The following is a 52,664-nucleotide window of genomic DNA, read 5'->3' as shown; positions in this document are numbered from 1 at the left end:
GAAATAGAGGAAAACAACAGAATGAGAAAGACTAGAGATCTCTTCAAGAAAATTAGAGATACCAAGGGAACATTTCATGCAAAGATGGGCACAATAAAGGACAGAAATGGTATGGACCTAACAGAAGCAGAAGATATTAAGAAGAGATGGCAAGAATACACAGAAGAACTGTACAAAAAAGATCTTCACGACCCAGATAATCACAATGGTGTGATCACTCACCTAGAGCCTGAAATGTGAAGTCAAGTGGGCCTTAGAAAGCATCACTATGAACAAAGCTAGTGGAGGTGATGGAATTCCAGTTGAGCTATTTCAAATCCTGAAAGATGATGCTGTGAAAGTGCTGCACTCAATAGGCCAGCAAATTTGGAAAACTCAGCAGTGGCCACAGGACTAGCAAAGGTCAGTTTTCATTCTAATCCCAAGGAAAGGCAAAGCCAAAGAATGCTCAAACTACCGCACAATTGCACTCATCTCACATGCTAGTAAAGTAATGCTCAAAATTCTCCAAGCCAGGCTTCAGTAATACGTGAACCGTGAACTTCCTGATGTTCAAGCTGGTTTTAGAAAAGGCAGAGGAACCAGAGATCAAATTGCCAACATCCACTGGATCATGGAAAAAGCAAGAGAGTTCCAGAAAAACATCTATTTCTGCTTTATTGACTATTCCAAAGCCTTTGACTGTGTGGATCACAGTAAACTGTGGAAAATTCTGAAAGAGATGGGAATACCAGACCACCTGACCTGCCTCTTGAGAAACCTATATGCAGGTCAGGAAGCAACAGTTAGAACTGGACATGGAACAACAGACTGGTTCCAAATAGGAAAAGGAGTACATCAAGGCTGTATACTGTCACCCTGCTTATTTAACTTATATGCAGAGTACATCATGAGAAATGCTGGGCTGGAAGAAGCACAAGCTGGAATCAAGATTGCTGGGAGAAATATCAATAACCTCAGATATGCAGATGACACCACCCTTATGGCAGAAAGTGAAGAGGAACTAAAAAGCCTCTTGATGAAAGTGAAAGAGGAGAGTGAAAAGGTTGGCTTAAAGCTCAACATTCAGAAAATGAAGATCATGGCATCTGGTCCCATCACTTCATGCGAAATAGATGGGGAAACAGTGGAAACAGTGTCAGACTTTATTTTTGTGGGCTCCAAAATCACTGCAGATGGTGACTGCAGCCATGAAATTAAAAGATGCTTACTCCTTGGAGGGAAAGTTATGATCAACCTAGATAGCATATTCAAAAGCAGAGACATTACTTTGCCAGCAAAGGTCCATCTAGTCAAGGCTATGGTTTTTCTTGTGGTCATGTATGGATGTGAGAGTTGGACTGTGAAGAAGGTTGAGTGCCGAAGAATTGATGCTTTTGAACTGTGGTGTTGGAGAAGACTCTTGAGAGTCCCTTGGACTGCAAGGAGATCCAACCAGTCCATTCTAAAGGAGATCAGTCCTGGGTGTTCTTTGGAAGGAATGATGCTAAAGCTGAAACTCCAGTACTTTGACCACCTCATGTGAAGAGTTGACTCATTGGAAAAGGCTCTGATGTTGGGAGGGAATGGGGGCAGGAGGAAAAGGGGATGACGGAGGATGAGATGGCTGGATGGCATCACCGACTCGATGGACATAAGTTTGCGTGAACTCCAGGAGTTGGTGATGGACAGGGAGGCCTGGCGTGCTGCGATTCATGGGGTCGCAAAGAGTCGGACATGACTGAGTGACTGAACTCAACTGAACTAAGTCCTCATTTCCCTCACCCCCCAACCCTTCACCATTCCATTCTTTGATTTTATGAATTTGACTATTTTTGATACCTGTTATAGGTGGAATTATGCAGTCATCTGTCTATGATTGGCTGATTTCACTTAAAATAATGTCCTCAAGATTCATGTATCTTATTGCATATTGCAGAATTTCTTTCTTTTTAAAGGTGGAACATCCATTGTGTTTGTGTGTATATATCAATCACATTTTCTTTATCCATTTAGCTGTCACTGGACATTTGTTTTCACATCTTTGCCATTGTGAATAGTGCTACAATGAACATAGAAGTGCTAAGATATTTAAGATCCTGATTTCAGTTCTTTCAGAAATGGGATTGCTGAATCATATGGTAGTTCTATTTTTAATTTTTTAAGGAACCTCCATGACTGTGTGTGTGGAATAGAGCCCAATAACCTGATGACTTCCATAGGCTGTATGGTGAAGGGGGAACATTTATTTACTTGAGACGTAAGAGACTTTAGGGTGTATCTGTTACCTTAACTAGTATGGGTATTTTTAAATGCCTCTGCTATAATTGTTTACCAGCTGGTAGAATCATTAGTATTGACTCCTTCAAGTAATTACATTTTTTGTTTCATTTTTAGTAAGTTAATTTTAGGGGTCCTGCTGGCATTTTAGAATTTTGAAAGAAAAATTTCACTGGCTTGTCAAAGCTAAAGCTTTATAGTATCTATATATAAAGTAAAACAAAGCTTTGAATTATAACATATCTTAAAAATAGGGCTGTTAGTAATTACTGCAGCTGTTATATTTTGGGGAGTGCCTGTATATATGTTCACATGTATGTGTTTTTAATTGAACTATTCCCTGCTTCTGATAATAAGAAAGCCTAAGTGAAAAGGCTTTGTTATATGCAATAAGTGGTATTTCAAACAAGATAAATATGGCTTTGTTCATTGCTCCATTAAAAGTGATAACTTCAAAAAAATAGGGCTTTTAGTGTTGGTGTAGAGTAGATACTAGTGTGTTCTCCAGGGTAAGACAGTCAAGTCTTCCATCATTTAGCATGATCTGTATAATCATTATAAAAATTATGTACTCAATATGTGCTTATTGTTTAGTTGTGTTGTTTGGTTGTGTTGGACTCTTTGGGACTCCATGGACTGGAGCATGCCAGGCTTCCCTGTCCTTCACCACCTCCCAGAGCTCAGATTCATATCCATTGAGTCAGTGATGCCATTCATCCAATATGTGCTTAGACATTGGGAACCCAAGGATAAATGAGACAGACTTACTTCTTTTAACCATGGCATTTGTAATCACATATTTACCTGGCTGACTATGGGCAAGCTACTAATCTCTGTGAGCTTTAGTTATTCCATTTGTAAAATAAAAGCAATATTACTGTTACATTCCTTCTAGGATTCTGGTGGAGACTTGTTGTTCACTTGCTAAGTTGTGTCAGACTCCTTGCAACCCCATGGACTGCAGCACAACAGGCTTTCCTGTCCTTCACTATCTCCCTGAGTTTGCTTAAACTCATGTCCATTGAGTCGGTGATGCCATCCAACCATCTCATCCTCTGTTGTTCCCTTCTCCTCTTGCCTTCAATCTTTCCCAGCATCAGGGTCTTTCCTAAGGAGTTAGTCCTGCATCAGGTGGCCAAAGTACTGGAGCTTCAACTTCACCATCAGTCCTTCCAATGAATAGTCAGGACTGATTTCCTTTAGGATTGACTGGTTTGATATTCTTGCAGTCCAAGGGACTCTCAAGAGTCTTCTCTAGCACTACAGTTTGAAAGCATCAATTCTTCGATGCTCAGCCTTCTTTATGGCCCAACTCTCACATCCATATGTAACTACTGGAAAAATCATAGCTTTGACTAGATGGACCTTTGTTGGCAAAGTGACGTCTCTGCTTTTTAATACGCTGTCTAGGTTTGTCATAGATTTTCTTCCATGAAACAAGTGCCTTTTACTTTCATGGCTGCAGTCACCATCCTCATTGATTTTGGAGCCCAATAAAATGAAATCTGACACTGTTTCCATTGTTTCCCTACTATTTGCAATGAAGTGATGGGACCAGATGCCATGATCTTAGTTTTCTGAATGTTGAATTTTAAGCCAGCTTTTTCACTCTCCTCTTTCACCTTCATCAAGAGGCTCTTTAGTTTTTTACTTTCTGCCATTAAAGTGGTATCATCTGTATATCTGAGGTTACTGACGTTTCTCCCAGCAATCTTGATTCCAGCTTGTGTTTCATCCAGCGCAGCATTTCGCATGATATACTCTGCATATAAATTAAATAATCAAGGTGATAATATACAGCCTTGTCATATTCTTTTCCCAGTTTTGAACCAGTCCACTGTTACATGTCCAGTTCTAACTGTTTCTTCTTGACCTGCATACAGGATTCTCAGGAGGCAGGTAATGTGGTCTGGTATTCCCATCTCTTTAAGATATTCCACAGTTTGTTGTAATCCACACAGTCAAAGGCTTTAGTGAGGTCAATAAAGCAGAAGTAGATGATTTTTTGGAATTCATTTGCTTTTTCTGTGATCCAGCATATGTTAGCACTTTGATATCTGGTTCCTCTGCCTTTTCTAAGTCCAATTTGTTCATTTGGAAGTCTTGTTTCAAGTACTGCTGAAGCCTAGCTTGAAGGATTTTGAGCATAATCTTGCTGGAATGTGAAATAGGCACAAAAGGAGATTAAACATGTAACACAGTGCCTGTTGTATACCAAGTACTCAGTAAATATCAGTTTGTCTTTTTTAAAAGATTTACTAATCATTCGTGATAGTTGGTAGTGAAAGATTTCCAAAGAGTAATTCTTAGGTTTAACTCTGCCCCTGAATCAGCTACAGTCCATGGAGTCACAAAGAGTCAGACACGACTGAGCAACTAACACACTCACTTTCTGAGCAACTAACACACTCACTTTCACACTGAATCAGCAGCACCAGAACTTTACATCATCTTGGTGAGGAACTTCCTTACCCTGGGGCTACTGAGTCAACACTGTTCTCCACGAAAAAAATTTTATAAGAATATTCATTTGTTGTCGTTGTTTAGTTGGTAAGTCATGTTTGACTCTTTTGCAATTTTGACTAATTCCAATTTATTTTTCTTTGTTTTTGGCTTGTGTTTTGGTGTCATATCTAGAAATCCCCTTGCCTAGTCCAAAGTCATAAATATTTACACCCTTGTTTCTGTTTTGTAGCTTTAGCTCTTACATACAGGTCTATAATCCACTTTGACTTAATTTTTGTGTATGGTATGAGATAAGGGTCCAAAGTGATTCTTTTGTATATGAATATTCAGATGTCCAAGCATCATTTGTTGAAAATTATTCTTGGCATTGAACTATCTTGGTCCTGTTGTGGAAAAACAGTTGAACACAAATTAGTTTTCATTCCAATCCCAAAGAAAGGCAATGCCAAAGAATGTTCAAACTACAGCAGAATTACACTCATCTCACATGCTAGCAAAGTAATGCTCAAAATTCTCCAAGTGAGGCTTCAACAGTATGTGAACTGAGAACTTCAAGATGTTCAAGCTGGTTTTAGAAAAGGTGAAGGAACCAGAAATCAAATTGCCAACATCCATTGGATCATAGAAAAGGCAAAGAGAATTCCAGAAAAACATCTACATCTACTTCACTGAATACGCTAAAGCCTTTGACTGTGTGGGTCACAACAAACTGTGGAAAATTCTTAAAGAAATGGGAATACCAGACCACCTGACCTGCCTCCTGAGAAATGTGTATGCAGGTCAAGAAGCAACAGTTAGAATCGGACATGGAACAGAGGACTGGTTCCAAAGTGGGAAAGGAGTACGTGAAGGCTGTATATTGTCACCCTGCTTATTTACCTTATATGCAGATTACATCATGAGAAACGCTGGGCTGGATGAAGCACAAGCTGGAATCAAGATTGCTGGGAGAAATATAAATAACCTCAGATAACACCAGCCTTATGGCAGAAAGCAAAAAGGAATTAAGAGCCTCTTGATGAAAGTGAAAGAGGAGAGTGAAAAAGCTGGCTTAAAGGTCAACATTCAGAAAACGAAGATCATGGCATTTTGTCCCATCACTTCATGGCAAATAGGTGGGGAAACAATGGAATCAGTGAGAGGCTCTATTTTGGGGGGCTTCAAAATCACTGCAGATGGTGACTTCAGCCATTAAATTAAAAGATGCTTGCTCCTTGGAAGAAAAGCTATGGTAAACCTAGACAGCATATTTAAAAGCAGAGACATTACTTTACCGACAAAGGCCTGTCTAGTCAAAGCTATGGTTTTTCCAGTAGTCATGTATGGATGTGAGAGTTAGACCATAAAGAAGGCTGAACATCGAAGAATTGATGCTTTCAAACTGTAGTGCTGGAGAAGACTCTCGAGAGTCCCTTGGACTGCAAGGAGATCAAACCAGTCAATCCTAAAGGAAACCAGTCCTGAATATTCGCTGGAAAGACTGATGCTGAAGCTGAAGCTCCAATATTTTGGCCACCTGATGTGAAGAACTGACTCCTTAGAAAAGACCCTGATGCTGGGAGAGATTGAAGGCAAGAGGAGAAGGGGACAACAGAGGATGAATTGGTTGGATGGCATCACCAGCTCGATGGCCATCAGTTTGAGCAAGCTTCGGGAGATGATGAAGGACAGGGAAGCCTGGCGAGGTGCTGTCCATGGGTCGCAAAGAGTTGGACATGACCAAACAACTGAACAACAAAAAGAAACATATGGGTTTATTTCTGGACTCTCAATTCTATTCCATCAATCTGTACACCTGTCCTTCTGCATAGTTTTCAGTGTAGTTCTAACTTGCATTTGTGTTTTCCTGATGACTAATAATTGCCCTAGAAGTTCTTTTTTGCCCTTTCCTATCAATCCCTTTCCTTACTCCTTAGAACTGACCACTGTTTTGATAAGTTGTTGTTTTTTTTTTTTTTTTTTTTACCATACATCAGTCTTTGCTGTTCTAGAACTTTATATAAAAGGAACCACACAGTATGCACCTATTTAGTATAGGCTTCTTTCACTCAACATAATGTTTTTGAGATTCACCTTTTGGGGTGATGCATCAAGATGAGCATCAAGAGGGGGGAATGTTGGGGCCAGTGTGAGGAAAGCAGGAGAGACTCCATCTTGAAGCCTGTCATCCATCTTAAAGACAGGATGTGAACTGGGCCTGAAACCTGCCCAAGAGTGAGGAACCTGTTGCTAGTGAAAACCAGGTCTCCTGGAGACTTCCCTCCCCTATAGATGACAACCGGAGATTGTAGTTGAGGTCAGGCCACCCCTGTTAGATTAACCATGGAGATATCCCCCCTTGATGTATAATCATTGTTCCCTGCCTTTAACCTTAATTGTTTGTTCTCCTAGCACCTACTTATTGTAAAACTCAACCATATACAACAAAGAGGTTGCTAACATGTAATCAGTCATGTAGTGGGGAGTATAAAACTGGGCCTTTCGGAAACATCAGGGTCCTTGTTGGGAGCGGCTTCCCCTGGACCTGCTGGCATAATAAACTGTACTCCACTGTCTTGAGTGTCCTTTGCAACACTCAAGTGTGTTTTGCGACTGCGGTTTCCACATTTCTGGTGCATTGGCTGGGAAGCCCTTGGCGAGACAGGTCCGTTGAGCCTCTGCCTGTAACTTGCTGGGACGAGAGCCTCTGGGAAAGGAAGGTGCCTCCCCTTCCAGATTGGCTCTTGTTTTAGTGACTCGTCCTTCCAGGTGGACTTCACAAGACTGGACGACAGAAGGGAAGTGCGCAGGTAGGTCTCGCTGTAATAGTGGAAAAAGGGGCCTGATCAACCTCTTGGGGCTGGATGAGTCTATGGTGGCTGTGTCCTCACAGGCTCAGTGAGAAATTGTTTATTGAAATGACTGGTACTCTGTTAACCATGCCTGTACTGATTGTCAACGTATCTTTTGGTTTCCAAAGGACTGTCCCCTTTGCCGTGACACCCTCCCATTCTCCTTAAGGACTCAGGGACCTCCTGAGCATTGCTTGGGGTCAGATTGGGAACTGTGGCTTTGGACACGTGTTTGCCTACATCAGTGATGAGACCGTCTTGGATTTTGGAAGGATCAGACTTGTGCAGAGAAGAGTACGTGGAAGCCTTAATTGATTGGATCTGGTTGGCGGCTGACAGAGCAAGAAAAGCATGAGAGGTACTACCATTGAAAGACTTAGCAGGTAAAGCCCTTTTCACCCCGGTCATAGCTGAGGTAAAGTGGCAGATGTCTTGTTTCTCTGAGTGGAGACATTGGCAGTGGCTGGGATATAAGACCCTGGCAAAGGAGCGACGAAATAGAAGTTGGACTTGCCATAAGTGATAAAAGGAAAGTAAAAACAGGATGAGTGGTGGAGAATCTAAGCCGACCATTTTTGAATGCATGATTAAAGACTTCAGAAAGGGCTTTGGAGGAGACTGTGGCATAAAGTTAACCCCAAACAAGCTTAAAACCTTTTGTGGATAGACTGGCCATCCTTTGGGGTAGGATGACCTTCAGAGGGAACCCTAAAATTGGACAAAGTTCAGGCTGTGTACTCTGTGATAACCAGGCAGCCAGGCCACCCAGATCAGTTTCTGTACATTGACTCATGGCTGCTAATTGTGCAAAACCCACTTCCCTGGGCCTGGGTATGTTACCTTAAAAAAAAGAGAAAGCGAGATTTTTCTGGCTCAGGCAGAACCCAGGCAAGAAAAGCTGAAAAAATATATATCATGATCCAGAGGAAGAGGAGCTCCCACTTCCTCCCCCACACGACAGGGACTCCCAGGCGTCTGAGGTCTACAAAGAAACCTCAAGAGAGAAAGGGTTTGCAGATACCTCTTAGGAAAGTCCAGGTGGCACTGCAGACCGGCATATTCATCCTGGCCCCACTGCTCTTTACTACCAGCTGTTCTCCATATATAAGGAAAGGGGGCTATTAACTGCAACTGACAAAGAGATGAAAAATACAGATAAAATTCTGCTGCTGTTGGAAGCAGTGTGGGAAACTGCTGCAGTGACAGTAATGCACTTGTAGGGGCCACCAGTGGTTGGACACACCTCAAAAGAAAAGGAACTGTCTGGCCAACTGAGCGGCAAAACAGGCAGCTTCCCCAAACAATACAGCAACCAAACTTACGGTGACACCTGTGGTGTCTAGACTACCAACCGCCCAAGTGGCCCCAATCTAAACAAGGCAAAAAACAACACCTGGGCACGAACTGAGTGAGATTTTAGCTTAATATTTTGTCATACCATATCTAATAGCCTTGAGTGCAGATGTAAGCCTCTGATGCCTAACCTGTGCCAAGAATAACCCATCTCTCAAGGAGACTGGGCCTCTTGGAATACAATTAAAAGGGACAGCTTCATTTAAACATCTAGAAGTGGACTTCACTGAGGTAAAGCCATGCCAAGGATATAAATATTTGCTGGTGATGATATGTGCTTTTACCAGATGGGTAGAAGCTTATCCCACCAAGACTGAAAAAGCGAAGGAAGTGGCCCGATTCTTGCTGAGAGACATTATTTCTAGGTTTGGATTCCCTCTGAGTATAGAATCAGATAATGGACCCACATTTGTGGCTGAATTTTTCTAACTGGTCTGCAAAGCAGTAAATATTCAATGGAAACTATGTACAGCGTATAGGCCACAAAGCTCGAGAATCGTTGAGAATGAACTGGACCATCAAGGTGACTTTGGCAAAATGGGTGCAAGAAACTGGCGCCCCCCTGGATGGACATGCAGTCATTAGTGTTAGTGAGGATCAGAATGACCCCCTGGTCGCACGGGTATTCCCCCATGAGATAATGTTCGGTGCCTCCCCCACTTATTTGGGAAGTAAAGCGAAATTTATTACAAAGAGAAGGGATGGAGGTATTGCAGCAACTGGAACAGTTGGGGAAGGTGATCTTTGACATCACCCTTTATGTTAAAAAAGAATTCCATTTTCCCTAGACACTACTGTACACCCATACTCACCAGGAGATTTAGTGTGGGTAAAGGATTGGAAGCAACAGATGCTGTCCCGACCTACCTGGAAAGGGCCATACACAGTTGTACTAACCACTCCCACTGCAGTTAAAGTTGCAGGTATCACTCCCTAGATTCACCATACCCAGTTCAAGACAGCAGCAGAGGAAAAGGGACCTTGGACTGCCCATCCGAACCCAGAGGAACCACTGAAGACCTGACTTGTCTTCCATCGGCGACCACAGATTGAGGATGGAGCCACTGCGAATAATTCTGCTGTTCCTGATCAGCACGATGATCCTACCGGGACTGCAAACTCAGGATAATGTGTTCCTGTCCTGGGCCCACTTGTATACAAACTTCCATAGTACTTCTAACTGTTAGGTTTGTGGGGCCATGCCTTTGTCAGTGATGGATGTACTCTCTTGGTGGGTGTCTCCTCTATGCAAAGGGGACTTCAGCTCCCTCTGCTCATTTTTGAGACAGCAACGAGAGGTGTTTGCTTCCTCGGTAACTCACAACCTGTCACTTCTTATTTGGTGTAACCTGGACTTTAGCCAAATTGATCAAGGCCATGGGATAATATTTGAGGTAAATGCAAGCCTTACAAAAGTGACCAAAGCCTATACCTTTTACTTAAAAAATAAAAGGGATGAGAACTCAATGGCCAGTAAGAAGGGACAGTCCATCAGGTAATTTGATTAATTTTATAAGATATGGGATGAATATTTTTGAATGACCCCAGAAAAAGGCCAACCTATTGTCCCAGCCCATATCTGTTGGGAACAAAGGGAACAAGAAGTTGGATTTGGTGACCATCCCATAGATGGAAAAGGACTAAAATATGTGGGATACTTGTCCTCTGAGCAATGTGAACAAATATTAAAGGTCACCTTTTGCCCAGATTTACCAGCTCGCTGCCCTGGCTCAGACTGGAAGTACAACCCTGGGATCAGATGGGTGGCCCCTAATGGCACCCAGTGACTGTGTGGGTCAAATTTATGGCCTTGGCTTCCAGTCAGTTGGGCTGGCTGCTGTACATTAGGATTTGCCTTTGCTCATGGAAGTATTAGCCATCCTTACAACAAACCCCAGTAAATTTGCCTTATTTACACGTGCAGTGGGCAAGGTCTGTGATGATTAAAATAAAAGCTCGAACTAACTTCACAAAACAGGCCCTCCTGGACAATGCAAAGGCAATCCAATCTTTAAATGAAGAACAGATACAAATGAGAAAGGCAGTCATTCAAAATCAAATGGCTTTAGACATACTTATGGTCACCCAAGGAGGGACCTGTGCTATAATTAAAATAGAATGTTGTGTATATATCTCTGATTTATCTGGCAATATATCAGCCACTCTAGACAACGTGAAAAACCAGGTAAAAGCTATGTCTAATGATAATCCTTTTTAGATGTTGATATTTTCTTGGATCAAAGGTGATTGGTGGAAAATCTTTTTGTAATTATTTTGTTAATCATTATATTATTAATTTTGGGGCCTTGTATTCTCCAGTGTATAACTCAATATGTAACGTCCAGACTGACAGCCCTGCCGCAGTTACTTAGTCCCTGTGTGCTGTACTTACCCATGACTGATGCCCATCGTTAAAGATAAGATGAGCATCAAGAGGGGGAATGTTGGGGCCAGTGTGAGGAAAGCAGGAGAGACTCCATCTTGAAGCCTTTCATCCATCTTAAAGACAGGATGTGAACTGGTCCTGAACTCTGCCCAAGAATGAGGAACCTGTTGCTAGTGAAAACCAGGTCTCCTGGAGACTTCCCTCCCCTACAGATGACAACCAGAGATTGTAGTTGAGGTCAGGCTGCCTCGGTCAGATTAACCATGGAGACATCCCCTCCTTGATGTATAATCATTGTTCCCTGCCTTTAACCTTAATTGTTTGTTCTTCTAGCACCTACTGGTTGTAAAACTCAATCATATACAACAAAGAGGTTGCCAATATGTAACCAATCACATAGTGGGGGGTATAAAACTGGGTCTCTCAGAAACATCAGGGTCCTTGTTGGAAACTGATTCCCCTTGGACCCACTGGCGTAATAAGCTGTACTCCACTGTCTTGAGTGTCCTCCAAGGCGTGTTTTGTGACTCTGGATTCCACAACACACCCATGTTATTATTTGTGTCAGTCATTTGTTTCTTTTAAAAGAAATTTTTATTATGAAGATTTTCTAATTTATTTCAACTTCTTTATTTTTCATGTAATTTCTATGTGAAAAATTCTAGACTACTAGCTAATTTTTTACATTTCTCATCCAGTAGCTGATTCCTTTAATTTTGGTACAGTTTTAAATCTGTTCAGTTTTGAGTCTCTAACTTTTCATTTATTCCTGTTTTTTTTTTTTTTTTTTAATCATGCCTATGTAGTTTCCTTTTTAGAGTCCCTTGAAGGCTATACCATTTTTTTTTCCTTTCAATGTTCATATTGACATCTTTTTACTAACTTGCTTATTTAAGTATGTATTTATCCAAACATTTTATTTTTTCCAACTTAGATTTTATTTTTCCTCTTGAGTTATTCAAATACATTCTTAGTTTAGGATGCCTACTAATTTCTAGAAAATTTGCCAGTATAATTTGTGATATTTGGGGAAACCCTGTACATGTAGAAGGAACCCAATTCCCTCCCTGCTCTTTTTCTTTTTTTCAGGTGCATTTTTGCAGATGAGTCTGGAAGCATTAGTTGCAAAGATATGCATTTGCCTCTCTGGTTACATGAAAGAAGAGAAATGTACAACAATGCTAAAGTGAGCTTATGCTGTTAGGAGAAAGAGCTTTCACGGTATTGGCAGATACCTTGGTCCCATTAGAAGAAAGTCAATGGTGCCTCTCTACTCCCACTGCTGCCAATAACTAAAGCTGCTGAAGAAGAGTGAGTTCGTGGTGTGGTTGCCCCACCTTTTCTACCTTTCTTTACTTTGAACTCTCAGTGTCCTTTGAGAGTTTTCTGTCCATTCTTTTCTTTTCCCAAACAAAGACTTCCTTGGGCAGAATTGTCAAATCAACTCCCCTGTCAGCATTCCCTTTTGCTGCTTGCTCCTCTTCCTTTATTTCTCTGTGCAGGCCTCTCCCCTCTTTCTGCCCAGCCCCTCAGTCAGAGTTCAGCTGGAGAAGAAGAACCAACAGGAGATAAATTTAGAAATGTATTGCATAGAATTGGCTTACATAACTGTGGTGGCTGTGAGGGGACAGTGGTAGGGTGGACCATCAGAAAGGGCAGAATGGGACACTTGGGCATCAGTTAAAACTGTTATCCACAGAGGAATTTCTTCTGCTGAGAAACCTCAGTTCTACTCTTAAAAACCTTTTAGCTGACTGAATCAGGCCCACCAGATTATCTAGGAGAATCTTCCTTAAAGTCAACTGATTACAGATTTAATTCACATGTACAAAATATCTTCACTGTAACACCTGAATTAGGGTTTGATTAAATAAGTGGAGACTTATGTCTAGCCAGTCGACTTATAGGACTGACCAGCACACCCCATTTCTTTTAAAATTTGGCTTTTATATAGTGGCTTAATTAGTGGTTATTAATGGAAAGAGGGAAGTGGGGAGGGGCAAAATTGTGATAGGGGATTAAGAGACAGAGACTACCATAAATAAAATAATATATAAGGATATAGCTTAAAACATAAAATAAACTACAAGGATATATTATACAGCACAGGGACTATAGTCAATATTTTATTATGACTTGAAATTGAGTATAATCTAGAAAAATTTTGAGTCATTATGTTGCACATCTGAAACTGATATAATTTTTAATCAACTATGCCTTGGGACTTCCCTGGTAATTTAGCAGTTAAGACTCTTTGCTTCCAATGCAGGGGGCATGGATTCCGTCCCTGGTCAGGGAACTAAGATCCCACATGCTATGCTGTGTGGGGTGAGGGGCCCCCTCAAAAATACCTCAATTAATTAAAAAATAGATTTCAGTTCATCACAGTGAAGAACCTCCTAACAATTATAAATCCTCAAAAACAATAGGCCATTTAGTGAAATAATGGATTTTTCATCACCAAAAGCTATTCAAAAAGAGATTGGCTGTAATTAAAGATTTCTGTATTGAAAATGAAATACAGTAACACTTATAGACACAGAGAACAAATGGTGGTTGCCAAAGGGGAGCAGGTGGTTGGAGGGTAGAAATAGGCAAGAAAGATAAGAGGTACAGACTTTCAGGTCAGAATAAATGAGTCACAGGATGAAATGTAGTATGTGGAATATAGTCAATAATTATGTAATATTTTTGTATGATGACATGGTAACTAGACTTATGGTGGTGATGATTTTGAAATGTACAGTAATATAAGATCACTGTGTTGTATAACAGGAACTATTGTAGTATTGTAGATCAAAAATACTTCAAAAGCAAATAAATAAATAAACTCACAGGAAAAGAGATCAGATATGTGGTTACCAGAGGCGATGGTTGGGGGAACTGGATGAAGGCTGTCAAAAGGTACAAACTTTCAGTTATAAGATAAATAAGTACCAGGATTATAAGGTACAACACTACTGTATGTTATATATGAAAGTTGTTAAGAGCGTAAATCCTATTTATTTAATGTCTTACCTATGTGAGATGATGGTGTTTACATTTATTGTGATAATAATTTCATGCTGCGCATTCATGCTGCACATCTTAAACTTACACAGTGTTATGTGTCAATTATATCTCAATAAAACTGTAAGAGGAAGAAACATTGTTTAAGAGAGCCTTTGGAGGGGGAGACATTGCAAAAGCAGCCTCTATTTGTTGAGAGTGGTCCTTAGTCAGCAGTCAACAAAAAAACAGACTTCAGTCCTCTACCTGCAAGGAACTGAATTATATAAACACTCTGAATGATTGCTTCTTCCATAAGCCTCCAGATGAGGATGCCGCTAGCTGACACTTTGATTTCAGCCTTGCGAGACCCTGAGCAGAGAGCCTAGACAAAATATGCCAGACTCCTAGCTAGCAGAAGCTGTGAGATAATACATGTGTGTTGTTTAAGTTACTAAATTTATGCTAATACATTATGCAGATAGAGCAAACTAAACCAGGCCTTGTTTCTGGATTAGTTTCTCCCTCCAAATGTTTCTCCTTTGTCAGTTGGCATGATACTAAGCTTTGTCAGTTGGCCTGATATTAAGCTTTGTCAGTAGGAGGTGCTGGAAAGACATTGCAAGAGGAGGGATTTTCTCCTCTCTCTCAACTCCTGGGTACTTTTCTCACTGGCGCTCCTGAAGTCTGCACTGCTTCTGCAGGGCCCGGCTCTTGCAGTGCTTGCAGCTTCTGTACCGTCTGCTACTGTGTGCCAGTAACTCACAGTACTTCCCTGTGGGCAGCTTCCTCCAGCATCTTCCAGAGTGGTCTTGCAGTTCTGAGGTAGGGGCTGGTTTCCCTCGGCAAGTTCTGCTGGTGTGATACCATAGCAAATGTCTCCACCATTTAGTGAAAGAAAGAAAGTGAAAGTAAAGTTGCTCAGTCGTGTCCTCTTTGCAACTCCATGGACTGTAGCCCACCAGGCTTCTCTGTCCATGGGGTTTTCCAGGCAAGAATACTGGAATGGATTGCCATTTCCTTCTCCAGGGGAGCTTCCCCACCCAGGCATTGAACCCAGGTCTCCCGCATTGCAGGCAGATGCTTTACCCTCTGAGCCACCAGGGAAGCCCACCATTCAGTGAGCCATGGCTATTCTGTTTCCACCACGATCTGGATCTTAGTTTTGGTGAGGTAGGGAAGGATGGTACTTGCTCTCTAAGCACCAGAGTTGTAACTACTTCTTATATTTGCTATCCTTTATTATTATTATTTTTTAATATTTGTTTTTGGCTGTGCTAGGTCTTTGTTGCCGCTCTTGGGCTTTCTCTAGTGATGGTGAGCAGGGGCCACTCTTCGTTATGGTGTGCAGGCTTCTTATTACAGTGGCTTCTCTTGTGGAGCACAGGCTCTAGGGCCCAAGGGCTTCAGTAGTTATGGCATGTAGGCTCAGTAGTTGTGGCACACAAGCTTAGTTGCTTCACAGCACGTGGGATCTTCCCGGACTAGGGATCAAACCCCTGTCCCCTGCATTGGCAGGTGGATTCTCAACAACGGGACCACCAGAGGAGTCCTATACTTGCTATTCTTGTGTTCTTTAGATTTCTCTTCATTTCTTATTGGCCAATCCTGCCTTACTCCTGTGTCTATTATAGTGAATAATTCTTTATATTAAGCCTTCTTCATTGACATTACTGCATGGATTTTCTCTCCTGAGTGGACCCTGACTGACAAAGCTGAAATCCTGATAGGATTCTGCAGTGGCGAGCTAGGACCAGACAGGAGAGCCAGTTGTTGCTCCAGTTGCCTCTCAAGGCAGAGAGGGACAAAGACTGGGATTTTCTCTACTTTCTCCTTTCAATCTCCCAGCCTCCAGTCTCTACCAGTGCCCCCAACTGGCCAAACCCATCTGGAAGTCAGTTGACACAGGGGCCAGGAACATAGGAGCCTGTGATACAGAGCAGAAAAAGGAAAGGTAGGGAGTGGATCTGAGGGCCACCAGGGCTGGAAAAGTCCTTCACAATCACTGACATTAAGGAATTAGTTTTACTAGGCTAATGGTGAAATATACAGATTTTATTTATCTCTCTAAGTAAATTAAATGAATGTATTTTTCTCCTGGGAATGCATAATTAAGACTTTTATGAAATCTTAAAAAGAAAAATGACATTTTAAAACCTTTTGAAATCTTTAGCTTTGAAATCTTTAAAAATAATGCTTTTAGGATTTACCTGGTAGCTCAGTGGTAAAGAATCTGTGTGCCAGTGCAGGAGACACAGGTTCAATCCCTGATCCTGGAATATCCCACATGCTGTGGAGCAACTAAGCCCTTGCACCACAACTATTGAGCCTGTGCTCTGAGCCCAGGAACTGCAACCACTGAGCCCAGGAGCTGCAACCACTGAAGCCAGGGCGCTCTACAGCCCACGCTGTGCAACAGAAGAAGCCACCGCAGTGAGAAGCCCGTGCAACTGCAACTAGAGAGTAGCTCCCGCTAGCCACAATTAGAGAAAAGCCTGTGCAGCACTGAAGACCCAGCACAATCAAATCAATCAATAAATAAAATTATTTAAAAAATAATGCTTCTAAATGTGCTCTTTCATTTAGTAAATCAGGTAAGCAGTGCAGAAAAAATACTAGATGAAGATGAAAGTAAGTGAATAATTAAAGGCAGCACTTTCATAAAGTAGTTCAAAAGACACTGACAAGAAATTTATAAGAAGGCCAAAGACTAGAGCAATAATTTAAAACTAAGGTGATCCACTGGAATTTTTAAATTGAAAAAGGAATTGGAGACTCTGAACTTTCTGTGTTACTGACCTCATCATATTACAAGAAACTGAATTTTTATATATCATATCACCATCTGGTCTGAAGACTCTTTGGAAATTATTTATATCTAGCAACAGAAATACTTTGAAGAGAATATTTAAAGTAACAAATAAGAACTGTTTTGGAAAGCTATTGCATGTACTACTTTTAGTAATTTTGATTAAAGCATGATTAATATTATCTTAGCAAATTAGCTAAGATAATATTATTATTATTATTAGCTAAGAGAATTTATTATTAGCAAATGAATCTATCCTAAAAAGAAAGCTGAGTTCTGGAATAAGTTATGTTGCCTATAGTCATTGAAATTCCACTTTATGCATTATATAGAAAGAGAATATGGTTGGTGGCCACTTTGATATCTACATACTAAGATAAATGAATTTTGTGAAAACTCTAAAGTGGAAGAATTATTGCCTTTTGAATCAATATAAGCATATTAAAAGAGAATTTTAAGATGTAAAGCTCTTGAATGAATAACATTTTTACAACTAGTTTCACTAATAGTCCAAAAACACTGATGATATTTTAAGTGATTTCCACTCAATATTATGAATATTCCTTTACTCATGAATAACACATCATAATGCTAAAAAGAAGAAGAAAATAAGACACTTTGTCCTCCCCTTTTACACCAATAGAAGCAGAATACTGACAGTGGTATTGAGAGTAAGGAAAGTCTTGGGTGTTGGTAGTTCATACATGAGTGTGTGTGTGTGTGTGTGTGTATACACACATTATCTAGATATTTTTCCATTATATTTCCCATAGTTTTTCCATTATAGTTCTATAATGGAACTATATACGGTGTATCTATATCTATATTCTTTTATCTTGGATTTTTTCCATTATCCTTTATTATCAATACCACTGTCAGTATTCTGTTTCTATTGGTGTGGCGGGGGGACGAATTTTATCTATTTTTTATATGGTATTGTGTATCTGTTAATTCCATACTCCCAATTCATCCCTGCCACCCTTTCCCTTTGGTAGCCATAAGTTTGTTTTCTATGTATCTAAATTTTATTTCTGTTCTGTACATAAGTACATTTGTTCTGCTTTTTAGATTTCACATATTAGTGATATCATATATTTGCCTTTCTCTGTCCGACTGACTTCACTTAGTATGATAATCTCTAGGCTCATCCATGTTGCTGCAGATGGCATTATTTTGTTCTTTTTTAACGGCTGAGTAATATTCCACCACATATAGATGTAGGGCTTCCCTGGTGGCTCAGAGGTTAAAGCATCTGCCTGCAATGCGGGAGACCTGGGTTTGATCCCTGGGTCAGGAAGATCCCCTGGAGAAGGAAATGGCAATCCACTCCAGTATTCTTGCCTGGAGAATCCCATGGACGGAGGAGCCTGGTGGGCTACAGTCCACGGGGTCACATATATATGTATGTACCACATCTTCTTTATCCATTCCTCTGTCAATGGACATTTAGGTTGCTTCCACATTCTATTTTAGATAGTGCTTCAGTGAACAATGAAGTGAAAGTATCTCTTCAAATTATGGTTTTCTCTGGATATATGCCCATGAGTGGTATTGCTAGATCATTTGGTAGCTCTATTTTTAGCTTTTTAAGGAACCTCCATACTGTTCTCCATAGTGACTGTATCAATTTCCATTTCCACCAACAGTGCAGGAGGGTTCCTTTTTTCCCACACCCTCTTCAACATTTAAGATTTGTAAACGTTTTGATAATGGCCATTCTGACTGGCTTGAGGTGGTACCTCATTGTAGTTTTGATCTGCATTTCTCTAATAATTAGTGATATTGAACATCTTCACAATGTACCTGTTGGCCATCTGTATGTCTTCTTTGGAGAACTGTTTGCTTAGGTCTGTTGGGCATTTTTTATTGTTTTGATTTGTTATTGTTATTGACTTGCATGAGCTGTTTGTATGCTTTGGAAATTAAGCCCTTGTTGGTTGCATCATTGCAAATATTTTCTCCCATTTTGTGGATTGTCTTTTTGTTTTGTTTATAGTTTCCTTTGTTGTGCAATGTTGCCTCTACTAATGTTCTGTAAAACTTAATCCCTCAGTGTACAAAAGGATCTGAACTCCCCCTAATCCATGATTATCTTCTCTTGAATAAAGGACATCAAACTTGTTACTAAATTGTTTTAGTTTTGTCATTTGACATAAATGAGGTACTAATTAGAGAAATAATACTGCTTCTTCTGACAAATAATATGTACTTAGGGACTGCTGTTATTTGCAATAGTGCTTCACAGCTTACAGATCTTTTCATATGTTTTATTGAATGTTTGTTTCTCACAAGAACTATGTCCAGTAGTGGGGTCTGGTATTATTATTTCCCTGACTTATGAAAAAAAAAAAAACAAAACCCAGAGACGAAGTGACTTGACTAAAACCTCACAACTGATATAGTTGATATCTGTTCCTTTTGTTGGGCCAGCTTACTTTCTCATTTTGGTAATATGACTTTGGTTTTCCTTTAAGGAACTGTTCTTGTGTCTTTCTGTAACCCCTAGCAGGACTGTCTAAGGGACTTTGCCTATCTCTGTTACATATGACCCATACTAGCCTATCAGATCCCACTATATCCCACTGAATGCAGAGACTGAGGTACACGTTGGCATATGGTCCAAGTAATTTGAGGTTTATTAAAAAAAAGAGAAATAAATGAATTCTAGGAATGAGTTGGCTTCACTTGGGAGCTGTAAGGACTATGAAAACCTAAAGCTATTGTCTAGAGAAAGCTGCTAGAGGGAAGCCAATACAGAGGAAAGCCAAGTGGAGAACCAGAAAGAGAGAGAGATAAAGAAAGAAAGAAATTCCTGATTTTATTTGAAGAAATGAATATAGCTATCTCTGAAGCTGGATTAGCTCCTCATTTTTAAGTTCTTTGAGTCACTATGTTCCTTGTTTTTCTTAAGCAGGTTTGGACTTTTTCACTTGAAACCAAAAAGCTCCTAACTAATTCACCTAATAACTGTCTTAGCTATGATTGAACCATGTCTTTTGACATTAAATCCTTTGTTAATTCCACTGCTGCATACTTCAGAAAGATGTTCCTATCTATAAATGTCAAAACTGATAGGCTGTCTTTGTGGGAGATTTGAGAATCTGCCCTCTTTACATGAAGACATTCTGCCGTGGGCTCCTTTCAAGTTTTCATTTAAAAAATTCTATTAAGAGAATGAGAAACCACAGACTGCAAGGAAATATTTGCAAAAGACATATCTGATAAAGGACTGTTACCCAATGTATACAAAGAGCTAAACAACAAGAAAACAAGCAATCTGATTTAGAAATGGGCAAGAGATCAGAACAGATGTTTCACCCAAGAAGATATACAAATGGAAAATAAGCATATAAAAAGATGTTCTACATCATATGTCATCAGGAAATACAAATTAAAGCAACTAAAGAATACTACTACACACTTATAAGAAGGCCAAAATTCAGAATACTGACAACTCCATAAGCTTGCAAGTATATGGAGCAAGAGGAACTCTCTTTCATTGCTGGTGGGAATGCAAGTGGTACAGCCAATTTGGAAGATAGTTTGGCAGTTTCTTCCAAAACTAAACACACTTTTACCATATGATGCAATGATCTTGCTCCTTGGTATTTACCCAAAAGGGTTGAAAATGTATGTATGCACAAAAATCTACACCTGGATGTATACAGCAGCTTTGTACATAATTGCCAAATACTGGAAATAACAATGATGTCCTAGAGTGGTGAAAGAATGAGTAAACTGTGGTACATCTGGACAATGGATTATTGCTCTGTGCCAATAAGAGATGAGCCATCAATCCATAGAAAGACTTGGAGGAACCTTAAATGCATATTGCTGAGTGAAAGAAACCAATCTGAAAAGGCTACATACTATATGAGTTCAAATATATGACATTTTGGAAAAGGCAAAAATATGAAGTAAAAAGATGAGTGGTTGACAGGAATTAGAAGGGTGGGAGAAATAAATAGGCAGTGCACAGAGGACTTTCGGGACAGTGAAACCATTCTGCATGATCCTCTAGTGGTGGATACGTTATTTTACTTGTCCAGTTTCAAAGAATATACAACATGAAGAGTGGCTCCTAATGTAGACTATCAACTTTGGGTGATAATGATAGGTTCTTTTTTAAAAAAAATTTATTTTGCACTGCTGCTGCTGCTGCTGCTGCTAAGTCGCTTCAGTCGTGTCTGACTCTGTGTGACCCCAGAGATGGCAGCCCACCAGGCTCCTCTGTCCCTGGGATTCTTCAGGCAAGAACACTGGAGTGGGTTGCCATTTCCTTCTCCAATGCATGAAAGTGAAAAGTGAAAGTGAAGTCGCTCAGTCGTGTCTGACTCTTCGCAACCCCATGGACCGTAGCCTACCAGGCTCCTCCGTCCATAGGATTTTCCTGGCAAGGGTACTAGAGTGGGGTGCCATTGCCTTCTCCGATTTTGTACTGGGGTGTAGCCTATTAACAAACAATGTTGGGATAGTTTCAGGTGATCAGTGAAGGGACTCAGCCATACATGTACATGTATGATAATTATATGTTAATGCATATTCATCAATCATAATGAATGCAGCAGTCTAGTGAGGGATGTTGATAATGTATGTGCAGGAGTAGAAGATATCTGTACGTCCCTCTTAATTTTACTGTGAACCTAAAACTGCTGTTAAAAAAAAAATCTATTTTGGACTGGTGGTCCAGTGCTTAAGAGTCGATCTATCATTGCAGGAAACAGAGGTTTGATCCCTGGTCTGGGAAGATTCCACATGCCACAGGGAATCTAAGCCCGTGTGCCACAGCTACTCCATGCTGTAAGTCGTGAGCCACAGCAAGAGAAGTCACTGCAATGAAAAGCCTTCGCACCGCAACTACAGAGTAGTTCCTGCTCATTACAACCAGAGAAAGCCTCTGAGCAGCAGTGAAGACCCAGTGTAGCCAAAAAAAAAAAAAATTTTTTTTGTGAGTCTATTTTAAAATGTCAGAGGCCATTGCTTTTGACCTCTGCATATATTTTACAAACTTTCTGGTGGCAAGGTTAGAAGAATGGGTTGGTGAAATAATCCATGGAAGAGTATGTTTTCTGGATAAGGCAAGAAAGGAGTGATGGAAATGTAGCAGAGTTACCATGGGTGGAAGAATTTTAGTACTTTGCTGATGTGAAAGAATATTTCTCAAGTAAATATAAGAAAAGTGGTTAAAACTGCTTAAGACACCTTTTCAGATTGGTTCACCATAGACAAAATGGTAAACTGTTTTGCTTTAATGTCCCAACTTCTCTGATTTTCTACCTCCAATTCCCTTCTTTCCTTTTTATTATTTTGCAAGCACAGCACGCTATATGAATGTTTTCAAATTTTCAACACTTTATCCACTAGAAGGAAAGGTCATGGGCTGTAACATCTCTGTCTTATATACCTTCCTCCTTTCCACCCCTTTTCTTCTGCAGCCCCTGGTCCCTGCATTTTTCTCACTTGAATCTTTTTGTCCTCCCACCTCCATTCTTTCTTTCATTTTTACAAAAGAATGGGGAGCGATGAAGGGAAGGGACAAGCAAATCCTGTGAGAGAATTAGGTCAAATTAGGACAGTTTAAAAAAAAATTGAATCAGCGTATCCTAAATATAGGACACCCTGATCAATAAAAGGAATAGAAAATATTCATGTATTAACATTTTTTTCCTTGACTCTGATATCTAGCTACTCCCCTTATGTTAGCAAAAATGATGTAGTAAAATTTAAGGAAAATGGCAAAACTGAAAAATAGAAAAAAGATTTTGTGTATTTATTGCAATAGGTTTGCTTTCCCTCTTTTGGAGTTCAAGTTTCTTGAAATCCAATGAATTTCTTTTCCTTTTGCTATGAATACATACAGCATTTAGCTCTTTCTGGATATCATTTCTTTGGACTAACTTCTCCAGAGCAATATGACCACACTTTGTGTTATTTTTTGTCTTTGTAAGTTCTTTTGATCTAAAGAATTATACAACACCTTTCTCTTTTTCTCTCTTTTTCTTTAATCTATGTTATTTTTGTTTTCCCCAAAAGTCAGCATCTTGAGGTCTTTGAGCCTTAAGTATATTCTTGTTACTTATGGTGTTTTTGTTTTTCCTGTTAGAAGGTTTAAGTAATATTTGCTCTGCATATTACATTGACCTGTCCTTCAAGATACAGCTTGGATTAATTTCCTGTATTAAGTTTTAAAATTTTCTCTGGTTATCTTCCATTCATGCACTATACAACTGCACACCTGTGGCTGGCTGAATAATGCCTTCCCCTCCCCTGCAAGTGTGTTCACTTTCAATTCCCCAGAATCTGTGAATATTACCTTACATGGTGACAGGAACTTTGCTGATGTGTTTAAAAAGAACCATGATGAGATGGGGAGACTATTCTGAGTTATGCAGGCAAGTTCAATGTGATCACAGGTCCTTATGAGGACCAGAGGATCAGAATAGAGGAGGAGACGATGCAACAATGGCAGTGGAGGGAGAAAAGGCAGTGTGAGGTGGGGTCATGAGCCAAGCAATGTGGCTACCCTCCAAAAGCTAAAAAAGATAAGAGAGAGGATTCTTTCTCAGAGCCTGCAGAAGTAAGTAGCCCTGCCAAAACCTTGATTTTTAGCCCACAAAGGCTTATTTTGGACATTTGACTTCCAGAATTGTAAGGTAATAAATTTGTGTTGAGTTAAGCCACCAAGTCTGTGTTAATTTGTTACAACAGCAGTAGGAAACCAATATGACATCATGATGTATTTTATATTCTTCTAGGTCTGTCCACATAATTTAGTACTTTACCATCATGCTCTCTAATTCTACTATGTAAATGCTAGAATATAAATTCCTGGTGAACAGCAAGAAGAATTTTTGCCTTTTTTTTTTTTTTTTAAATGGCACCCTACAGTGCTTAGTCCAATCTCAGGTACTCAGTTACTTTAAGTGGATTATAACTTGGTGCATAAAAGAGAATGGCCACTACCACTGGGGAAATTAAAGGTACTTCAAAAGATGTATATAACTCAATGAACTGTTTACTTCTTTGGTATCAAATTCCAACCTTTTGGTTTTGAGAGGTGTTACATGCAGTACTCAGAGAAGGCAATGGCACCCCACTCCAGTACTCTTGCCTGGAAAATCCCATGGATGGAGGGGCCTGCTAGGCTGCAGTCCATGGGGTCGCTAGGAGGTGGACACGACTGAGCGACTTCACTTTCACTTTTCACTTTCATGCATCGGAGAAGGAAATGGCAACCCACTCCAGTGTTCTTGCCTGGAGAATCCCAGGGATGGGGGAACCTGGTGGGCTGCCATCTATGGGGTCGCACAGAGTCGGACACGACTGAAGTGACTTAGCAGCAGCAGCAGCACATGCAGTACTAAGTGCACAGTATTTGATTAATGGAGGCTGGAACACAGAGTGTCCTCAAGAAGGACTACATGCATTGAGTTGAAATCTGTGGGGATAAAGAAGAAAAAGAAAAGAAAAGCAACATGGGTCTGGCATAAAGTCCTCCTTGTCATTTTTGTCACACTAAGTAAAGTTAAAATGCTTTAAAAGAACATTACTTCTTTTAAATGTTCTTTTAAAAAAACATTTTAATGAAAAAAACATTTTAATGTTTAATTAATTTCATCTATTAAACTTAAATATCTAGTATTTTAAAACCCAAGTAATATGCTTAATACTGTGCTAAGAGATAAAGAGGTTACAGACAATTCATTGAACAAGGGTCTATTCCAAAAGGTTTTAGTATCTGGTTAGGAGATAATGGTGACAATCAACTAAGGTTACCAGGATTTATTAAGTGCCATCTCATGTAATTCAGAATTTGGAGATTACAGATACTTCGAATCTGGGGCTGGAGAATCAATACTTAATTCAGTAAATATTCATTTAGAACCTATTTGGTGCTCTGTGAATAAGTTTCTGTTTGGAGTTTGCAATCTGATACAGGAAGTCAACAGAAGCAACTAATACAAGAATGGATTAAGTGCTAAATAGCAGGAGGATGCTTTGTATTTGGGAAAAGGTTATTACTGTAATTCCTGAAAGCAGAGTTGAAAGGGGAGGAAGAATTGTGAATGATTTTACAGTAGTTATTATTTTGGCCAAGCCTTGAAAGATGAGTAAGACTTTGAAAATAATAAAATATTCCATGCATGAAAGGGCATAGTTTTGGGGAGTATGCTCAGATGAAACAAAGGATGTTTGAAAGACAGTGCATTATTTTATTATTCCTATTCCTATTACTTTCCAAATGTTATTATTAACAAATAACCACAAACTTAAGGCAATACAAATTTATGTATTATCTTAGAGTTCTGTAGGTGAGCAGTCCAATACAGATCCCACTGGGGTAAAACTGAGACATGGCTGAGTTCCATTCTAGAGGCTCTAGTGGTGAATCCACTTCCTTCAATTTTCCAGCTTCTAGAGGTCACCGCAATTCTGGCCAGTAACCCTCATCCTTTACTTTTGAAGCCAACATTGCATCTCTCTAGTCATTCTTCATAGTCACATCTCCTCCCTGACTCTCTTCTCCTGCCTCCCTTTTCCAGGATTGAAGCCCCCTGTGATTACCTTAGGTCCACTCAATAACCTCGGGTAATCCATTTTACAGTCGCTGGGACTAGCAACCTTAATTACGCTTTTGTAGTGAAACAACATATTCACAGGTTCTGGGGATGAAGTCTGTGGACATCTTTGGTGAGGGCATTGTTTTGCTTACCACAGGTAGTAAGGAGACCTAACCCTGAGAGGAGAGAAGGCCAAAAGGGGAAGGGGTGTAAATGCACTGATAAGGTAATTGGGGAGCAAGTTTCTGAGGCTTGATATAAATTCTCATTTTTTTTTTTTTTTTAACAGATTTGCCTGTTGAATAGAAAATTGTTTGGACAGGCAATTTGGAGGTGCAACATTAGAAGGCCACTATTACAGTTTAAGTGAGGGTGTCTAAAGTAAGGAGGTAATCATTTTATTGGTCTGAGGCAGGTTCTGCCCATTTCTGTTTTTCATAAAAATTCATGACATCATCCCATAGGATCTCAGTAAGTGCAATTTACGGTAATTTGGCTGAATTTGTTCAGTAGATATTAATAGATGTTACAAGCCAGGCCGTACATCGTTCACCTACAATCAACAAGAGAGATGAATCTTGACAAACTCCTAGTTAGCAAGGCTGAAGAGAGCTAAACGTGAATTTTTAATGGGTTCAAATTGCAGTCCTTAAGGTATTTCCTTAATAAGGACACAAAACTGAAAAGCTGCGCCTGGTCTACTGATCAAAGTCCGACTGCTGGCCCAGGCTCAACACACAGCTCGCTGGTCTTGGAGACCAACCTAGCCTCTTCCAGACACCGCCTTTTTCATCCCGCCCCCCGACCACCAGAGTCAGTGACAGGAGCCCCGAGGCTGCTGACTTATCAGACTCCCAGTCCCCACCCCACTAGCACTTCAGCTGGAACTCCTAGAATCCCCGGAGGCGGGGGCGGGGAGGATAAAAGGCTGTGGGGGCGCAGGCCCGCGGTCACGTGACCCTAGCCTGCCATCTTCCGCTGTCGTCACTTCCGGGTGCGACCGTCGCTTCTGTCCGGGTGGGCTCTGCACGCATTCGGTGCTTCCTCACTGCGTCTGACAGTCTGTGCAACTGCCCCTTCCCTGTTCCCAGCGGGAGGGACATGAGTGTCCCTGGGCCACCTTCCCCGGACGGGGTCCTGGCAGGGCCACCCGAAGGCCTGGAGGCCGGGGACCTGACGCCGGGTAAGTGCTATTGAGCGGGGCGGCGGTCTCACCCAAGTGGGTGGGTCTCAGGGCTGCCCAGCGGGAGTAAGTTGCTTTCAGCAGTTGCTGACCCGAGACTCTGGCCGCGGCGCGGTATAAGGGAACCTTGCCCTGCCGGCCTTCCTACCCAGAGGAGGGGGCGGGAAACGAGATCTTGTGGGTGGAGGGGAGTGGGAAAAGATGGCGTTTGGGGTGCTGTTCGTGGGGGTTGAAAGTGAAGCAGTTCTGAATTTGCTTATTGACTCTAGCACACTGTTGGCTATTTGTTACAAGTTAGTGGTTGAAGATGGATTTGCCAGGATGATTTGTTTGTTATTCAGAGAGCTGAGGTATCCGATATTACTGACCACTCACTCATGAAATGCTTGTCTTGCTTGTTGACCTTATTGCATCCCTGTTTCATCCAGCAGTCTTTCTCAACCCGAATTCAAGGAAAGATTTAAACCTGAATGACCTAAGGCATCTGTTGAATGTAATGAATCGACTTGTACTGCATCCGTAATGGTACTATGTATGTGTATGCACCATCCTGGGGGGAACTGAGAAACAGTTTCTGTGTTCTGTGGTTCAGATGAGGAACCCTAGATAAGAAAGGCTGCAGGACTTTGGACGTGCCTTTACTTGTACTTCCTGTTCCAGAAATATAGAACTTACCGCGAAATAGTGCTCTTAGGTCTTTCTTGGTCATGCTTTTCCTCAGTGATCTCCCTCTTCACACACACCTTCATAAGTTGCTTCTATAAATATGACTTCCTTGTATGTAAATGCAGATTGGGTCTCTCTGCTGCTTGCTCCTGCATCTGCTTTCTGGGTACTTTAACACGGTCATTTTGCACTAATCTTACCCTACAGCATGTACTTAAATAAATGTAGATGTCTGATGCTATTAATGGTGCCAAGTCATGAGCTCTTGAAACTTTGACATTATTCTTAACTCTTTCCTCCCACCCCTATCTATTCCAAGGGATTCTACCCTACAAGTTCCTTCTCCCCTTTGTATTTTCACCCTTTAACAATAACAGTTGTAAGGCTAGTCCACCTCCAGTCTCTTACTCTTCCATCCCATCTATCACACTGTCACATCACTGCCCCAAGATATAGGCCCCATCATGTCATTTACTTGCTTGGAAACCATAAATGGCTCCTTACTAAATTAAGGGCCAAACACATTAGCTTGGCACTCAAGGGTCGTCATCGCTGGCCGCATAGTCTTAGAGCTCACTACTGAACATCTCTCATGCTCCAGACACCCCAAACTAACCTCTCTTTCCAGAGCAATCCTATGCTTCTTCCTTTACTCTTGTTGCATCCCTTCTTCTCCAGTCTTAGAATTCTTCCCCATTTGGAGATAGCCCTCTGTAGGTTGTTGGTGGAAGTGTAAATTGGTGCCATCTCTTAGGAAGGTAGTTTTCCAATGTCTGTTAACAAATGCATAAACCCCTTGTCCCATTAACCTAGTTCTAAGAATTTATTCTACAGAAACAGTGACATGAATATGCAAAGACAAGCACAGCTCACTGCAACATTGTTTGAAATAGCAAAAAATGAAATAGATGTCTTACTTTCTGTAGTGCTGTAACAAAATAACATAGACTGAGTGGCTTAAACAGACATTTATTCCTTGAAGTTCTGGAGGCTGTGAAGTCCAAGGTGTAGGTGTGAGCAAAATACGTTCCTCGTGAGGACACTCTTCAGATCTTGCAGATGGCTGCCTTCCACTGTGCTGTCACAGGGTGGAAGGAGAGAGTACTGGTCTCTCTTCCTCTTATTTTAAGGCCAGTAATCCCATCATGGGGGCCCTATACTCACACCCCATCTAAACTTAATTATTTCCCAAAGACTCCCACCTCCAAATACCTTTACACTGCAGGTTAGGACTTCAATGTATACATTTTGGGGGAGGACATAAACATTCAGTCCATAACAGCAGGGAACTGGTTAAACAAAATATGGTGGAGTTGTATTATGTTGAAAACAATGGAGTAAATTCATATATGTTGATACAGACGATACCTGAGATACATATTTATGAGAAAAGTTACAGTATAAGCAGTATTTCATTTGTGATAAAAACAGGGTTTAAGCCTGAGTTTGCAAAGACGATTTCTTGTAGGCTATTTAAGAAAACTCCAGAGTGACTCTGTCTGGAATAAGATAGCGAGAAGGCATATTTTTACTATTCAGGTTATGCCCTCTTCTATTGTATTTTAAGTTTTTTTTACAATGAGTAACATTTAAAAAGAAAGAAAAAAGAAAGAAATGAAAATTCTATCCCATTCTTCAAGCTTCAGCTCAAATGCCCACACCTCCTTTAGAATTGTTCCCCAATATCCCTGGTGAAAGTAGTCTTTCTCTCATCCAAGGGCACCTCTCACATTCTCTGATTGCCCTGTATTGAGCCCTTTCACGGAAGGGGACTTGCTTCATTATTGTTGTGACCTCAGAAACTAGTGCATACAGTACACGTGGAGCAAAAGTTTCTTGTCTCTGACAGTAAAGTACCTTGAACTTAGGGAATAAATGTGTGTAAAAAGACAAGTAACTTAGACTCTTCCAAATACTAACCAGAAGTCTGGGGTTGGGGTGGGGGTGGGGAGGGTAGTGTCTGTGAATTAAAATGTTTATATAGAGTAAGGAAGGTGTATTGGTTATTTTTCCTTAAGGTTGAAATATTCTTATTTGTTTCTGCTTATTTGTGATACTTTTGTTTTCTATATTTTTTTAAAGAGGGTTGCTGCTGTTTGCACTATTTTGTAAAGAAGGCTTTAGCAGTGGCATGAATCATCAGATATATTTTATTAGGTTCCCATCTGATGGTACATCAACGGCAATATCTGTACCTACTTCACTTTTCCCATTACATTTTTATTTCATTTGTGGAGTGCTTCAGTTTCTAGCCAGCTCTTGTTTTAATATTGCCTTGCAACCTAGGGAAATCCAGTTTGTTCATGTGTTTCTCAGGATCCAAATAAAAACCCTGCTATTTTATTTTGATCTCTAAAAGCTAATTTTGAATATATGACAGCATGTTGTTTTTCTCAGTCTTGCCAAAATTTAAATCTGTGGTAAAAACTATACTTGGAAAAGAGCTATAAACAGTGTATTGTGGTAAATGTATTCTATATGATGACCTAATTTGATATTATAGGTTATTACCAGATTATGATTAAAGATAGGTATTTCAGAGTTTAATATTAGTTTTAAAATGCTTTGGACTACAGTTTTAATAATGTGACCATTCACCATTTTTTTTTTTTTTCATTCTAGACCAGTGATTCTAAAATCTTACAATTCACTGAACCCTATTTAGAAAATGTTTTGTATCTTTCTTGGTACGAGTAGTGATTGATGGGTATTCATATTAGACATTTTTGAATGCCTGGCACAGTGCGTACACTGTTATTATTCAAAGGAAGAGTATGAAAAAAATATTTCCTGGCATCATGTCTGGATTTACACAGCAACGATTACTATACACTATTTTCTATGATAAATTAAGGTACTGAATCTCAAGAGAGGAGAAATTCTTAGAAAATCTCTCTCTTGCTGTCTGACAGCTGACAAAACAACTGTCCTTTTACATGTAAGTAATATATCAGGCTATCTGCAAAATAAATGTTCATCCGTTTCAATCCATTGAATTGAAAAAAATATTTTTAGGCATTGCATTTGAAATATGTATAATTTGAAAAAGAAGAATTTCTTGCTTCCATTCAGTGATTATTCCTTCCTTTTAGGACTCAGACTCCTTTAATAATTCATTGAAAACTCTAAATCCTCTACCCTGAAAAATACATAAACATGGAAATTGCATGTGTTAATGTTCTTTTAATCTAGACCTAACCTTGTGCTAGTAACTTAAAAATATTTTTTGAGTGTTCATAGCTTAATTTATTGAGGCTTCTCAGAAGGTAAAAATTAAAAAAAAAAAGATACAGTATCCTGTGTGTGTGTACTCTGAGCTCCACTGCCAGCTTCCTTCCCCCCATCCCTACTACTCTCTTATCCCTGTGTCAGTTTAAAAGCTTCCTAAATATGATTTTTTGCTCGGGGACAGGTTTAAGTGACACTTCTCCAGATGAAGGGTTAATAGAGGACTTGACCATAGAAGACAAAGCTGTGGAGCAACTGGCAGAAGGCTTGCTTTCTCACTACTTGCCAGATCTGCAGAGATCAAAACAAGCTCTCCAGGAACTCACGTGAGCTGACAAAAACCACTGATGCCCTCATCTCTCCTCTGGCATGGTCATAATTTACTGTAGAAGTAAAGTATATATCGTATTAGGCATAATACTTTATAGCATATAATACAATAGAGTATTTCTTTATCTTTTGTGATAGCAAATGGACATGGAGTAATTAAATTACACATATACTATACTGTAATTTAAATGTAAAAAGTGAAATGAATGCTCCTAGAGTATTTGGTGTCTTCTAAGAAGTGATTAGTTTTGGTTTCTCACCACTATTTTAGGAAAGTACTGTCTCTTGGGAATGTTGCAAATGGGTTTATATCTATTTCTGAGTAGAGTTGCAAAATTGTCTCCATGAGAGTCACATTTGTTTTCTATTGTTGGTTCACATGAGTTGCCAGAAATTTATAATTACCTCTTTTTGAGATGACCCATTTCAGTCCTAGTTAATGGAATGGAGCTGTACTAGCTAACTAAAAGACTGGGGAATAAGCTAAGAGAGGAACAGGATAAGGGAGAATGGAACCCGTAGTGTGTGATCAGAGTGTGAACCCAGAGTGTGATCAGTATGCAGAAATTACACTCTGACTTTATCAGTTCCCACCCAGAAACAAATAACCTGAGTTTCTAATTCCTCTTGGGTTAGGACCTCTCTGAATTGCCCACACTGGCCTATTATTTCTTTTTTGCGGTGGTCAGTTTTAAACTCGCCATGAACAGCTGCTGCTTACTCTTTGAAAACTGATCTCACAAGCCTTTATTAGGGCAAAAGGAGAGGAGTAATCAACAACTGTGTCCATTTTGTAAATATTAGTAACCAATGTTACAATCCTTGGGTTTGAAGATGATAAATGAGTACAAAGATGATACTGTGTTCTATTATACTGTGTTCTATTACATGTGGTACCCTGCTGTAGTTAAGGGAGTTTGTAACATTCTTAGTTTTCTGCTAGTTCCAAGTGAGATATTTTTTTATTCCTTGTGTGTGTTATGTCTTGTGTTTTAACACCAGTCAGTGCTTGTGGCAGAAAAGTCATAAAGATTTTGTGAGTGAGTTTGGATGATGTATGATAGACTGAAGGAGGGTAAGCAACTCTGCAAGCAAAGCACATCTAGATAACACTTTATGTATAAAAAGCTGGGAATCAAGTAAATGGAAAGTGTAATTGGTGAGGACATTGGCTGAAATTTAGTGTTTGAACACGACTGAGCGACTTCACTTGCACTTTTCACTTTCATGCATTGGAGAAGGAAATGGCAACCCACTCCAATGTTCTTGCCTGGAGAATCCCAGGGACGGGGGAGCCTGGTGGGCTGCCGTTTATGGGGTCACACAGAGTCGGACACGACTGAAGCAACTTAGCAGCAGCAGCAGCAGCCCCATTTATCTTCTTAGGCATCTGGACAATGATGATGAGGATGATAGTAATTTCAGCTACTATTTATAACAGTTGAATATGATAAATAAGCAGTTAGTAAAGTTCTTAAGTGTTAAGGAAAGATAAGCACTCAGTATGCCAGCAAATTTGGAAAACTCAGCAGTGGACACAGGACTGGAAAAGGTCTGTTTTCATTCTAATCCCAAAGAAAGGCAATGCCAAAGAATGTTCAAACTATCGCACAATTGCACTCATCTCCCATGCTAGCAAAGTAATGCTCAAAATTCTCCAAGCCAGGTTTCAACGGTACGTGAACCGTGAACTTGCAGATGTTCAAGCTGTATTTAGAAAAGGCAGAGAAACCAGAGATCAAATTGCCAACATCCGTTGGATCATCGAAAAAGGGAGAGAGATCCAGAAAAACATCTACTTCTGCTTTATTGACTATGCCAAAGCCTTGGACTGGGTGGATCACAACAAACTGTGGAAAATTCATAAAGAGATGGGAATCCCAGACCACCTGACTTGCCTCCTGAGAAATCTGTATGCCGGTCAAAAAGCAACAGTTAGAACTGGACATGGAGCAACAGAGTGGTTCCCAATCGGGAAAGGAGTACATCAAGGCTGTATATAGTCACCTTGCTTATTTAACTTATATGCAGAGTACATCATGAGAAATGCTGGGCTGGATGAATCAAGCTGGAATCAAGATTGCTGAGAGAAATATCAATAATCTCAGATATGCAGATGGCACCACCCTTATGGCAGAAAGCAAAGAAGAACTAAAGAGCCTCTTGATGAAAGTGAAAGAGGAGAGTGAAAAAGTTGGCTTACAACTCAGCATTCAGAAAACTAAGATCATGGCATCTGGTCCCATCACTTCATGGCAAATAGATGGGGAAACAATGGAAACAGTGAGAGACTTTATTTTTTGGGGCTTCAAAATCACTGCAGATGATAACTGCAGCCATGAAATTAAAAGACACTTGCTCCTTGGAAGAAAAACTATGACCAACCTAGACAGCATATTAAAAAGCAGAGACATTACTTTGCTGATAAAGGTCTGTTTAGTCAAAGCTATGGTTTTTCCAGTAGTCATGTATAGATGTGAGAGTTGGATTATAAAGAAAGCTGAGCACTGAAGAATTGATGCTTTTGAATTGTAGTGTTGGAGAAGACTCTTGAGAGTCCCTTGGACTGCAAGGAGATCAAACCAGTCAATCCTAAAGGAAATCAGTCCTAAATATTCATTGGAATATTCATTGGAAACTGATGTTGAAGCTGAAACTCCAATACTTAGGCCACCTGATGTGAAGAACTAACTCATTAGAAAAGACCCTGATGCTGGGAAAGATTGAAGGTGGGAGGAGAAGGGGACGACAGAGGATTGGATGGTTGGATGGCATCACCCACTTGATGAACATGAGTTTGAGTAACCTCCAGGAGTTGGTGATGGACAGGGAAGCCTGGTGTGCTGCAGTCCTTGGAGTCGCAAAGAGTTGTACTTGACTGAGCTACTGAACTGAACTGAGCTGAAGCAAACTTCCGAGAAAGAAAAAAGAAATGTATGGGTCAAGTTAAGAGCTTTCTAGACCGTCCCATTGATCAGTGTTTCTGTTCTTTCAGTAATACCATGCTATCTTGATTTTTGTAGTTTCTGTAATGAAATTTGAAATTTGGTAATGTAAGTAATGTAAGTCTTCCAGTTTTATTTTTCTTCTGTATGTCTTGGCTAGTCTGGGTCTTTGGCTTTCCATGTGAATTTTAGAATCAGTTTGTTGACATCTACAAAATAACTTGCTGGGATTTAGATTGAGATTGCATTGACCCTGTGGATCAAGTTGGGAAGAATTGATATCTTAGCATGTTGAGTTTTTTATTCCATGTACTTAGAATATCTCTTCCATATTTAGATCTCATTTATTTCTTTCATTAGACTTTAATAGCTTTTGCATATAGAGCCTATATGTATTTTGTTAGATTTATACCAAAGTATATTTTATCTGACAGGGATTATTGTCAGTGGTATTGATTTTTTATTCTAAGTGCATTGCTGGTATGTATGAAAGCAGCTGATTTTTGTATATTAACTTTGTATTCTGAAACCTTGCTGTATTCATATTTTCATTCCTGATTTTCTTCTGTTGTTGATTCTTTGGGATTTTCCACATAGGCAATCATGTTTTCTGTGAATGAAGACAGTTTTATTTCTTCCTTTCTGATTGTGTATTTTTTATTTCCTTTTCTTGTCTTACTGCATTAGGACTTCTGATACAGTGTTGCCTAGGATTACTGAGAGTGGACATCCTGATATTTAGGTGGAAGCATCTAGTTTCTTACTGGATGCTGTGGCTATTTTTTTTTTTTTTTTTTTTAAGATATTGTTTATCAAGTTGAGGAAGTTTCTCTCTTCCCTATTTGATGAGAATGTTTTTAATCATGAATGTGTATTGGACTTTGTCAAATGCTTTTTCTGTATCTGATAAGACCATATGATTTTTCTTCTTTAACCAGGTGATGTGGTGGGTTTCACTGATTGATTTTCAAATGCTGAACCAGCTTTGTGTATTTGGAATAAATCCCACTTGGCTGTGGTATATAATTCTTTTTTATACATTGCTGGATTTGATTTGTTGATATTTTGTTGAGGATTTTTGCATCTATGTTTGTGAAGGATAATGTATAGTTTTCCTTTCTTGTAAACTTTTCCTTCCTTTCTTCCTTTAGTTTTCCTTCCTAAAGTTTTCCTCCCTTTCTTGTCTTTATCTGGGTTTGACTTTAGGATAATGCTGGCCTCATAGAATGAATTGGAAAGTGCCCCCTTTGCTTTCATTTCTAAGGGAGAGGGTGGAAAATTGGTATAATTTCCTCCTTAAATGTTTGGTAGAAACTGTCAGTGAAGTCATCTTTCCTGGTACTTTCATTTCTGGAAAGTTGCTAATTATAAGTATAGGCCTACTTAGATTATCTGTTTCTTCTTGTGTGAGTTTTGGTAGTTTGTGTCTTTCAAGGAATTAGTCATTTCCATTCTAAGTTATCAAATTTGTGGGCATAGAGCTATCTGTGGTATTCCTTTATTATCCTTTTTAACGTCCATGGGATAAGTAGTGACGACTCCTTTCCATAAATTATGTTAGTGAGTTGTGTCTCCTCTTTTTCTTTGTTAGTCTAGGTAGAAGGTTATCAATTTTATCAGTCTTTTCGGAAGAACCCACTTTTGATTTCTTTCTGTTTCTGTTTTCCAGTTGTAACACTGTGTTTTTGCTGTCCTACTTGTCTTGGATCATTGACTTGCTGAGTTCTCCTCTCATCCATTCAGTGTTTCACCCTCTGTTATCTCCAGTCAGAGCTGAAGGGATACTTATGACCTGTGGGGTTTGTGTGCTGAATGAGGAGATGTTATAACTGACCTTCAGTCTCTTCATTGCTATTTCTTTTTGTCATTATTGTTCTCTGTTTAACATAGTTTTGCAAGCACATCATGTCATACCTTTGTTTGTCTATATTATTCTTCACAGTATTTAATTAAATGACCCCCCACCCCCACCCTGTGTCACTTATTCCTGTGATCCTAGCATTGGTTGATCTGGAGAAGAATATCAGAGAAGTTGGTTTCTCTTCCTTAATAGAAGTTTTTTTTTTTTTTTTTTTTCAATAGAAAGTTTTGAATCAGATTTTAATGAGAAATCTTAGAAATTACCTAATGTGACCTTGTTACTTTGTAAATGAATTTAGGTCCAGAAAAACTAAATTTCCAAGATCACACAACTGGTTATTATCCCTTGATACTGCATTTTCCCAGCTCTAATCTGAAAATTCATGACTTCTTTTCCTTTATGGTAATGTTACAATTTTAATATATATAAAACATCAGATTCTTGGGCAAGATAGTATAAAAAACCTTTTTCAGGGATAATACAGAGAATTGCTAGAAATAAGTAATAAAGTTTATAAAGTAATAAAGTAATAAGTAATAAAGAAATAAGTAATAAAGTAAATAAGTCTGATGTTACTGGAATCTGAAATTGAGGCCAGAATAAAAGACATATTTACTTATCAGAATGTGGCTTTGGAATATTATTTTGAAAAAGATTATGTTAAACTAAATAAGCGTTGGAAAGTCAATAATTTCCAACTTAATCTACTTTTAACATTAACCAAGATGAATGTGATGCCTTTTACTGAACAGTCACTTAAAGTATATAGAGTTTATTTTGGCTGTATGCTTTTGTTTCAGACAGAACCAAGTTGTATTATTAGACACACTGGAACAAGAAATTTCAAAATTTAAAGAATGTCATTCTATGTTGGACATTAATGCTTTGGTAAGTATGATTTGGGGGTTTCCCAGGTGGCTCAGTGGTAAAGAATCACCTGCCGATGCAGGAGCCACAGAAGATGTGGGTTCAATCCCTGTGTCGGGAGGATCCATTGGAGGAGGAATTGGCAACACACTCCAGAATTCTTGCCTGGATAATCCTGTGGATAGAGGACCTTGATGGGTTACAGTCCATGGGATCACAGAGTCAGCACTTACTCTCAAGTATGATTTATTTGACAACAGCTTAGAGACAGATTGTTTTAGAAATAGTTTAATCCTCCCAATTTTGTACTTGGTATGTTTGAGATTTTTTTCTCTAATTTTTAAAATTTAGAATGTGTTGTTTAACAGTAAACCTTGATTTACTTTATTAGATCTTCTATTGTCTTGAATTGTTAACTTTCAAATGTTAAACTTGTGATAGGAAATTGAACTTGTATATGAAAGTCTGGAGTAGATCTGCTCTTAAGTAAAGACTAATAAAGGAAAGTAAACGTAAGGAATTTTTGGGGTGCTGTTTTTCCCCTTAAGGAAGACCATCTCTCTTTATCAAGTACATGGTTTTTAAAATTACCATTTATTTAATTGTATGGTATTTTTGTAATGCATCTGATCTGATAACAAATTAATGCTGAAAGAGACTGACTGTCCTTCATGGACCCTTTGTATCTTTGAATATAAGTGACAACAGTTGAATTTCACCAGAAGCTTTTTAGCTTTTTGATGAGAGGAACTGATACACTTTATTTTAAGAAATGGAGAATTGACAGAAATAAGGAACTTGTGGCTGCCTTTCTCTTTACCCTGAACATTAGAAATAGTGTAGTTTGCATGATTTTGTGGGCTTTCATATATATGTCAAAAAATGGACTTTTCATTGGAAAAATGTGGCTGATTAATGTTTTCCTTTTATAACAATCAAAAATCAAGTCCACCTTCTCTAGTGTTAGGCAGTGACGTGTGGTCATAAGTACAGTCTCCTAGTCAGTAGTCCCTGACTTGTGAAGGAAGTGGGCAAAACCCACCAACTTTTGTCTTTCCCACTGAGTTCATATAGCAGCAGAGCACATATTTGTTGAATGAATTAAGGATAAATGAAAGAACCAAGCAGATGTAATACTGTTGCTTCCATATGAAGGGGCAGAAACTAAGTCTTTTTCCTTCTCTCAGCCCAAGAGTGGTTTTGATTGCCATGTAGGAATTGATCATAGAAGGCCAGAGAGAGAAAGAGGGGGTCTGTAAGCTCTCGAGCTCATCAGACTCTGACTTTACTTGTAGCTATGTTAAGGCTGCTAAGCTCACTACTGACACACCTTTCGTTTTTGTTACCTGATCTTCTCTCTCTGTCATCTTGCTTCCTGAGAAAGAAGTGCTTTTTTCCTTCTCTCCTATCTCTGGCTAAAATGGAAAGTCTGTACATCATTCATTGGGAAGAAAAGTGTCCTTACAGAGGTTATTCTCCTTGGTCTGACTTCAGAAGCCCAAAGAACATGACCAAGCTTGTCCACAGCCTTCTCAGGGCTCTCTGGCCACAGCTTGGTTTTTCCAGATGGGAACTGTCCTGTGTACCCTGCTCGGTCTTTCCCTTGTAAAGGCAGTACAGAGTGTTTTACTTTTCTTGAATGAAACTGGTAACCATTGTTGGATAGTCTTACTAAAATTTCAGGATTATACTGCATGTTTTTAAGGCAAAATGTTATTTGTACAGAATATAAATGTCTGTTTAGTAACTTTTTAATCAATCTGAACTGAATCCAGTATTCTCAAAAGCCCAACTAGGGGTTTAAATTAAATTTGAACTTTTGGAATTAAAATGTGGAGATAATTAAAGCTTCAAAAGTTTTGACTAATTTAGGAAGAATGAACTATAACTTAGATATTGGTTTATTTATCCATTTTGATATTTCAGTCTGTTTTAAGTTCACTTTTCATTTTACTTTTCCATCTTAAGTTCACTGAAGCTAAACACTATCATGCCAAGTTGGTGAATATAAGAAAAGAGATGCTGATGCTTCATGAAAAGACATCCAAGTTAAAAGTGAGTTGAAAATTCTTTTACAGTCTTTACAGAAGTAGAGGATTGTCTCTTTTTCTTCAGAATTCATTTTCTGACTTTTTATATATTCATATACAAGCACATATTTAATTCATGGTACATTAGTTTCTTTTAAAACACATTCTTATGAACCCCACTGGGCTTTTCTACTAATAGCTGGGCTAGTGGGCTCACATTCTCTGAATATGTCACTGTAATTGTCATTTAATAGGAGTTTTGAGTAACAAACTTTTTATATCAAGGAGACTTTAAATTACCCAGAACATTAAAAATTGTGAATCACTATATTGTATACCTATAACTTATATTGTACAGCAACTATACTTCAATAAAAAAATTGCCCAAGACGAATTTAAAAGTTAAATATGAAATTTATTACTATATAAAAGCACCATTACTTAAATTTTTAAAAAAAACTTTTAAAGGTTATTTTCCATTTCCAGTTATTACTAAATACTGGCTGTATTCCCCCTGGGTACAGCACACCTTTGAGCCTGTCGTACACGCGGTAGTTCATACCTCCCAGTTGCCTCTCCCCATAACCACTAGCACTACTGCTTTTAAACTAGGCCATAACCTACAGGCCTTTTGTTCTCTTGGCTTTTAATTTTTTTCACTTAGAAAAGAGCACTTAAACTGCAGCAGAAGAGGCAAAAAGAAGAGTTGGAAAGGGAGCAGCAACGAGAGAAGGAATTTGAAAGAGAAAAGCAGTTAACTGCCAAACCAGCTAAAAGGACGTGAGAAGTCAGATGTTTGTATCCTTCCTTTTCCTGTTCATGTTCTGGATTTAAGACGATCTGGTGTAGAATTAATGTTAAGGTAGTGCCTTATACCACTGTGTTCTGTTCTGAAATCCTTTTCCAGGAGTGCTGTTTCTCTTCATTTCAGCCATTCAAGAAGCTTTTTTTCTGAGTAGAAGACATAATGTTGCCTGGTTTGGGTATTTGTATATTTGGATATTTGTATTCAACTTTGTTTTGCTTAATTTTTAAATTCATTATTTTGGCCTTAGGTCATTTATAAACTGAAAAATGGTTTGATTGTTTTAATAGTCTAGACTCTTTAAATGGTTAAAATTTATTATGCATTGTTTAGCTTCTTAAAAACTGTGGATTTGAAAGTTTCAGTTTCTTATTTTATGAAATGATTTGCCTTTCTGACAATACAATACTGGGTTTTGGCAGTTGCCTTTTCATTGTTTGGTTAAGAAATGCCAACTGTTTAATCACATATGCCACTGGAAAAGAGGTGGTATAAGCCTTTGTGAAGAACATGATAGAAAAGTATGTACACAGGAAATATTAGCATCTTAGACATAGGATAAGTGAACAAAATGCCATAGAGGTTCCACTGACCATATACTTTTATCTGTTTCCTAGCTTTGTTGTTGCTGTTTAGTTGTTATGCAGTTCTTGGGTTCAAAGTAGATTATATCTATTCCTAAAGTTGGGTGAGGGTGGTGTAGCTTTCACACAAATGCACTTAAATATTCATAATTTTTAGTCATCACACCCTGTGAGATACAGTTGTGAAGTTGATAAGATAATGAACTTGACTTCCCAAGTGGAAAGTGTTACTGCTATTTCTAGCTATCCTCTGATTTGCTGTGTGGCCTTACGTGTGGTTACTTTTTTGTGCTTTAAAAAAAAATTCTTAAAGTAGAATTATACATGGCAACTATCCATTTTACAGATAGTGACAAAAATGGTAGAAAACTAGTAAATAGCTTCTTCGCAAAGGAGGCAGCATGATACCCTTGGTGTTTTCTAGATCCACCCCCTCCCCAGTATTAAATGTAGAAATTTATTATGTGAGGGAAATATTATGAAGTTTCATTATTTTAAATTGAGAGTGTATTATTCACTGTTTTAATATTGTTTAATATCCAACTGATGTCCAATCTCTGTTACACAGAGACTGTACAGAGTAGGTTGGGTTACAGATTATGCTTAGAATGTATGTCTCTCATAAACTACATTACATTTAGTGGGCTGGAAGCACCACCTCTAATCACATCCCAGGATGGAGAAAGCATTTAGATTTATGTTAAGTGCTAAGAACCAGTCTATTTAAAGATTTTTCCTTCTTTAGTGAATTATGATCTCACAGTTCACTTGACTTTGACCGTATGTGTAAGAGTAGAAATATATTTTATTTTTAAAGGCTAAGTGTTACCCTCAAAACACTAGTTAAAACTACAGGGGTGGCAGGATCATGAGTACTGGCAGGACGTCACCTAAACTGCGGAATGTGCTCATTCACAACCCGACAAATCTGTGCATTGTTTCTTAAGAGTGGTTTATGGTCCACCTGCAAAGATTATTTGAAATACTGGTTCTTGGATACCACTCTCAAACTACTGAAGCAAATCTGTTTGCTTTTCTTTTTTTTTCCCTGTTTTTTTAAAAAGTTTTGTCAAATGACTCAGATGTACTTTATAAGTTGAGAACCACTGGTCTGGTGATCCAGGGCAGAGTCTTCCAGTCTAGGCTGCATATTATCACCTGGAAGCTAAAAAAAAAAAAAAAAAAAAAATGTTTCTGGAAGATTTTTACTCATTAGTTCTTAGATAGGGCCCATGCACATTTTAAGGACCCTCCTAGATATAAGTCTGATTCAAGGAACCACTGGTTGAGACTTTGTAGTGATTTAGATTTATAAGGAATAAAATAATGTGAAAGCTACCCAGTAACTCTTGGGATTACTCTTATGAATGAATTCTTAAACTACTGCTTTTGATACAAAGTCAGATTTAAGACTGAAATAAATAGTCAGGAAATAGGTATAGAATTCTGGTAAACTGAATTTTTGTGATCTATTTTAAAACAGATCATGTTTATTGAATGAATGGCAAGGTACATGTATTTTTAGAAATGTATTTACATTTTGAGGATTTCTTAAAATGTCGAGAATATGTATTGGCATCCACTATTTTTGGGGCTTCCCAGGTGATGCAGCAGTGAAGAATCTGCTTGCCAATGCAAAAGACTTTTGTAAGAGACTTGGGTTTGATCCCTGGTTTGGGAAGATTCCCTGGAAAAGGAAATGGCAACCGACTCTGGTATTCTTGTCTGGAAAATTCCATGGACAGAGGAGCCTGGTGAGCCCCAGTCCATGGGTTTTAAAGAGTCTGACACTACTGAATGACTGAGCACACAGCACTATTTTTAGGTCAATTGTAAAACAGAAGTACTTTTATCTTGGTAATTAAAATCTAAAACTTGCGCTGTATTTCAGTAGCATACATACATATCTTGTTGACTAAAACTGAGCAGAACCCTTAAATTAGTCTTGCTGTTTTTTGTACAAAATAATGAATTGGTACTTAAGTTGAAAAAAATTGCCTTTGGTGTTTTGTTTGAAAAAAACTGCCTTTGTTTTGATTATGTTTGTATATGTTTCAGTACGTATATCATGTACGTACTAAAGTGATGGGAATTAATTTTGTATTTACTTTGCAGGAAATATCTTGTAAATATGCAAGATGTTGAATGTAGTATGGATTGTGTCCGCAGTGAGCTTTTTGGTGGGTATAGTTTATACATGCCAATTATATACCCTCATGTACTTGTCTGATTTTGAGCTTGTAAAAATGATAACTCGTTTTTACACATTTAATAAAGAAAAAAAGGTCTGTGAATTATCCAGTATCATCTCTCAAGCACTGGTGTGCACACAGCACTGTACACTTCACTTTATGTACTTTATTCAGACATTCTGTTCCTTTGCTTTCCTCTCCTGTCATCTTCCTCTCAGTGTTCTCTGTAGGTGTGTCACAGAATGACTGGTGTGCTCATGAGATCCTTTTCGAAAAGGTGATGGCAAGTGTTACGAAAAGATTCTAGCTGAAATAACCCAGCTTTATAAAATTCTTCTCTATTTGAGAATAAATTATACTTTCAGTGGTTTGGTAAAAAGTGCTTCATGAAGACCATATATAGCCTATGGAAACTCCAACTATGATAGAATATTTTAGGTCAGATTTTTTATTTTTTTAAGCTGGTAGTCCTTGGGCCTCTGGAGGAGGGATTTCTGTGGATGGCTTTTGAAAGAGACATGAATTCTCATAAATTTCTCACAGAGATTTGTATATATGAGTTTCTCAGGATTGAGTCTACAGATTTCATTAGATTCTTTTACAAATATATATATATATATATATATATATATAGTTTCCTCTAAAGCAGTGATTTTTAATCATTAACATTCAGACCTCACTGTGTACATATTTTAAAAAGTAGTTTCTAGGCTTTCCTTTTGAAGAAGATTGTTCCTATGTTATATATTTGTTCAGAAATTATGCTTGTACAGGTGACTCAGACATTTAAGACTTGTTCTGGTTTAGCTCTGCTTGCATGTATGAGGCCAGGTGCCATCTAGTCTTCAGGTTAACATTTGAGTGAAGCTATTCAGTAGGTTTGTTTTCAGAGCCACTAAGAGTGTTTAAGGGAGTAGTCAAGGGAGACGGTTCTAATGACTAGTTTAAAAAGCACTTAAAGGAAAAATTCCAAAGAAATACAGGGTAAAGGAAGGGCAGTCAAAGAGAAGATAAGTAAAATTTGATATGGGTTGAGTATGGTAGTTGAGTAAGAGAAAAGGAAAGGCTAAGACTGAAATAGAAGGGAACAGTGATGTATCTTTTGTGAACCCTGAAATAAGGGAGGCTTATAGGCATGTGAAGAATAATAAATCAATAATATTCACCTGTTTTAGATTAACATCTCCCCCCCGTCCCTTCATCTTAAACTGAAGAAAAAGTTGTAGCTAGCTGTTCAGTCTGGTGTAGATCATGCATATTCCCAAAGTGCTTCAGGAGGCCTGCAAGGCTCAAATCTGGGTAAGTGTACAATAGGTGCTGCTCACTTTCATTCCAGATTTGGCTTTTATTAGGACTTTGAAAAAGAGAGTCAAAAAAGCATATTGAATTTGGTACAAGTGAATGAAAACAAAATCTTAAAATCTGATTTATATTTTAGTCTCATCTAGAAAATACTGTCACAGCAACATCTAGACTGGTATTTGTCCAAATAACTATATAACATGGTCTAGCCAAATTATCAGAGAAGGCAGTGGCACCCCACTCCAGTACTCTTGCCTGGAAAATCCCATGGATGGAGGAGCCTGGTAGGCTGCAGTCCATGGGGTCGCTAAGAGTCAGACACAGCTGAACGACTTCACTTTCACTTTTCACTTCCCACTTTCATGCGTTGGAGAAGGAAATGGCAACCCATTCCAGTATTCTTGCCTGGAGAATCTCAGGGACGGGGGACCCTGGTGGGCTGCCGTCTATGGGGTCGCACAGGGTCTGACATGACTGAAGCGACTTAGCAGCAGCAGCAGCAGCCAAATTACTGGGGCTTTCCTGGTGGCTCAGACGGTAAAGCATCTGCCTGCAATGTGGGAGACCTGTGTTTGATCCCTGGGTTGGGAAGATCCTCTGGGGAAGGAAATGGCAACCCACTCCAGTACTCTTGCCTGGAAAATCTGTGGACGGAGGAGCCTGGTAGGCTACAGTCCATGGGGTTGCAGAGTCAGACACAACTGAGGCAATTTACCATGTAAAATTAGCCATCACAGTTGAGACTGAATTGAATCTAATAGAGATAAACGGATACTTAAAATGGCTATAATAAAAACCTGTATTACATAAATGCCAAATAGGGAATATTAAAAAGATTAAGTTCCTGAAATTGTAACATGGTTTAGGAGCCGGTAATCCTTGGATAATCCAAGCCATTGCTTCTATTCCTGATTACATACTCTACTAGATTTAACAAGATAGGCAGTCCCAAGATCTTGGGAGTAAAATGAGCTCAGAGATAATGTGTGTACTAGGCTGTAGAAGAATTGATGCCACATCTATTGTAGCATTATTCCTTCTGTATTAACTACGGGTCTGTTCAGTTTTCTTAAAAATGGCGTCAAGGAATAGGTAAAGTTTTAGAAAAGACTCAACGGATGAACACACCTTAGACTTAAAACCGGATGAAACACAGGGGACACTGCTGCCATCTTGTGGTACTGTGCTCCCCTAGTCTACTAATTCTGTATTGTCTCAACTAGTTTGATGAAGTTTGGCCTAAGCATTTTCAACTATAGTTTTTTTGTAAGTCAAGATTTTCTGTATGATCTGAATTTTTGTTTAAGCAGTGAAATGTTTGAAAGTGATCTGTGAAATATTTGATAAGGTTTAAAATTACATTTTTCTAACTTTTTGAATCTTTTAGTTTGATGTTAGGCTTGAAGTTTCTTTCTTTCTTTTTTTTTTTTTCTTCTCCAATCATATAATTTGTCATCATCCACCATGCTTGGAATCCTGTTCTAAGAAAAGCATTCTAGGCCAAAAATAGATCTGATTGTGGGCAAAGATCCCAAGAGTTCTGTGCTTTGATTCACCTGACTCTTCCCCTTGGTCCTTTGTTGATAGGATCTGGGGTGAGCACCTGGCCCAAGGGCAACCAACCCGTGGGCTCAGAAGTGGAAAAATTAGTCTGGCAGTAAAAACTGGCTAGATGGGGACATAGAGAATCTCTTTGGCTTGGTCAGTTACTGTTTTGGGAACATGTAGATCAGAGTACTCACTTTTAGTACTTGAAGGAGAAATGAGAACATACATGGAAACAGAACAGCTGAGTGTTATGGGTGAGGGGAGGAGTAGGGGTCCATGAATTTCTGCTTCTGAAATGGGACAAGGTCTTAGGCCCCTCAAAATGTCTTGGATCCTGAGAGCTATTTTCCTGTAAAGGCTTTGTGCGACCTGGGTGCTGGGTTTTTCTTAGCTTCCTATGGGCTTTGATTACTGGGCTAAGATTGCTATTTTCCACAGATATTTTACAGTACCACCCTTCTGTTCCCTACTTCCCTTATTTATGAGACAGCCTTAACAGTTCTCTATTTATTACAACTTTAAGCATCTAACATTGTCATTGTCTCCTGGGTTGCTATAGCATATTATATTTTTCAAAATGTTTTAATGTGCATTATCTAGTTTCATAAGGAACTCTGGCTTCCCAGGTGGTACAGTGGTAAAGAATCCACCTGCCAATGCAGGAGACGCAAGAGACCTGGGTTTGATCCCTGGGTCAGGAAGATTCCCTGGAGAAGGAAATGGCAACCCACTCCAGTATTCTTGCCTGGAAAATTCCATGGACAGAGGAACCTGACGGGCTACAGTCCATGGGGTTGCAAAGAGTTGGACTGAGCACAAACGCATGATCTAATTTAATAATAAGGATGCTGTTTAGGAGATTATGTGTTTCCATGCCTGCTAATCCAGGAATTCAAGGCGGAAGGCAACACTGGCCAGCGCCCAGGTGAGTCCTGCCACTAGCCCACACTTGTTCTCATTGCTTGCAGCGTTTGTTTCTTGTTTTGTCCAATTTCTTAGAGAATTCTCATCTCTAGCTGGATCCATAATCCCATGTTCGCTTCCAGCTCATTCCCAAGCCTGAAGTTCAGAGCTCCAGCTCGGTTGAGCATCTGTCACATGCCAGGTGCTTTATACGCGTCAGCTTGTAACAGCAACCTTAGGAGTTGCCACCCAGCACCATATCCTTACCCGCATTTTATCGATGAGGACATTTTGCAGTTGAGGACAGCTGAGACACACTGAGTCTGAGTAACTTCCCAGATCACACAACCACAGTTGGTGGAGTGAGATTTGATTCTGGGAAAAAGCCAAAGCTACCACATTGCTGGGGAGTTTTCCTGGGCCAGAGACCCTAGGAACAGAGATAGAAATAGGCTTAGGAGTTTTACTTTAAACCTTCTGATAAAACTATTCCAATGATAGGGAATCATGTGGACCCCCCATTTCATCTGCTAATTTGTTTAATCCAGTTTGATGATATCGGAAGAAATGGAGGAGGCATGTTTTCCTTGTTAGGAGAGAGCCTAGTGGGAAGAATGCACAGAACTCTTTGGTTTTCCTGCAAGGCTGTTTTAATTCTAGACTGACTGTAAAGCTCCACATTTACTCAATAGAAGCAAGCAATAGTGAGACCACCTGGCTGAGATGTGGCTCGGAAACCTTCCTTTCAGATGCTGGTGCTGCTGGAGTCAGGAAAGGCAGAGCTGCTGGGAGAAGTGAGCGACTCCAGAAGGGCCAGAGTGTTCCCTTTGCAGCTGCTTTTGGACGTTTCACTACCACCACCACCTTGAGAAAGCTAGCATGGATGTTGCCTTGCTGGGCCTGCATTGCTGGGTCTTCAGCCTATTGCCCAGTTTCATTTCTTTGTGCATCTTTATGGCTTTGGGGAAAGAACACAGGATGAGAAGCCAGGTTCTCTCACTGGAGGCTTCCAAGCAGTTCATTTCCTGTCAGGGGTAAACATGCAGATACGGGGTGATCCCTGACTCTTCCAGCATTAACATCATGAGATACCTTGTATCCCATGGCAGTCAATGAATGTAGGCTTATGGCTGTTGTTTTCACTTGATGATGGTACCAGTCCATCTGCTTGGTACAGTGGCAGCATTTAGGCAAAAGCATTCATCACAGATGAGATGTTTCTAGCCTTTAACTACCTCACAGCTTGGGCTCAGAAGAATCCTAAGGTCTGTGAATTTACCCTCGCACAGTGAGGGAGCTGGGAAGAGATCACTTCTGAATGAAGGCAGAGGATCATTTTCTGTCTGGATTGCAAGAATAATGGTGAGGAGAGAGAAGGAGACACACATGTGAGTCACCCTGCCTTTGCAGTCTGTCCTGGAGCCTCTTACTCTATTGATCACTCTCCTCTTCTAAGGTGTCACTCTAATCGACAGCTTGTGCCCCCTTAGAAGTCAGACTTCTTACTAAAGATGCAGACTGGCATTTAAAGTGGGTTTTGTCACACACACCATAAACTTCATTCTGGGCCCCTATCGTAACCATGAGACTACATCTCACACACCTCTAACTAGAGGGGCCATAGTTGACCAAGGGCTCCAGCCACAGTGTTCTGAGGCCCACCTACATTTGTACTGGGGCATGTTTCCTACAGGCTGCTTCCAGCCAATGTCCACTCCTGGGAGACGTGGGGTATCTCTGATGTCAGCTTTGGCTCAGGGACTCCACGTTGGCTTGGACGAAGCTCAGTAGTTTAGGATGCTTCCCCCATCCTTCTCTCCTTCACTCCAGAAGACCGTCCAGGAAGGAATAAAGTGGTTGAGGAAAGTGGACATGCTGGAAGGGCTCTATGTAAGCCAAAAGACCCAACTAGAGAATGCATCCCACGAGAGGATATACCAGTCCCCAAACCATTGAAATGCACTGATGAGAGGGACACCAGCATCACTAAGAAGTTGTGCAGGCTGGGGATGATGGAAGGAGAAATGCTTACAAACTGAACTTGTTAGCATCTGCAGAAGTGATATAGGCCAGGAGGTGGCGCTTACCTGCCAGAAGCCAGGAGGCCATAATTACCTCACTCTTCAAAAGGTAAGGTCGGAGGGCAGTCAGTGGGCTTTATCTGCAGAGGGTTATGGAGAAGGTTAATGGGGTGACGTGTAGATTTGCACCTAGAGGCAAAATGGTTGGCAAAGATGCTGCTTAGCATCTCTTAACGGGATGAGCAGACTTTAAAGGTCCAGATAATATTTTAGGCTTTGCAGGTCACATGCTCTCTGTCACAGCCGCTCAACTCAGCTGCTGTAGCACAAAAGCAGCCTTAAACAATATGTAAACAATTGTAAAGCTGTCTTTCAATAAAACTTTATTTACAAGAACAAGTGGTTGTCTGGATTTAGCCAGTGGAGCTGTATTTGCTAATCTTTTGCCTATTAAAAAAAAAAAAACAAAAAAAACCCAAACTAAAATTGGATTAAGAGGCTGAGAGCAGTCACTTTAATAAAAAATCATGATCTCATGCTCAGTTCCCAGACTTGAGTCAGTTTTCAGATCTGAAACCCATTGACTGTAGAAGTAGCAGGAGGAGGGACCTTGCAACACTATCACAAGTATATACTGTGGCAGTTGTTCCAGACTTTCCTCAAAAGAATCTGCTCATGGCCATTTAGTTACATGACTATACACTAATACTATTGGACAAAGGTTTGGAGTTGATGCCAATACCTGCAGACCCAAAAGGTGCATCCTGGCCATCCTGTTGGATTGGGGGGCCTTTGAGGGCTAGGTGAAAAATGAAGTCCTGTATAAAGTCCAGCTTAGAGTGGACCCACATCTACAGATTGATGCAGTATCTTCTCCCACCACCGACCCCTCCAACACCATGGGGTCAGCTAACAGGCCTACCTGCACTGGGCCCATTGGACCTGTTGCAACACTGTTTCCTGCTCCAGCCCCACTCACTGCTGGCAGCCTCTGTGTCACTTAGTATGTGGGCCAGAGAAATATCCCTGGGGAACACAAAGAGGCGGTGTACTTCCTTCTTTGAGACATGACTGTCAGGTGTAGTGTTTGTCTTCTGCTTTAAAAGGGGCTGTCCCATAATACCCTTGACCACTAGACTTTTAAAAACATCATTGAAATGGCCTCTTTCTGTCTGCCCATAAGGTTTATTTCCCATCTGAAGCACAAGTATCAGTACTAAGACCTGGAGCATTCTAGCTTACTCCCCTTGTCCTGTCCTGACAGGGTCATTGGTGTAATGGATCAGTGTGATATTCTCTTGGATGTCAGCACTGAAGAGTTCTCAGTCTATAGCATGAAAGAAGGTGGGAGAGTTAACATAACCCCGAGGCAAACTGTCAGTGAGGCAAACTGTCAGTGAACATTGTCTTTATCCTGCCTACAGATCCTCAACCAGCCCTTCTATCTGGAGGCTTACCGAATGTCTGATCCACAGGAATGGAATCCCATACAGCAGAGCATCCAAGCAGGGGCTGTACTTCAGATGCAGCTGGTGTGGAACCAGGGGCCCTCTGGCTGTGTCATGTACTGCACCACCCAGAGGTAATTTTGGGAGAGGGCCTTCTCAACTGGAAGGCCAGCTCTGAGAAAGCACTCTGAAAGGATGGAGTGCTGTCCTTCAGCACACAGTGTATTAAATCGCAGACCTCTGTGGTGCTGTGTCCTCAATAGGAAGAAATCAAGGGTCTGGAAACCAAGAGGTGGAAGCAGGGATGGGCTTGGTTACCGTCATTCTGAAGGACCCACTGTGGAGTTTTGTGCTGCTTTTCCCTGCAACTCGGCTCTAAATAATTGTAGTTTCTGGTCCCTAAAGAGAACACACTCTTGCCAGGGGCACCATAAACGTTCCAGTGATCTATATGGTAAAGCTACTGACGGGACACTGGGAAATTTCTGTGTCCGGGGAGCAGCAGGCAAGAGAGGAGTTGCCGTGCCGGCAGGTCTGATGGACCCTGGTCATCAGGAGGAGGAAGGCTGCTTTCACACGAGGGGAGCGAGGAGGAATGTGTGTGAGACTTGGGTTCAGGTGGGCACCTCCTGAACTCCTTGCCCTGATTAACTGTGTGAATAGACATGGGCAGCCACCCAGCCTGAGGAGGGTTTGATTATCAAGTGTTCAGACCCCTCAGGAGTAAAGGTTTGGGTCACGCCATCGGGTAAGACACCAGGACCTGCCAAGACGAGAGCTGAGGGCGAAGAGGGTTGTAGAGTGGATAGTGGAGGGCAGGAAGGGGAGATGGTGAGAAAAATGTGGCCTTGGGATCAGCTCTGTGCTCTCAGAGGACAGTAATTTACCCAAATACTTCCTCTTCTCAGTTACCCCTCAAGGAAGGAAAGCCCACAGGTCCATGGGGAACTGCTCCCTGCACCTGTGAGGAGAAGTAGCTCTATATGACACAAGGGTGGCTGGTGGACAGGAGACTTGGTTCCCAGCCCCTCCAGGGAAGTGCTTGCTGCCAAGAACCTCACTGTGCAACTCCATGGTCTCCCAGTGCTCCCTCATTAGATGAACTCTCCTGTCCTGTTCAAACATGCAGAGAAAAGACACAGATGAAGTAGTGGAAGAATTGCTACCTGCTCCTGGGATCAGGAAGGCCTCAGATCCTCACACGCTCTGCGACTCCTGAGTTTTTCACTGAATGCTATTTTCCATGTGCTTATCAAATGTGAGCGGTAAGTTTACTAGATTTCTGACAGTCCTTTGAGGCAGCTTGTTTTAACTTCTTTAGACACTTGTACTCTTACCTGGGAACCGTTCCATGGAACCCAATACACACTTTTGTTGGGAAAAAGACACTGCTAAGTCCTGGGGACAAACAGATGGAGAAGACACAGTTCCTGCCCTCAGTGGCTTCATGTTTCTCATGGAGAGACAGTGTGTCACTATGCATAACTTTGTTAAAGAGGGTAATAATTAACCATGACACCAAGTACCAGAGGAACAGAAACTGGGAACCATGGCGCTCACTGCCACGAAGGCAGGTTTGGGAAGAGATGTCTTGAAGGAACTGTCACTGACAGGGAGCCAGAGGAAGGTGAGTAGGAGGGGCTCTTTTGATTTTGAGGCAGAAGGAACACCCATAAGCATTTGCCCTGGATGATAGATTGAGACCTCCTCCACTCTGTTTCATCACTTGGGAATATCAGTTCCACTCTCAGATTCAATTTTATGTCTAAGGGGCACTTTGCAGTGCAGTCTATCTGCCTATACTGTAAATAGTTAGCTTTTCTACATCTCTGATCATTCTAATCTTTGAGAAATGAAGTCTACCGTTCTGATACTAAAGGACTTCCCTATAGCTCAGACGGTAAAGAATTTGCCTGCAATGCAGGAGACCCAGGTTAAACTTCTGGATCAGGAAGATCCTCCGGAGAAGGAAACGGCAACCCACTCCAGTATTCTTGCCTGGGAAATCCCATGGATAGAGGAGCCTGGTGGGCTACAGTCCGTGGGGTCACAAAGAGTTGGACATGATTGAGCGATGAACACTATTACTACTACTATTCTTATCAGTTCAGTTCAGTCACTCAGTTGTGTCCGACTCTTTGCGACCCCATGAACTGCAGCACGCTAGGCCTCCCTGTCCATCACCAACTCCTGGAATTTACCCAAACTCATGTCCTTTGAGTCGGTGGTGCCATCCAACCATCTCATCCTCTGTTTCTCCTCCTGCCCTCAATCTTTCCCAGCATCAGGGTCTTTTCAAATGAGTCAGCTCTTTGCATCAGGTGGACAAACTATTGGAGTTTCAACTTCAACATCCGTCCTTCCAACGAACACCCAGGACTGATCTCCTTTAGAATGGACTGGTTGGATATCCTTGCAGTCCAAGGGACTCTCAAGAGTCTTCTCCAACACCACAGTTCAAAAGCATCAATTCTTCAGCGCTCAGCTTTCTTTATAGTCCAAATCTCACATCCATACATGATACTGGAAAAACCATAGCCTTGACTAGATGGACCTTTGTTGGCAAAGTAATGACTCTGCTTTTTAATATTCTGTCTAGGTTGGTCATAACTGTCCTTCCAAAGAGTAAGCGTCTTTTAATTTCATGGCTGCAGTCACCATCTGCAGTGATTTGGGAGCCCAGAAAAATAAAGTCTGACACTATTTCCACTGTTTCCCCATCTATTTGCTATGAAGTGATGGGGCCAGATGTCATGATCTTTGTTTTCTGAATGTTGAGCTTTAAGCCAACATTTTCACTCTCTTTCACTTTCATCAAGAGGCTCTTTAGTTCTTCTTCACTTTCTGCCATAAGGGTGATGTCATCTGCATATCTGAGGTTATTGATATTTCTCCCGGCAATCTTGATTCCAGCTTGTGCTGCTTCCAGCCCAGCGTTTCTCATGATGTACTCTGCATATAAGTTAAATAAGCAGGGTGACAATATACAGCCTTGACGTACTCCTTTTCCTATGTGGAACCAGTCTTTTGTTCCATGTCCAGTTCTAACTGTTGCTTCCTGACCTGCATACAGGTTTGTCAAGAGGCAGGTCAGGTGG

At 40.1% G+C, this 52,664-nt stretch overlaps 1 protein-coding gene and 2 long non-coding RNA genes across 4 annotated transcripts; all 3 read left to right on the top strand.

Moving 5' to 3' along the window:
- Positions 1–7,183: 7,183 nt before the first annotated feature.
- LOC113900377 lies at positions 7,184–14,441 on the top strand. 2 transcript variants are annotated; one of them, XR_003513130.1, is made up of 3 exons: positions 7,189–7,514; positions 7,685–7,939; positions 9,821–14,441. It is a non-coding gene; the product is annotated as an uncharacterized LOC113900377 (long non-coding RNA). The 2 variants fall into 2 exon arrangements; XR_003513129.1 differs by having other exon boundaries at positions 7,184–7,514; positions 7,685–14,441.
- A 12,194-nt stretch (positions 14,442–26,635) lies between these two features.
- Positions 26,636–42,446, top strand: BLOC1S6 (biogenesis of lysosomal organelles complex 1 subunit 6). The gene is made up of 5 exons (XM_027554103.1): positions 26,636–26,836; positions 30,915–31,056; positions 36,667–36,754; positions 38,702–38,788; positions 39,428–42,446. Exons 1-5 carry the CDS (start codon positions 26,755–26,757, stop codon positions 39,545–39,547), a joined length of 519 nt encoding a protein of 172 aa, XP_027409904.1. The 5' UTR covers positions 26,636–26,754; the 3' UTR covers positions 39,548–42,446.
- Positions 42,447–45,919: 3,473 nt separating this feature from the next.
- On the top strand, positions 45,920–48,514 carry LOC113900375. The gene is made up of 2 exons (XR_003513128.1): positions 45,920–46,119; positions 46,847–48,514. It is a non-coding gene; the product is annotated as an uncharacterized LOC113900375 (long non-coding RNA).
- Positions 48,515–52,664: the final 4,150 nt, after the last annotated feature.

This window comes from Bos indicus x Bos taurus, chromosome 10 (assembly GCF_003369695.1).
Source record: "Bos indicus x Bos taurus breed Angus x Brahman F1 hybrid chromosome 10, Bos_hybrid_MaternalHap_v2.0, whole genome shotgun sequence".
In the NCBI taxonomy this organism is placed as follows: domain Eukaryota; kingdom Metazoa; phylum Chordata; class Mammalia; order Artiodactyla; family Bovidae; genus Bos; species Bos indicus x Bos taurus.
This window is presented reverse-complemented; position numbering and strand designations above follow the sequence as displayed.

Bases quoted from the DNA above. Each gene is read 5' to 3' on its own strand.
- BLOC1S6 (XM_027554103.1), top strand. From the start codon at position 26,755: ATGAGTGTCCCTGGGCCACCTTCCCCGGACGGGGTCCTGGCAGGGCCA. The intron at 31,057-36,666 runs GTGAGCTGACAA...CTTTTGTTTCAG, and splicing joins CAAGCTCTCCAGGAACTCAC to ACAGAACCAAGTTGTATTAT. The intron at 38,789-39,427 runs GTGAGTTGAAAA...TTTTTCACTTAG, and splicing joins AAAAGACATCCAAGTTAAAA to AAAAGAGCACTTAAACTGCA.